Source organism: Ictalurus furcatus, chromosome 26, assembly GCF_023375685.1.
Source record: "Ictalurus furcatus strain D&B chromosome 26, Billie_1.0, whole genome shotgun sequence".
NCBI lineage: Eukaryota > Metazoa > Chordata > Actinopteri > Siluriformes > Ictaluridae > Ictalurus > Ictalurus furcatus.
Window position 1 is genome coordinate 6123758 of NC_071280.1, and position 71664 is coordinate 6195421.

The window sequence follows — 71664 nt, forward strand, 5'->3', positions numbered from 1 at the left end:
CCAGAAATCAAATCAATCCTGTCACAAGTGAACACAAATTCATTAAAAGCATGCATGGCAAAAAGAAAAAAAAAAAAAAGAAAAAAAATTTATAAAAAGCAGTACTTATATAGAGACTATTTGGCACTTACAGCAACAAAAACGTTTTTTAATAACAGATTTTATAATTTTTTATTTGTGCAAATTCTTTTAAAAACTAAAAAAATTCTAGTAAACTATAATTGTAATTATATAACTATTATTTTTTTTAACTGGAAGTACTTTATTCTAGTTACAGCACTGACAGATGTTGCAGCACCGCATAGAATTTATTTGGTTGTTCAACTTGCTTGTCCATCAAATATTAATTTAAAAAAAATTAATAGCCCAGACATGAAGTCTGCTTGTTCTGGATGTCTGGGCTAGATTTGTGCTCTCTTCACTCAATGTAAGTCAGAGATAAAGTTATAGAAAAGCATATGTCAGGACAAAGGTAAGAAATATTAAAGTGTCTGCCTCTAAGAAACAAAAGCCAAATAATAATCATAACCCACAGAATAATCATATGACCCAAACAATCAAACTATTCCACCAAATTGAGCTGTCAGATCAGGTGGAAACTAGACAGAGATGCCACTGGGGCATCTCTGTGAGGCAAGGTGACTGGTGAGAGAATGACCGTTTTTGGCTTTTAGTGATATCAGGAGCTTACTTGCTTTAAGGATGCTTCAAAGCATTAAATGTAACTATAAACCTGAATCTTTGGAAAAAAAATAATTAAAATAATTCGCTGTGATATAAGTGGAATAAAACACCAACCCATCTTTGATTATTTTCCTACAACAGTACAAGCCATTGTGTTTATTTCTTTCTTAGGAGAAAATTAGTTCCTTTTTCCAAGTAGAAAAGTTGCTAAAAGCATGACTTCTTGTAAAAGTACTGTTTACATAATAGATATATGATGCATACAAATACACCTGATATAAAGAATTAATTCTCTCACCTGTGTTGTTTTTAAAAGCTCAGAATACAAGTTTTCCTTCATTTTATGTGAAATTGCCTTCCTTCGTTTTCGGAAGTGCACTCTTCGTTCCTTCAACTTGGCACCAAATCTTTGTAGCTATAAGATATAGAACAACTTTCTTAACTGGAACAGGTTAATTGTAATTTCTAGCTGGTAAATGATATTTGTGATTCCCTGAGCTTTTCTAAAATCATTGAAAGACCATCAGAAAAGCACTGATCAGACACATGATTTTCTATGATTTTTTAAAAACATTTTATAAACACTGTAATACAAAACAGACAGCACCTGCTCTTTTGAAAAAGCACAAATATCTTGCAGCAGTGTTCCATTGATACTTCTCAATGGTTTATCTTGATCTGCCATCTGTGTTTTAAATCTGTAAAAAAAAAAAAAAAAAAAATCAGAATTTTACATTTTATTCATAACCTTTGTTTTTTTTGGATAAAAGATAGATGGCAGCAACCACGTAACATGCAAGACAAGTAACACATCTATAATGCGTTTACGTACCCTTCAGCCATCTCTGAGAGGTTCTGGCAATCTGCTTCATAGACTTTCTGCTTAGGACGGTGTATGTATTTTTCTCTAAGCAAGTCCTCCATTGTGTAAGTTTCTGCAGCTCTAAACTGTAGCAGAATAGAGCAAAGTGAATATTTCGCTCAAACATGCAACACTGGTGAAATATGAAGAGCTTACATTGTCAGGAAGAGCGCTGGGTCTTGATCGGTGGATTATAAATTTGGCACCAAAGTGTGTTAGGAACTCGTTCACTGTAACACTTCCGTCTTCAAGTTTCTTAAAAACAAAAACAAATGAACAGGTTTAATAAATGCATGGATTTGCAGTGGTTATGTGCGAGTTATTATAGTTTAGGCAGAATAAATTGGTCTAAAATATTTCAGCTATTTAATTGCACACAAACACACAAAGGCTCTAACTGTACTGAATAATTAAATACAAGTAAATATGTTTACCTTATAGAAATCAAATTCGTGATCCATTGTGATCCACTGTGAATCAAGCTGTGAGTTTCTTAGGGCTTTTAACAAAGGAAACAATGAGGTTTACAGTAATCTGGAAACAATTACTATGGTATTATTATATTTAAAGGCTCTACAGTTTAAACTCACTTAATTCAGAGATTCCTTCACATTTCATCATGGTGGAATTGCTGCTGGAGTTGGTGTCATCTATTATCTTTACCATATGAGTTGGGGCATTCTGAGCTGCAGAGGTACTGTCCCACTGCACACAGCATACATGGCAGTGAGAAACAATAACTAACTAAATAAATAACATTACAAAATTCAAAATATTTAATGCTATACCAAGTTTAACCTGTAAATGGACATAGGACGTTCAGTAAAGCACAAATCATCTTACCAATTTTTCACTGGTGTCTTTCATGGTTGCATCATTTTCTTCAGGTGGCATTTTCTCAGATTGGTTTATATTCATGACAGACTCCATGTGATCATATTCAATAGCATCCTCATTCAACTGAACCCCTGTAGTGACTTCTTGCTCTTTGTTTTTGCTCAGATAGCTGACCAAACTACCTGAGAAATCTTCTTCAGGAAGCACTTCATCAAGGAGATCAGTTTCATCGCTGCCATATTGTATGTTCATGTTTTGACATGTTTCAGCAATGAAACATGTCTGCAGTTGAAGACCTTGAAGGCCATTAGTGCTTTTGGGCTCTGTTTGGTTTGGACTTGCTGGTCTTGCTCGTGGAGGAAATTTTGGCATAATACCACCAACTGACAGTCTTGCCATCAGAGAATTCTTGAGTTTGAATGGTGTGGTGCCCTCTTTATGAGCCAAGTTAATTTTGTTTTCAAGCAGCTGAGTTTCCTTGGAAGGCTGTAAGGAACTGTCTATTTCAGAATGTTTTTCAACTGGAGACACCACTGTGAAGCTAACTAGAGGTGCTGTAACACTTCCAGCCAACAATCTATCTGGCTCACTAATATATTGTGAAATATTTTGAAGTTTCACTTGTAGATCAGCTAGACTCCTTCGTCGGGATTCAATAGAGCTCGAATGTTCTTTTTTCAAAGTGTCACTATCAGACTCAGATACATAACCTTCTTTTTTGGCAGAGGAAGCGGTTTTGTTGTTTATTGGCAATGTATGGTCCATTTCTTTAAATATAGTTTGGTCAGTGGTTACAGGTGAGGTCTCCACAGTTTCTCTGGCCAATTCTTCCTGATTAAATGCAACACAGCACTGCTCTTCTAAGGGCACTGTAAAAGCTTTAGTAATTTCCATATTACAGTCTTCCTCAGAGGATTCTACATTTTTGACAGTTGAATTAAGGGACACATTTTTATTCACATTGTTAAAACTTGAAGGTTTATAGTTTTTGTGGTCAGTTTTTGTGTTAACTGTCTGATCTCTGGCCAAGGCCATGGCAGCTGCATCTGATACTGCCTCTTTGTCTACAAGATTTACAGCATCCAAATCCATTACAGAAATTGGTGATTTGCAGTCTACAGCATGTGAAGCAAGTACTGTTCCAAGTTTATCATGGATTGATTCAGACCTCTTCACTTTGTTTATGGTTGGACTGGAAGATAATACACATGGTGTGCTTTGTGCCTTGTTTGAAGGACTTGTTACCGAGGTTTTTGTGTCAATGGTCAAAGTCTTGCATCCTGTCAGTTCCATATCATCATGTACAACAGACATGTCAGAAGCAGTGCCCTGCTGTATTTGCATGCAGTCAGACAGATCCTGGAGAATAAACTTCTGTGCTGTAGGTATCACACAGTTCTCAGTCTTTGTTCTCTTAGAAAATGGATATCTATTCAGCTCCATGTGCCCAGTGTGTTCGTTGGTCATACCTGTAGTTCTAAAAGATGTTGACACAAGCGATATCCTTTTCTTTGATTTGTCAGATGGCTTGTAGTCATCACAGCTTTTGGTCTCAAGGACAACTGTCTGACATTGTGTCATTTCCATATCATCACATACTGTATGGTGTGTCTTTCCCAGATCATCACCTACTGTATGACATTGTGTCATTTCCATATCATCAGCCATGTGAGACAGTGGAAGTTCACTTTTAAAATGTTCAGCCCTGTTCACTTCTGGAGAGACTGATGGCAGTTGCATGAAGGATGCCTGTGGTTTTGACATCATTACATTTGTTGTTGAAATAGGTTTTGAATCTATGGCCACATTACTGCATCCTTTTAATACAGATTCATCTAGAATAGGAGACAAAACACCAGTTGAGGCTTGACATGTCAATTCCATAAAGTCACTCTGATCATTGTGAAATACAGTACGTGTTGCCAGAGTCACGTTTCTTTTGCACTCTCCAGTTTTGCTTGCTGCAAGGGCACCTGGAGTTATATTTCCTGACTGTGTCGTATTCATCATTGTTCTGTCAGCATTGCCAGTAATGGAAGATACACAAGATGAAACTGTACTTGAGTTGGAAAAAGGTTCTCCCACAAATTTGGTCTCAAGGACAACAGTTTGTGATTTGGTTACTTCCATATCATCAGAATCAGCCATTTGGGCAAATGATACATTACTCTGAAAGTGGTCAGCTATATTTTGTTCAGATAACTGCTCTTGATCTTGAACATATTCATCCAAAACTTGTGTCATAATCATTTCACTGGTGTCATCACTGACGAATTCACATTTCTTTTGATCCACATAGGGCATGCTGTGATTTGCATTTTCCATGCCTTTAACATTGATGGTAGCAGTCTGACTATGAGTGAGCTCCATCTCATCTAAATAATTTGAAGAGGACCCTGTATTTGTGCTTCTAGGATTTCCACCGACAGAATAAGGAAAATGCTGAAAAGCCTCTCTTTCCTCAATTATAACAGTGTGACTATTGGTCATGTCCATATGGTCCCTCTCAAGAATCGCAAGCTTGGGCAAACAAGTTGGTAGAACATTCTCCTTGTCAATTTTTGCATTGCTTGTATTTTCCAAAGTGAAATGATCATTGTTTTTCTTTGAAAATGGAGCAGAAACATTTTGGGCACTTGTCTTTGATAAACTAGCAAGAAAGTCATTGAATTCCGAATGCATCACATTTTTTCCCATAGTGCCAAAGGTTTTACAGGGCATACCATTCTGACTATTGAGCTTGTGAGGTTCACGAACATTGGACATGTTCAGGGTAAATTCTTGATTAAAGTCATCCTCCATGTCAATTGCAATTGTTTGACTCTGAGTCATGTCCATGTACCCAGTGTTCTCCCCAAGTAACAGAGTTCTGTCCACAGAGTCAAGTGGTAAAATTGGTTGAGGGAAGAAATTCTCCTATTAGAGAGATAAAAAAAAAAATCTATATTAATAAAGGAATATATAACTCATTAATATTTGTTTCTATTCATCTTTGCTCTCAAATGGAACAACAGAGAAGCATTCAAGCTATTAGCTTATTTCAAGTTTGAATCCAGACAGTGCCAAAGTCATCCATGGTCAACCGTTTGTTGGGAAACTCAGTCCGCTGTCAATTAGAGCAATACTAGCCAAATGTGGGTGCCTGTAAGTTTATGTTGATGGAAAAGGGCAGTTAGCTCTCTCCTCCAAGCACATTCAGGTGCTCTACAACACTGCAAAGGCAGCATGATCTCTGAAGAAGATTGTATCAGATATTACCCTCCCTGCTTGGTAGCTGTAATGCGATAATGGAGAATGAGCTAATCGGCAGGAATTGGCAATGACTAAACTGAGAGAAAATAGGGTAAAAATCAAGAGTAACATCATAAATTGTTTGTAGTAGACCTATAAAATTGTGGATTAGATGAAACTTGGTGATTTGTATGAGTACAATTTAATAGCAATCACAAGAGTTGGATGCCAAGCACAGCTGTGGGGAAGTGCACCATCCACAAGGACGTGTGTACAGGTGCTTGGAGTTTATGACAGATTTTGCTCATTGCTCACTGTGGATTAGCTGCAATCTGAAAGCTATAAAGTTAATTTTTTGGATGGAGTTGTAGGAAAACGTCACAAATGCAGACAAAAAGGCACAGGAGATAACATTTCAGAATGTACAGCACGTCAAACCTTGAGGCGGATGGGCTACAACAGCAGAAGACCACATTGGGTTTCATTCCTGTCAGCCAAGAACAGGAATCTGAGACTACAGTGAGTGCAGGCTAACCAAAACTAGCTGAAGATTGTAAAAATACCAGACGACATTTTTTCAACTATCTAGCTTTGGTGAACATAATGTTATTAGAGTGCCCTTAGGAAGACTCAGATCTGCAGTTAGGATAAGTTGGGCAGTTGTAACTCACCTTGTTTAGTGCAAAATGGATGGGTGTGGTTAGCATGGTGTCCAATCCTGGAATTGCAAAATGTGGTTAAGGGGATGCATGGTCAATCACGGTCATGATCTAAACAAACTACGTTAGTGTGTAGATTTAGGTTAATTAGACTAGTAAGGCTCTTCATGTATTCTCCCACAATCATCTTAGACAGCATTGCTGCATGTACAAAACGCTATGAGGACATCCGTTTTCCCCTTCAGAATAGCCTCTGTTTATTAGCTCACAGACTGTCAGCAGTTTTCTAAAAGAGATTGTAGCCTACATATTATGAATGGATCAACAAGCAATGGCATAACCACTGAACCTGATCATACATATTTGGTTGTAACAAACAAATGAATTAGCTAAAATTACAGGGGTCATCTTTATTTAGTTGAGCTGAGGCAGGGGATGAGACTAATGGCACATAAGACAGTCATAGTTGTTTGCCATTTATAATATCTACACAGAATTGCAAACTTTGCTAAAAAATAAAAAATCCTAGCGGATAGAGAAAAATTAACAGCATAAACCGTAGCGTATTTATGCATACTTGTATTAACAGTATTTAATGTCTTATTTCTGGTAATGATTAAAACGCAATGTTTGTTTTATGATGATTATGCAGCTTATTGGTCCTGCTCTGAGTGAGATGCTATAAAAATTAAACTTATTGCTACTTTAAATAAATAAATTTCCTATCTTGTATACAATGCACATGAGATCATATCTGAGAAACAATTGCGAGATGTTAATCAACAGATTAATACTTACCCATAATTTCATGTTTTTCACTGGTATCAAAGCACTGCAACCTGATTAAAAAAATAAGAGCAAGGTAAATCCCAATAAAAGCATGAGTAAGAATTACAAACTATGATTAGGTAGGTAGGAGGGTTGAGAGGATAACTAAATCTAAAGAATTGTATTACGGTAGGCCCGAGGAATCTATGGCTGATAAGCCAGATATGTCTGGTAAAGATGTTTGAATTTAACAAATAGGCCGACAAAATCACCAACTTACTTTTATCATCACAAAGCAAAACTTTCATTACACATGTCACAGATTTGAGGTAGAGGTCAAACCATTTCTACAAGCTGCTGTAAAACTAGACTACTATATGGCAAAAATACAAATCAAACATGTCTGCTGGTGTAAGTTTTACTTTAAATTTGCATACATCACAATATGATTATAGTTTTCTATAAATGTACTCATGATACAGTAATAGGGTGTATGAGGCAAACATACAATTTACCATGAAACCTGCTAGAAACGGTTTGTGTCTTGAGGAGGAAGTAAAAACTTACTTCTCGTTCCGTCCGTCATTGGCTCCTGTTGAATGCAAATAAAAAGTTAACTAAAATAAAGCTTTTGTTCCTCAATATTATTTAATTACAATTAATGAGCAGGATAGTTACAAAAGTAAATTTTTTCAGGGAATACGGTATTTAGTTGAGCGTCGGCTCTGGACAGAGAGAGGAAATGGGTTGGATCAACAGGTCACAAGTGATTGTTCTCACATGTCATTACAAACAGCATACTAATATTCACTTTTTCCTTTCAGTAGAACATGCGAGACAAAGAGAGAAGCAGCAACACACAGGCTCCTTTGAATTTTAACTTGAACTAAGCCACAAACAGATTACTATTTTGTTTGTTTTTCGTTAAGTGAATGTGAAGCATGCTGAAATGCGCTTAGAAAATAAACAAAGCGAAAATAAAAGAAGCATGATGCTCTGTAAAAGTCGCCTATCTCCAAAATCTTTCACAAAGACAGAGACACACAAACACACAGGTCTGTGGTTGGTTATATTCAATGTCAATCAAAAATCCTCTTTCTATGAAAATATGCAGTTCTAGGGCAGGGTTATTGATAAAACATAGAAGACCTCTAGAAAACGCTCAATATGAGATCCTGAGTGCTTTTGGGCAGGTTTTCCTCTAGTCAACTCATCTGTCCCCCAGTTACATCATGGCTATATTCCTTGGTCTTACCCATTGTGATGAATGACTAAGGGAATTGGCCCTGTGTGTTACCTCATATTTATAACCCTGTGAAACTGGAAGTCATGGTTGAACAATTTCCTGACCCTAGTCACCCAGATGTACTAAAAAAAAGTAAAATATCAGTGGGAATATACTTCAAATATATTTTTCTCATATGAATTCATAGGGGTGTCAGTAACTGTTGCACACCTATATTTAACAAAGATGTATTTTTTTTGATAAACCTGTACTGTGTTTGCAATCATTGGATATCCATATTTTTGAAGCAAAAGGTCAAAAAGGTTAAACAATAAAGACCATTTTTTGCTGCCACCATAGTGGTTCACTGTAGGGACGTTGTTGGCCAAGTGATGAATGGTGCCTAGTTTCCTCCAGATCTAAGATCTGGTATCTTCATCAAACCACAGAATATTTTTTCTCATTCTTCGAGAGTCCTTAATGTGTATTTTGGCAAACTCCAAGAAAGCCGTTATATGCTGTTGAGGAGCCATTATATTATTGATAACACTGGAGTTATGGAGACCACTAATGCAATAATATTGGTTGATTTGACATTGGTAATAATTTTGTTCCAATCAAAATGGTCTCAAGTATTTGTATAGAAAGCAATGACCAATATTTTGATATTTACCTCAAAAAAGTTAAAACACAAAGAGGGGTGCTTAAAAAATCAATTACAGGGTTTTCCAAAAATCAAAAGAAATGGATACTCACCAACTGTTAAGTTGTGGATGGGAGCCAATGCAGGATCAGCCTTAATGTCTCTAAATATTAAAAAAAACAAACATTCACACATTGTAAGTTTTTTATACTCTCTCTCAGTGTATTGGAATTCAACGTGCATGTAGATCACCTTACTTTGGGAAGACATGAATATTATTTGTAGTGGCAAAACTGACTCTTCGTGAACTTCGTCGTTTTTCGATTGGTTTAGTTTCCTCCTGGGGGATGTAGGAGAGTGAAATGTCAATAAGAAAAAGCAAATTTATAGTAAATATTCAGAATAGCTCTAGTAAGATTACATCATAATCACCTGGTTTTCATCCTGATCATTTCCGAACACTTTCATTGATGGCCGCGGAGCTTTTAGAATCTGTGTTGGGCAGAGTCACAGTTACAATTATTTGTTACTATCCTTGTATGGACCTTCCACTGACAATTATTAATTCTATGGACTTCTATATTAATTCTATACCACTTAATCTAACCCTAAGTTTTCGCAAGGAAACCTTTTGGCTTTTTTTTTTAATAAATAAAAGCTGTCAAATAAAAAGGAACCAGCCAAATATCCCAACAATCACAAAACTGTCAGAATTCCTAACCTTGTGAAGACATTTCTTCTCCACCAAGGTATAAAAACAGCCTGTCTGCCCCACAATCACACTTTAAAAAAGCACATGTTTAATTGGACTAATTAGCATGTGACCTATGCAGCCTATCAGAGTCAGATTAAGAAGCATTTCACACAACAGACAGCTCTGCTTGACACTCTCAGCTTCATGGATAAAAGGTTCCCCAGATAGATGCATGCAATTATCAGAGAATGTTGTCTGGTACAAGGTTGCATTTTTATTATTATTATTAATTATTTTTAGCAAGTAGGTGTATGTCTGAAAGAAAGAGGTTATAAATGGGGGGGGGGGGGGTGTTGGGGGTAATTAAAGCCTATATTTCAAATGCATATTGCCCATGTATGACATGTATATACAATAAAAAGAATTATACCACTTGAAAGAGCTTGCTTTACTTAGCAAATGCAGAAAATATGAAGTTGCTACTTTGAAATAAACTGTATTTATTAAGATACCAAGTATGCCATGTACAAACAGAAATGCTGTTTTGAGGCATATAATATACATACTCTCCCATTAATCTAAAAATAACTATACTATAATTTAGAAGCCCATACCGGTGTGCTTCTACTTGTCAGCCAGATATGGGCGATGATGTCCCTGCTATACATGTCCATACTAATGGACTCCAACTGCTACTGTTTTATAAAACCAGGCCAAGAAAACACGATTTAGATGTTCCTTTGTTTTTGTCATTGCTGCATACACCTGATTTACATGTAACATGTCTACATCTCTGGCACCATGCTCCATTGAAGTAATGCTCAATTGTACTGAAGGCTGTTACAAATTGGATCATGTAAAGAACAAAACAAAAACAAACAAACAAACTTGAAGGTAATCAGTTGGAGACCACCTACTGGACATTTCAGTTAACTACATAAATTAAAATATTAAAATTGAGAAACAGGATCAACATTTATCAATGAAATATTAAATCATACACAGCACTTTGTGTGCTGTTTATCCTGCTTCTGCATACTTCTGGGTTCTAAACTGAAAGTGGGAAAAGGGTCCACTGTCTTTGCCAAATTAGCTCTTTCTCCAGGTTAAGCTAATTTTACCAGTTAAATGTGGCTAATGTAAGTTTACTTATTTTTTTTAAAAAATCTGCAAATAACAGTGAACGTAAAAAAGAACAAAATAAAACAGTAACTGCAAATGGTTGGACACCTTACTAAGTAACACCTCCTTTGCCAGCAATCACAGCTTGCAAATGCTTTTTGTTGCCAGCTAGGAGCCTATATATTATTGTTTAATGAACTTTTATCCGCTCTTCCTTTTTTCCACATTTAGAGTAATGAGGTTTTCTTGGGCCATCTTACATGCATGCATACCATGTTTGAGATCTACCTACAAATTTTCAATGATCTTCATGCCAAGGGACTGGGAAAGCCATTCCCAAAGTTTCTGCTGTATTTTGCAATATCTTTTGGACCTAACATAGCTTTGGTAATTGTCACCATAGGGTTTAATTTTTACTTCATTAGTCCACAGCACTTGCAAATGCCTCTGGCTTATCTAGCTATTCTTTTGCATACATCAGATGTTCACTATTGTGATGAGGTCACAGTTCCTTCTAATGACTCTTCCATGCAGCTCATGTTTGTGCAAGCAAGCTCTGCAGAGTAGAATGGTACGGTACACCCTCCTGCAGGTACTTAAAGTCATAAATGACAAGGGTGAAGAGTTGTCTCAACGATTAAGGCTCTGGGTTACTGATCAGATGGTCAGGGGTTGAAGCCCCAGCACCGCCAAGCTGCCACTGTTGGGCCCTTGACCAAGACGCTTAATCCTATCTGCTCCAGGGGCGCCGTATCATGGCTGACCCTGCACTCTGACTCCAACTTCCTAACAAGCTGGGATATGCGAAGAAAAATTCAATGTACATATATAATATATATGTGAAAAATAAAAAGTATTCTCTTCTTATAAAGGTTTCTGATTTGCCTTTCTGGGGAGTATATTTACAGTTCTATTGGAGAGTATTTTTGGTCTTCCAGTTCTTGCCTTGATGTCCAGTTCCCCTTAAAATGTGAGCTGGTGGTGCTATATCTTTTTATAGCCTACCCCTGCTTTGTAAGCATCAGTTAGATTCATAGTCAGATCCTAAACCAGCTGCTTAAAGGAGCCCATGGTTGAGTGTTTAACCCAAAGTTTGAAGAGTCAAAGAAGTTATTACACTCAGGAACTGTTATTCCTAAAGTCAGTTCTTGACCTGCCTAAAGAGTTCTAATGAATCAATTAAGGTTTTAAGACTTTACTGGAAGGTTGTCCAAACATTTGCATATGCCACAATTACTATTTTATTTCTTTCTATTTTTAAGTCAATCAAATATAAAGCAATATAAGTGAGGAAAACATTTGCAGGGAAAAATAAATTTTATATAGAGTTCACAAACTTTTGCCAGATACAGATATGTAATATTGGATCATTTTTCTCAATAAATAATTGACCAGCCATATTTGTCTCATTTGTTTAACTGGGTTCTCTTTGTCCACTTTTAGGACATATATGAAAATCTGATGTTTTAGCTCATATTTATGCTGAAACATCGAAAATTCTAAAGGGTTCACAAACTTTCAAACACCACTGTAGAAATGTGTTTACAGGTTTAGTGTTGATAAACGGCTGATCTTCACAAAGTGAATTGTTACAAGAATATTAAAATTATTACACCTATAGAAGAGTGGCATTAAATCAACAGAAAAGACAATTAAATCGTTAACGGCAATAAAATGGCCTAAATTTTATCATTGGAACAGAACCAATACAGAGGCTACTAAGTGTATATTTCAATAGTTTTCTATATTAAAAGCCTGAAAAGATCCTAAACAGTTACACTGGTATCAAGTACCTACCGAAGAAAGTCTTCTTTTAGACAATCCTTCTCGGTCATGCCTACAAACAAAAATGAAAATGTCACATTTTCTGGACACTGAAAACAACACAATCAGAGCTGACAAGACATTTAAATTTTGCAAAGCATTCTATACATCTAAAGGAGACCGTAATATGTAAAACTGACATGAAATGTGGACATTAACTGATACTTCTTGTGGTTGATCACTGAAGTGGTGTTACTTTTACTGTACCTCACGTAGGCACATTTTTATTAGAACATAATACAGAAAACCAAGGTCAATTTAATCATAACACCAGTATGCAGTATCAGACCAAAGTCAACAACACAATTAACCACTGTCTAAGTTCAGGAGTACAGCAGTGGTTATAAAGTTGTTGACTATTGTTCTAGACCCTTTCTATAAGTCAGGGGTGGGCAATCTTATCGGTAAGGGCCGGTGTGGGTGCAGGTTTTCATTCCAACGAAGAAGGAGGCACACCTGATTCCACCTGTTTAAACAGTTGATCTTGGCTTTCAATAGATTCAGGTGTAAAATATTCATTCATGTTTCTACCACTTTTCCTGGCGTAGGTTGTAGTGACAAACTAAGAAGTTCAGCCTAGACTTCTCTATCCTCGGTTACAGATTCCAGCTCCTCCTGCAGGATCCCCAGATATTCCCAAGAGGAGACAAAAGTATATCCCTCTGGTAGGTGCTTGGTCTGCTCTGCTGTCTCTGTCCAGAGGTTGTGCCTGATACAGCTATAGAGGAAGCTGACTGGGGGGCATCCTTGTATGGTGCCTGAACTGGTACCTCTCATTTAGGAGGAGCAGCGGCTCTACTCAGAGCCTCTCCTGAATTGTCAAGCTCCTCACACCATCACAAAGAGTAATCACACCAACTCTACAGAGGAACCTCATTTCCATTATTTGTACCCATGACTGTATTCATTTGGTCACTACCCACAGCTTGTGACTATAGATGAGGAAACTGATTGAAGTAGATTGACGAGTAAACGAGAGCTTTGTCTGCAAAATTGATGAAGCAATGGCATCAGCACAGGTGTATTATGTGGCAGAGAAAACCCATTTAGAAAACCCATCTGTAGTGTTCTGGTGTTGACAAGTTCACGTTTTTTTAATGCCAAATTGGACTAATTTTGGAACAAAGGTTGTGGGTGGAAAAATATCCCGTCTGCTCATTTAAAAATGGTCCATAGCTTCCTGTATATTCTTTTAAGGCAAATAATTGGAAGTAAATCGAATCCATTTCCGAAAACATACCCTATGGCAAACAAAGGGAATGTGCAAGTGTAGACCGTGAACCTAGGATCTATAAACCCTTCTCGGATGTAAGTTATATTATAAAGACTGGGTGAAGGAAAGGGGGGTTATGGAGTGTACACATGAGATGATAAAAGGCATATCCCAGTTATTGGAAATCAAATATGCGTGTGCACCCTGGTGAACTTGTTCCCCACACGAGGACTGAGGACTTTTTCCAATTCCAAAATTATTTGACTAATTTTTGTGGGTTTTTTTTTTTTTAAGATGTAGTTGGGCTGGAAATTTGCCTGGTAACCCTGGTTATAATTTTAACAACAGCAGCAACATGTACAAGAAATGCAGCAAAAGGCACAAATGGGATGGGTTTGGTAACTGTAATTATTTGGTAATGTTCATTTTATTTATTTATTTTGTGGCACTGCTCATTAAATCTCATAATGTGACTGAATCTGTGCAGTAGGAAGCCAAGTGAAGTTTTTACTTTACATTTATGGCATTTGGCAGATGCCCTTATAAAGAGTGACTTACATTTATCTCATTGATACACCTGAGCGGTTGAGGGTTAGACCTCTGGTCTCCGGTCTACAGTACAGTACCCCAAATAAACATAAACTGGGCTTATTTTACACACAAAAGAGCAGTACCATTTCATTACTTTTATTCACCATAAATTCCAAAAATGATAATGAGTAGAAATGGGGTCGCGTAAATGTGTTATACAACAATAGGTGATAATATTGACCAAAAACACGAAAGATGGAAGTCAGGTTTAAACACAACATTGGCCTTAGCTCGGGAAGTGGGAACCCGGGGTATCTGCTTTAGGAAAATTAATGAAACACAGAAAGCTAATCTGACTTACCCGAATTTCTGTGTCTCTTTCTGCTCCATTGAAGAACCTGGAGAACAGCGGGCAGCTAGCAAAAATAATCAACAACAACAACGTGCTTTACTGATTAAAACACTGAGTGAAGTAGTAAACACTGAGTACAGTAATAAGTGTTGATTATGCTCACGAGCTCCTTATTAAACTGTTTAGAGCGCCAAATACACACATAACCACTAATTTGTTTAGTTTTACATTAGTGTTATATTATTTGGTTATTTATAACATTACCTAGATATACATAAATTCTTCCGCCTCAGATATAATCGCGAAACTGTTATCTGCGCTTATGCTTCCGTCCGTTAACGTTTGAATATTTTTCTCTTAAAGTTTGAACTGAACCGCCTTCCGCCTATCATCGGCGCATGCGTTGTGTTCATGTCACGTGTTATGTCATGACGCTATGGGGTCGAAATCCGTTTACCCGTCAGGAAAGGTTTCTCCTAGCCCCGCCCCAAGCCCCGCCCCCAGCAAAACGGCGGAAAAAAAACTCGCCCCTGACTGAAGCTGCGCTCGTGCCACTAAGGTACTATGGAAAGCCCTAAAGCTCAAAACTAACGTTTTTAATGACTTTTAGATAAAAGTAGAATGTTGTATTCCAGAAGTGAAAGGCATATTTCATGACTCTCTAGTTATATTTTGAAAATGGGGTAACAGAACTTATGTTTGCTGCGTTTTTTAAAATGTCTTTATTAACACAAACACCTACTGTTAATTCTTTCAATAATTTATGTTATATTTGTATTTTGAATATTGTAGATTTCTGGAGGAAATGTGTGATCACTCACATAACTGTGATATTCTAGGCTAAATATGTGACCGTTCTCAAAAGGCACAATACCTGGACATATTGATCATATTTCTCTTGTTTCCCCTTAGTACAGTTTTTTATTATTATTTTTTTTAGAAATGTAATTGTGCTCCACTGTCCACTTTAGTTCAGCTGTTTAGAGTAAACTAAATCTGATGGTTTTCTGTCCCAAAAAGTACACTATCACTGCAATTTACTGAGAAAAGGTCTGAAGAAATTGAAGATAAAAACCCCATCATATAAGTTTTAGCTATTATCTTTAGTTTTGTGTCTACACCACCTCCATCATAGCAAATTTGTCCATCGTAGCAGGCGGAACGCATCCTACCAGCTGAGAATGTTACTGTCAGATACTGTTCCTCCTGTGTTCAATAAGAAAGAAAGCTCATACGTAATAGCAGGTGTGTGTTGGGCGTTCTGGCGTACTATGACTGCCATTGCATCATCTAGGTGGATGCTACTCACTGGTGGTCTAGTGCTATATAGTGCTATATAAATGTAATATAAAGTGCTATATAAATGTACCTGTACCTGTAACATGTGTCAAATTTATACTGCTGACTTGTTTACCCATAACGAGTAAGTGCTGTGATTTTCAGCCTGTTATCCCTATATCTGTTCATCACAGCAGGAGGAACGCATCCCGACAGCTGAGGATGTTACTGTAAGATACTGTACTTTATGTTCATGTTTCTATGCTTAAATACTTATATGTCTTAGTAGATCAGGTCAACTTTGCTAGTTAATTAATCCACTGGGTAAGTTAAGTTTGAGCAACTTTAGCTAATTGTACACTGGTGCTTGAAAGTTTGTGAACCCTTTAGAATTGTCTATATATCTGCATAAATATGACCTAAAACACCATGTCCTAAAAAAAATGATAAAGAGAACCCAGATAAACAAATGAGACAAAATATTATATTTAAGTCATTTATTTATTGAGGAAAATGATCCAGTTGTACATATCTGTGAGTGGCAAAAGTATGTGAACCTCTAGGATTATCAGTTTGATTGGAAGGTGAAATTAGAGTCAGATAATTTAAACATTTAGGACAGAGATCTATTAAAGTCTGATCTTCACAACACATGTTTGTGGAAGTGTATCATGACATGAACAAAGGAGATTTCTGAGGGCTTTCCATAGTACCTCAGTGGCACTAGCACAGCGTCTCGGGGGCGTGTTTGTTGTGCACGCGCGCGTTTTCCGCCTTTTTTTTCCGGGGGCGAAGCTGGGGGAAACCATTCCCGACGGGGAAACGAAGTTCGACACAACACTTGCGTTGTCAAGGTTTATCTGTTAATCTCATTGGAATCAAAAATCCATTTTAAAGGGAATGAACACAAATGAATGCGAAACTATTTATTATACGGCCAATATTATAAAACAGGTCATATTGAATAGGCACGAATATACATGTATCCTGACATTATATTCCTAATGTACTTTAAGTGACTATATGTTAATATTTTCAGTTATTATATTATTATTATTATATATTTATATGGGAGCCATCACAGTAGTCTTCTTCTTCTTCTTGATTTTAATGGCGGTTGGCAAACCACTAAAGGTGCATCACCGCCACCTAATGGACTGGAGTGTGGACAGTAGATTGGCAGGAAAAAATTACATAATAAAAAATAATAATAATAGTAAAATAATAATAATAATAATAATACTAAAATTAAATATAAAAAAAAACACTAATAATAATAATGCCAAAACAATACTGCATAAATAAAAGAAAATAAAGAGATAAATAGCTATATACTAGATATTCGTACTATAGATTACTAAATTCTCTCACTTATACCAGTGCTTTTTAAATAGTTCATTAGGGGGCGGTGCATTTCCCCAGATGTTCACTGTATTGTCAAACAGTCAAACTGATTATGGAAAATACGTCACTTGTACGTCACTTCCACGTCAGTCCATACGCATGCGCTTGGTGCAGTATTTGACTTGAACATTTACTGTCATGACACTGGCACCGCTCCCAACGTCAACGAATACTACTCGAGAAGAAGAAGTCGACGGATGTGACGCAATTATTTTGAACGTCTACCGCGCTGAAAGTCTTTAAGTCAAGTGTATTTTTGAACTTGGATTACTTTAACACAATCTTTGTGCGGTAAGTTTGTTACTCAGTCTTCAGTTGAATCCGGTTGAGTTAATTGGAGAGCTATACCACACCGCTTTGATTATATTAAACAGTGTCTGCTGTAGCAGAGATATTACACCCGTCTCTCTAAAGCTCCATTAACCAGTTAAATGAGCTGAGCGACTCCTACAGTGAGTGTGTTTTATTCTAAACTGTGAATTGAAGTTAAGTGAACTTATTTGCGAACATTTTGTCCACAAGGCACTATGAAGAGAGTGGACAGAGCTCCAGTTAAAGATACAGCTATTCCCACACATCCTAATTTAGCATCTAAGAAAGCAAACGTTAAGACTGACCCTGAGACTATGATCAGGTGAGTAACATGGTATATTAGTTTGTTTGTTTTTATATATTTATTTATTTATTTATTTATTTTTGTCAGTGACACTGCTGTTGTATTTTTGTAATTGTATTTGTCTTCTTTCTTATTTTTTTCCCCCAGGAAGAACCCAGCAAAAAGTCTCAAAGGGTAAGCAGATCAATATGGGATTATGAGCATGTTTACAAAGTGGTTTATTTATTTATTCTAAATGTTTTTATGTCCCAGGCCCTCAGTGAGATATGGCCTCCAAAGTGATGTAAAGGAACAAAATCGTCTTTTGCTGGTAGCGAATGAAGATTTGCTGAAACAGATTTCAGAGTTGAAGGTAAAGTTTGTTAGCTGCTCAAGATCATAATCACAAGTGAAGGCAGTAACACTGGTTAGCATTTTGTGTCTTCCTGTAAAACTGTGGAGGGATAACTGGTCAAACTCTTCATTTTTAAATTGCTGCCTTTGTATTCAAATTATTTTAATGGAATCCCATATAAACAAACATACATTAGGATTATAGAAGTTTTTTTTTATCACAGATTATTAAAAACATCAGTACTTACAGGACTTTGTAGGGTTTTTTTTTTTGGTGATTGTTGCGGCCAGAAATGCTTGATTTTGCTCCAATTCCCCCCCCCCCCCCCCCCCCCCCAAATTAGTCATTTTCAAAAACTTGAATTTAGCTGTAGTCATGTTTGACGACATGAATCAAAGGTGGCTTTGGCTAAATGCGCATTGTGATAATGTCACACGACACATCTTGGCCCAAATTATCAGAAAATCTGCGGAAATTTTAAAAAAAGTGCAAGTTCCAGCGAATATTGCGGCATTTCCTTGGTTTTGCGTTAAATTGTGATCACAAAATCCTGAAACATGTGCATGAAAGTATTCAGAAGAAGACATTACAGCACATGATAACCCTATATGTGTTTTTACAAATAATTTTTTGCAAAATTGTTACAAAATATAAAAACTTAAATGTCACAGTTACATCCATCCATTTTCTGTAGCACTTATCCTACACAGGCTCACGGGGAGTCTGGAGCCTATCCCAGGGGACTTGGGGCACGAGGCAGGGGACACCCTGGATCGGGTGCCAACCCATCACAGAGCACATAGTTACATACAGTCATGGGGAGGGGAAAGAATGTACATCCTTTTTCTGTTCTAGGTTTTTATTTATCAGGGCCTAAATAACAATTGAGTGGTCCTCACTCTCTTACCTCAATACAACAAATAACAGCAGGTGACAACAAAAAAAACACAGATTTCAATATGTAATAATTTTTTACCCCCAAAATGTAAACCAAAGTTTAGAAACCAGAGAAGCAATGGTCGCTGCTTGTCAATCTGGGAAGGATTACAAGGCCATCCAAACAATTTGAAATTCACCATTCTACAGTGAGCAGAATTGTTTACAAATGGAGAGCTTTCGAGACCATCACCAATCTTCCAAGGAGTGGGCGTCTCAGCAAATTCAGTCCAAGGTCAGACCGTTTATTGCTCAGAGATAAAGAAAAACCCAAGCGCATTATCATGTGACCTACAGACCGCTGTAAGCACATTAAATTTTTATGTTCATGACCACACAATTAGAAAAATACTGAATAAGAATGGCTGTCATAGAAGGGTGCGTAGGAAAAAGCCCTTTCTCTCCAAAAAGTATATGGCAGGTTTGCAAAATTGCGTCTGAACAAACCACAAAAGTTCTGGAACAATATCCTTTGGAGTGATGAGACCAAGGTGGAGATGTTTGGTCTTCATGCACAGCACTATAATTGGTAAAAAAAAAAACAAAAAAACAACTGAACACGGCATGTCATCTAAACATCCCATACTAACTGTCAAGCGTGGTAGTGTATGGCTGATGTTTTGGAGCCAAAGGACATGGGGAAACTTGCAGTCACTGAGACAATGGTTAACTCCACTTTATACCAGAATATTCTTGAGAAATGTGAGGCCATTAATAGCTTAATAGAGCTGTGCATAAATGAATGGCCTCAAATAAGTCATATTGTAAAGAAGCTGGCCAAAATTCTTCAAAATGATGGAGAGAATCTCTTCCAGAAAAGGTTTCATCAAGTTATTGTTGCTAAAGGTAGTTCTACATGTTACTGAATCATAGGGTTATTCCCCAACCCCCCCCCACACACACACACACCTTTTTTTCTCCTTTTTTTCCCCAACCTGAGGTTATTTGTTTGGTTATCAAAGTTGGTGGCGACCACACAGTTGTTATTTAAGCCCTGATAAATAAAAACTTAATTCAAGGAGGATGTACTTCAATTTTCCCCATGAGTGTAAGTATTCAGACATTTGAAGTAATTCTTGAAAAGTTCCTACAGTTTTAAGTTCATCTGGAAACAGTTGATTAGGCATGATTTAGAAAGGCTGGAGCTTGGTCGTTGACCATCTGAAAATAGCAGTACAGTACAGTGATGTGCCCCATTCAACCTGACAGCTTGAGAGTTCCTTCAGAGATGAACAGCAGAGGATATATAAATCCAAATAGATGGTCTGAATACCTGTGTAAATGTCATATATTAGTTTTGAATAAATCTTAAAAAGAAGTACAAAGCTTGGTTTTCTTTGGCTTTAGTGGTTTTGTTTTCTCTTTGTAGGAAAATGTGTCTGTATTAGAACAACGCTGCAGCGATCTTCAAGAAAACAACAGTGAAATTAAGAAACAGCTCAGAGACTGTCATGTACTTCTCATTGTAGAAAACCTTGATCCAGGTAACTGTTTTTGTTTTAATGAACTACAAACATGACATTTATGTCACAAGTCACAAACATACATCATTATTAGTATCCTATAGATACTATTATATTTATATTATATTAATAATATATTTATATTAGCATCCTATTAGATACTATATTAGTATCCTCTGTCTTTAGTGACTGGTTATGCCAAATTCAATCAAATGCACACAGTAAAGGTTAGTCATTTTACTATTAGTGAAACAGCAGTGGTGTGAGAACATACTGTGCAACACTGACGTCTGCCATTGCCTCACAGCCTGTTCCAAAACAAACTGATTCACAAAGTTCAGTGTTATGACCTTGGGTGAAAATTTCAGATTTAGCTAAAAGGACACCCCAGAGTCATCTGACCTCCAAGCATACAAGAGGCCTGTCTGGATTTACATTCTAATACAGTCCCCTCTGAAACTATTGAAAAGGGAAGGCTGTACACCAAAGACATTTGGGTTTGAGATCAAAAGATGGATATGACACGAGAGTTTAGGATTTCAGTGTTTGTTTCCTGGTATTTACATCTAGATGTGTTAGACAACATAGAACTTTTTGAGTTTGTTGATGTTTGTTGTTTTTTGGGTTTTTCTTCACAGCTCTCACAATGTTTGTCATCATCTGTTGTTTTCCTTGGCTGACCCATTTGGTGTCTGTTGCTCAGTACACCAATGGTTTCTTTCTTTTTCAGGACATTACAAACTGGTGTATTGGCTATGCCCGATGTTTGTGCAATGCCTCTGATTAATTTTCCCTCTTTTCTCAGCTTCAAAATGGCTTGCTTTTCACCCATACACATCTCTCTGGTCTTCATGTTGGTTTATCCTTTTTAACAACAAATGCAGTCTGCATTGGTGAGACTGAAGGCTAAAATCAAGAGTAGATTTTCAGAGCTATTAATAGTTTAAGCCATCAATCTAACAGGACACACCTGGGTAACAAGAAACACCTTGTCAGTCACATGTTCCAATATTTTTGCTCACATACAAATTGGGTGGTCTTATACTAAATGTTCTATGTTGTTTAACACGTCTACATATATATACCGGGAAATAAAAACTGATATTCTAACTCTCTTCTCATATTCATCATTTGATCTCAAACGCAAATGTCTTCAGTCTATAGCAAAAAAAAGTTTATTTTGTAAAATTACAAGCTCCTCCGAATATTGCAGGGTTTGCTTGATTTCACATTAATTTCTTCAACTGCAAAATCCTGGAGGGACTGACATGTGTCTTGGGACACTGTGTAGGACAAGTGAACAAGTGGAGAAAATGGGACAGCACAGTGACACAAAAGAAGAAAGCTTTTATTCATCACATATACATTACAGTACAATGAAATAATTTTCTTTACATATTCCAGTTTGTTAGGAAGTTGGGGTTCGTTGCCCCCAGAGCAGATTTAAGTGCCTTGCTTAACAGCCCAACATTGTCAGCCTGGTGGTGCTGGGGCTTGAGCCTGGACCATCTGATCAGAACAGGACGTCCCTTCAAAATTGAAAAAAGGACAATTAAGGTTGTGCAGTGCACATCTGGGTATAGCACTTTGTCCAGTAAATCCAGCAGTGAAATTTATTTTATTAAATTCTATTGTAAGGAAAACCCTGGGAATGACAGGGTGGAGCTTCAACAATGCTTTTGTTTTTTACATGCAGGTCATGCATATTGCGTTTTGTTTGTGTATTTTGTACATGTTTTTAGCAGCACAGTGCTCACAAAAAGCCATTAAAATCATTCTCATTCTTTTGCTGTCAAAAGGAGCTACAGGTAATAGAAAGAAGCTAACTATGAAAATAAGTTGACAAGGGCTTTAAGATAAATATTTTTAACCACAAATAATGTTTCTCTTTCAGGCAGATTCTGTACCAATACAATTGTTTTTATAAATCTTTTTGGTTATGTCAAGTGTTGCAAAAATAACATTTAGTTGATACTTATTATATAACCATGCCTACATTTATTTATGAGGATTTTTTTGCCACATTGTTTAAGTTGAATAAACTGTGAAGAGATTTTGAAAAATTAGTCAGCCGTGTGAGCCTGAAGAGGCCTGCTATGTTTTGGTGGCTGCTACAGAAATTGAGACTTCACAAAATATGAGCATCTAAATGCAGTTTAAATTAAGATTCAAATGAAGATTGTTTATTGAGCATAAAGGATAAAAATTACATTGAAATAAAGAATTTCACTCATCCGTCCCTACCCAATCCACCCAAGCACTCACTGAAGAGGAGAGGAGAGGAAAGATAATTACCAAACCAGTTGGAGGGAGAAAAATGGGGACCAAGTATATTAATTGCATCTCGATGGAAGCACCTCTCCCCCCTGTCTGAGATATAGCTATTTTCTTATACTTAGAAAAGATTACTGATTTGATCCATCAGTGTCCACCTAAAGTTTTTATATATATATATATATATATATATATATATATATATATATATATATATATATATATATATATATATATATATATAACTGATACTGATCAAATCATTAATCTTTTCTAAGTATAAGAAAATAGCTATATCTCAGACAGGGGGGTGAGGTGCTTCCATCGAGATGCAATTAAAGGTCTAGATCAGATTGTAATGTGGACACTACAGCATTTTTTTTAGACATGAACCATAAAGGAGCGAGGATCAATATACAGTGCCCTTCACTAATATTGGCACCCTTGTTAAATATGAGCAAAGATGGCTGTGAGAAACTGTCTTTATTGTTTAACCTTTTGATGATATAAAAAAAAAATCACAAAAATACTCTGGTTACATTGATAAACAATTGCTAACAAAACACAAGTTTATCCAATTATTGATTACCCAAGTATTAAAGAAAAGCTGTCAAAAACTGCCAACAATGTTTTTCAAATGTAATTTTAGTTATTTGCAGTTTACAATTAAAAATTGCAATTTACTTCCAATTCCTATTGCTACTTTTCATATTCCAAATTATAAGATTACTACAAGGCCAAATATGTCTTCCTTGTGTATTTCATTTAATTATTTCATTCTAGTCATGCTTTAATTCACTTAAACTTGTTTGTAGTTTCAGGGGAGAAAGTTGGTGAAGCAGCAGAACAGCAGGCAGGACAAAGAAAAGAACTCATGGTAACTTTCTTTCTTTCTTTCTTTCTTTCTTTCTTTATTTATTCATTCATTCATTCCTAATGCTGAATCAACTTTTATTTCTAAAACTGATTTTATTTCTACATTTATTATAAAGTGAATAAATATCAAAAAGATTCTTAAAATTGAAATTAAAATTATTAAAATTTTAAAAAAATTTTTAAATTTTCTTAAAACTGAGTGATTTTACCAGAGAAAATAATACAGTGTGCAGGGTGATAGTACCAGGGTTGAGAAACTCTGCTTTAAACTGCAAGCTATGTGTGTTTTGAACCCATTCTACACCAGGAGCTATGAGGCATGCAGATTATGCTGTGACTGTTCAGCAAATGCTTTTCAATTTTATATAAGGGAGTATTTTCATCTTGTCTGTTAACGTCCTTCTAGTTTGAGGTGTGTCACCTGTCATTGTCACTGTTGCTCACTCGCACTGCTTGTTGTTAGGACAAGGTGTTAGATTATCTGCTGCAACAATAAACAGCTGACAAGACGTCCATTACGTTAGCCTTTGGAATAATTATTATTTTTGTTGTTGTTGTTCTTTTCCAAATACCTGAAAATGTAAGGATTTTGTATTTGGTTTGTCACTGCAAATTTGGTCTTGTGGTACATTTTAAAGAGGCATTAAAAAACCTTAAAAATGTTACATTAACTTAAAACTGCAGACAAACTAGATTGTACATATGCACCAAGCTGTAATCCCTGAAAGGAGATTGCACAGACAGGCTGAAACTAAAGAGTGGAAGTTCAAGAAGAGACAACCTCTCTGTCAAATGATGGCTCAGACAAGGATTATTTTTGTGTGGTTAAAGAAAATCCTGTAACTTTTGATTTAGCATATTATTCATTTATTACTTTATAAAGGTTTAAGTTAGATTTTAAATTACAATTTCTACATCCCAATGTTGTACTCTGCTGTAATTGTTTTTCCCTTTTTTATGTAGTGTTTGTGATGGCCTGTACAAGTATTTTCAAATGTGGATAATTCATTTAAATACTCTCGTTTCCCCCTTTGTTCTCAGCAGACTCACAATGAAACCTTTTTTACTGAAATGTTTACTGCCAAATTGCTTTCCATTAATTTTTTTCTGTAGCACAATCTCTTAGAAAAGAAATTGTGAAAATAAAGTTTCTTGATTTTACAGACCATTTCCCAAAAACTGTTGAGTGAGCTGAAGCTGTTTGATGATTTTACAAAAGAGCACAGAACACATTTAACAGTAAGTCGCCGTATTCAATCTTTTAAGTTTGTATATGCATTAGTCATTCTGTGTTAAATCTTTTTGCATGTGTATGTTTCTAGGAGGTGCAGAACACCATGAGAAGTCTTAAAGGAGCCAGAGAAACGCTTCACCTGGAAAGGGAATCATTTTGCACGTACGCTGAGAACGTGGAGAGAGCGCTAGAGGATGCAGAGAGGCTGTTGATAGAATAAAAACACAGTCTTTTGTTTTGGTTATTTCAAGAATCAAGAAATTTTGTGGGCTATGGTTACTGGTTTCTTTTTAAATAGTAAAAGAAAATAGATTAGGCTTGTCTTAGTCATAGTATCTCAGTATCTCACTAAACTTGTATCCATCCCTCCCAACACCTCCCCCTCAATAAATAAACAAATAAATGTTTTTTTGTGTGGTCTTTGGGGGGAAATTAATAAAGGTTTCTATATAGAATGCTACAACAACTCAATTAAAGAGGTTGAACCTTGTTAAGAACCCTTTTTCTAAGCATGCACCTTTTAAGTTGCTGAATATATATTGGTAATGTTTTTTTAATTTGTTTTGAATTTCACTGCTCCTACCAGAAATTATTTGGATGGTTGTCTCATTTTCACACAGTGTTGCAGTTAGCACTGAAGATAACAGATGATCTTGCCTACATAACTAAACAGTTTGTGCTGATGTAAAAAATAATAATAATAATAATAATTCATGTATGGTTTATTTCTTTGGCATCTGGATCCCCTTATTTGCGCTAAACAAACACAAAGAATTATTTGGGATTTTTGTGAAACCGAATGCAGAGGCTGTAAAAATAAATAAATAAATAAATAAATATGCAATGATGTTAAGCGAGCCTGGGTTAACTTTAACAAATCCAGTGCTGTAGATTCACACAGCCAATCAGTAACAGTTGTGTCACTTAAGTGCACAGAGTGACACACCCCCTACATTGTGCTCCAATGGGCTTAATACCTCTTAGTCTGTTTCTGTGAAATTTCCGTAATGAGTCATCAGTAGGCATGTTATGGAGTCAGTCGTACCTTTTGCCCCTAAACAGTGGTGGAGCCAGGATTGTTTTTGCTGGGCTGGTCAGTCAGGGACCAGTAGTCACTCTGGGGTGGCAGAGAAAATGACATTATTATACAAAAAAAAAATGTGTTCAACTGTCACGGATTTCCCCTCACATGCTACAGCATGAATTGTCGTGCTTCTGGCTTTTCAGTGAAACTGACTTTGTTTACTTTCTACATGTGTGTTTTGTTATGGTTTCTGTCCTGTCTCCGCCCTTGTATATTTTTGGATGTCTCCCTCATGTGTCATTATTCATGGCTGTTTATGTTTTACCTTTGATTATTATTTAAACCCCTCGTGTGTCTTTGTTGGAGGCAAAGTATTGTGTGCTTCTGTGTGTTTATTGCCAGACCCGTACTAAGCCATTCCTCCTTGTTTCTAGTTCCATGGTTTTTGATCCTGTTTAAGTCCGCATGTTTTTGTCTAGTATACCCTGTTTGCCGATCGCCTGACCTTTGCCTGTTTATGACCCCATATTTTGCCTTTCGATTTGGATATGTCTGCCTCTCTCTTCAATAAAGCTATTAACTGCACTTGGATCCAACTTGTGGCGGAAGGCAATGTACAACCGCCTTGTAGGGGAATTATTCAATACTTAACTAAGGAAGACTGAGTGAGCAACAGGATCCTAGTCCCCCCAACCAATGCTTTCAGTCTCTGTACAACTTGTGGTTGTATGTTGGTACTGCTGGCTCAAATTTAGCCTATTACCCCAAAACACTTAAAATTCAACATAGAAGCAAATACTCACATCTACCTCTGAACCCAGTTGGAGATAGAAAAAAAGACACCAGCCGTGAGTGAGAAGAAGCAAGGGTCCAGATTTATTCCGTTCCACCACACGAGATCCACACCGATGAGAATTCTCAGAAGTGATCTGACACCCGGAGCTCAAGCTCCAGTATTTATGCTGTATTTACACAGTAGATAACCAATATATTTCAGAAAGACTATGATATCAATACCAATAGGGTTAAAAAAGAGCTCATCTACATTCCCATTATGTTTTGAAAGAGGCTTATCAAATTTACCATTATGTTTTTGAAAGAGGACTTTCCGAATACCATTAGGTTCGAAAATGGAGAGAGACAAAACAATTTAGAGAGACCTTGGTCTCACTATTATCTCGCGGGGGCAGCTTGACTCAGCTACCCTTATAAATGGCTCCTCATGGTTTTCTCTTAAAATTAAGGCCTTCCTTGTGAGACAAGAATCTTCACCATCTGAATTATGAGTAAGTTACATTTTTCTGTATTTCTGGTTTATAATTTATTTTCATATTTGCTCTATATCTCTATTTTATATATAGTTATACTGCTTGCAAAATGGTTTACTGTACTTCCTACTTCATAATATCATTATATTACCCTTCTACTATCCTACATATCCTACTACTCTTTATTTTTATAGAGTTTTTTATAAAGAGTATATATTTTATTATTATAAGATATTACCCTTATAATATCTTAATGCTCCTTTTTATTATTCTTATAAAGTTATAATGTTATGTGTGTGTGAGAGAGAGAGAGAGACAGAGAGAGTGTGTGTGTGTGTGTGTGTTATGTCTACATGCCCGCCCTTGACTGTACGAGAGTGTGTGTGTGTGTGTTTGCACTCCTCAGCTCTTATAATAAAATAAATAAATTTATGTAATAAAATTACATATTACTCATACTAGGTCTCCCTCATGTTTATTTCATGTCATTTTTATCCACAACAGTACCTATCGTGTTGCAACGTAGTGATGCTCAAGATGAGGTGAGGTGGGCCTCAGGATTTGTTCTGTAGCACGGTAGCCACCTGAAGTGTGTGTATAGATAACAAAGTAAGTATAGTTAACTACAAGCACCCACCCTCCCCAGATCTAACAGGATAGAGAGACGCCCCCACTCCTTAGTAAGTGACTCAGAATTAGCATTAACACAGTTTTCAGCTTAACTAAGAAAGGCGTTTATTCACTCTGGGTGAGTAATAACTAGTTTTTCTTTTCTTCGCAAGAGTGAATTTGTGACAAAGTAAAATTGAAGAAACAAAAATAATTAAAATGAACTTTGACTGTTTCAATTTAACTGTAAACAAACAAAACAACAATTGGTCAGGGTTCCTCTTTGACCGTGCTGAGGTAATTCATGATAGAGTCAGTTCAGCTCAAAATTGAAAAAAAGGTCACTTCCAAATCCAACAGGATGCTATTCAGTCCAATCACGTGTCAGAATGTTCATGAACACATAGGAAGAGTATATGAATCCTTTTTATAAAAAGTCGCTGGTCATGGTTCCATGAATAAAAGTTTTGCCAACTCAACAGTTTGGTCTTTTTCCCTTAGGAAGAAAACACGATGACTTGCTTACCAGTGTTCAGTTGAAAATGGGAAGCATAATGTACATCACCACTCTTATATCTTGGATGAGGCGCTGAATGATGTCCAGCGGATGGCAGGGTAATGTCTCTTCACTCAATGACCCTTAGCCGCTAAGGGTCAAGCTCTTCTTCAATAGCTCTCAGTCTCGCTCTGTTTTTAGTTTTTACAGCAGTTAGGCTTGAAAAGTTCAGCTCACACAGATATGTTGTGGAAAATGGGAGCAATGTCAAAACAGCTTCGTTGGCCAGAATGGGGAACTCCTTGGCAGCAGTCAACCAAAAACTGTCCAAAGGAAGATCAGCAAATCTTAGCTTTAAACCACGATCTTGTTTCAGTTCAGTTAGTTCCTCCTGCTCCTGTAAAGTCGTGTCCTTTCCAACAACTGATGCTGAGCTGTATGGGTCCCTAACCCAGTCAAGGCATTCAGTGGAGGCTGAAGAGAAATAAAATGACAACTTCTCAAGAGTTTTCATATGTTTACCTATTACCTTGCACAGTGCAGCAGTGTGATCTTGCCGTTTCTCTGTGAGTGGGAACATCTCAAGGTTGGTACTTTGCACATGTTGTTGCCAGAGGTGCACCTTTAAACGGAATCCATTTATTTTATGTGCTTGTAAGCAGGCTCTCATTTCGGCCTTGTATCCATGTGTTCAGTTCATTCAGATGATGAAATATCTGCCAGGTATGCCAGCTTTGCATACCACTCATCACTTGCAAACAGATTTGAGTAATCGGACCTCTCATTTGTCAGAAACACTTTAAGTGCTTCCAACTATCGCGACAACCATCGGACCTCCATATGGAGCAATAAGGCTTTATGCTCCACTCCTATTTCCTCACACAAAGATGCAAATATACAACTTTTCAAAGGTCGTGTCTTTACAAAGTTCACTACGCGCACAACATCATCCAGCACAGGAATTAGTTCTGCTGGTAAAGTCTTTGCAACGAGGGCCTCATGGTGCAAAAAACAGTGCGTAACAATAAGATCTGGGTTTCTTTCCTTCACTCTGCTAACGAAGCCTTTGGTGCGCCTGACCATGGCTGCAGCTCCATCAGTGCAGACACTTGTGCAATTTTCCCACATAAGTCCTCCCGATGTGACCCGAAAAATTTCCTCTCCTGTTGTTTTTTCTGGCAGTGCCTTGCAAAATAGGAAGTTTTCTCTAATGGCATCTCCATCCACAAAACGCACATTGGCCAAGAGCTGAGAATGTCCACTTATATCCATAGACTCATCAAGTTGCAACGCAAATTTCCTACTGATGCGTATCTTTTCCAAGACATGACTTTCAATGTCTGTAGACATATCATCAGTACATCTGGCAGTTGTGTTATCTGAGAGCAGGACTATAGCTATGTCTTTAACCGCGTCAGGGCTGAGCATCTCGTTGACAATGGCTTTGCAGGCAGGTAGTATTAATGTCTCTGCCACAGTGTGGGACTTTTTTTTTTATTTAGCTACGAGTTCAGCAACTAGGTAACTAGCTTTGAGGACTTTCTCATTTACCTTTGTGGTTTTTCTCATAAAAGTCGCATGTTTCTCTGTGTTTTCACGCAGGTGCACAAAATAGTCCATCGACTTGTTTTTAAGCTTGCTTGGCACCATGGCACTGTTGGACAGCTTCTCGCCACACACCAAATACTAATGGAGTCGGTGTTGTCTCATCCTCGGTGGAAGTAAATCCGAACGAAAGATAGCTTTCGATGTATTGCCTCGAGCTCACCGTCTTTGCTTTCTTTTTACCACCACTCATACTAGGGCCTTCACCTGGGTCAGAATCTTGTCCAGGGCCCAGTTCGGAGTTTGCATTTTGCCTTTTTAAAAACTTCTCCATCACTGTCACCACGACCTGTCGCATGCGTCGCTAATTCTCTCGTCTCTAAGAAGGAACGAGGCAATTAGCTACCTGCTGCCACCTGGACGAATATTACATTACTCTGCCAGTCACTATATTACAGCACAGACACTCGACAATGGCATATTATTTGCAGATAATAATTAATAAATGTTAATAATATAAAAAATAATTTTAAGACTAATTAAGTGAAATTGGATAATTTCTCATGGCACACCTGACGATCTCTCATGGCACACTAGTGTGCCGTGGCACAGTGGTTGAAAATCACTGCTTCAAGCTAAGCTAAGTTAGCGATTGTGCTCACACTCAAGGCTGAAGCTTGATCCAGCGAGGCCGCAATCCCGGCTAACGGAGATCCAATTGAGAAGACAGACAATACACGACCCTATCCGATAAGCCAGACCAACTCTTCTCACACGATGAGCAATGGCATCCCTTATGTTTTGAGTTCGTTTGAACAAGCAACATAAAACATAAAGAAAACACGGGAGCATTCGACTCCACCGGCAAATAACTTGCTAAGCGCTAACAGGGCTATTTCCCCACTCCACACACATAAGCACGAAGGAAAACCCGTTTCGTCGCCTTCTATAACAGACTCATTAAAGACAAACGGATTTTTAGAAGCACCGTAATGTGGCTCTGGAATACGTCACGGGTCCAAACTTAACTTTTTACCGTTATAAGATACCCGAAGTTTACGGAGCCGTCCTAGTGTCAGGTAAGAAAAAAAATACAGCCATGTGTAAACCGTGCCCTCAATTTTGTAAACCGTACCCTCGGTTTTGTAATCCGTACACTCAGTTTTGCAATCCGTACACTCAGTTTTGTAATCCGTACACTCAGTTTTGTAGTTTTGAATTTCCATTTACTCTGTCTGGTAGGTTACCAGATTTTCAAAACCCAAACTGGAACACTATGGCGCCACATGTGTTTTCCATGCACATGTGTAGTGTTGTGTCCTGCATCTGTTGGCAATGTAACATGGTGATGACTATTAACGTTAGTGAAGCCTTGGATTAAGTTTGTTTTACTGCTGGTGCAGCATACCTTCACTCCATTCCGGTGCTTATTACTTGACTGCAGTGAGTGGACAGGGGAAAGAGTAAGGAAAGAGAATAGGAAACTCAAAATAATAGAACTAACACTCAAGGAAAATCAATCCAATTGAATTTAGCATAATTGGAACTCATAAAGGGAGAGTTTTGATTAACTAGTGTTGTGGATAAAAAGAAGAAGAAGAACTAGAAGAAGGCTCAAATCTTGGCCAGTAGGCTAGATACCATTGGTGACTTGGTACACACTGACCCAAAAGTTGAAAGTAATTTAATAATCTATATTCTGTCTCTTTAATAGAATGGACAAGAGTTTCCACATGTTTCTTCAAGAACAACGGAGTTTAAGTGAGGAGGTTATTGCCACCTTCATCAATGAAAAGGTATATGATACCCCATTCCAACATACCACACAGTTTTAATGTTGAAAACCTGTTAAATTGGGCTAGTCTGGAATAGTCCCCATTTCATCCATATAGTATCATCCACATAGAACACGCACTTGCCTGTGCACATACAGGCACAGAATTGCACATAGGCTATAGCCAATCTAGAAGTAGTTGAGTTTGGTGTCTGTTTTTGTTATGACCTCCTATTGTGTAAAAATATCTGTCACTTTACAATAGAAATGCATGCATGCAAGCCTGAATTTTGTTGAAATATTACCTGATCAATAATGAAGATGGTATTTTAACAACTTAATATTTTGGAACCGTATTTTAGGAAGGTGAATATGTGTGTGCATTGTATTTTGAATGCAGGAATTTTGTTTTCAATCAAAATATACAAACCCAATGAATTGCAGAGGAAACTAATTCAATTCCTTGTTGCATCAAAGTCGACTAACATTGCAGCAGAGTGAATGAGGCGAATAGATGTTTCATGTGTGTTGTAATTTAAAGTTGTTGTTTTTTTCCAGATTGACTGCCATGCTGTCCATGGTATGACAGATGACCAGCTAATTAAATACGTGTCCAAAATTGAAGATATTAAAGACGTGTCCAAAAAGAAATACTCTTCACCGATACAGAATTTTGTTGATTAATCAACAAAAGTGGTAAGAAATACTCACCAGTAATATAGTTGATGTTGTAGTAATGCCAGTAATGTAGTAGATGCACTTTGTTTACCAAGTCCCCTGGTCGGAGTTCTGTTCGGGTTCCAAGTGAACTGAGGTTGGCACTGGTATGACTAATAACTTTAAACTAAAGTCGTAGCTGACTGAGACCTTCAGTAGAAAAATGGACTAAATCCCTACCATTTAAATAGCCACATTATTTTTGTCAAGTCTTCAACAGGCGCAGACCTCCTAGTTGCCCAGAATATCCAGGTCAGATTCATAGAGCTGGAGTTAGCTGAAGAGTTCATTAATGTTCTTGATGCAAACATGTGGGTCATGGACATTATTTAGTTGTAAGTGACTGGTGTGAGTTTAAGTCAAAAATACGTTTTGTGAATTTGATTGGGAAACCCATCTGCTTGTGGCCAGCTTGGTAGAGAGATAGAGGGGATATCAGAATAAAACATATTGTCATACATGTGGAATATATAGATGACATGCATGAGTCCATGAAACATAAAAGATGGTATGATACATACAAAAGGGAGGTTGGATATAGGCCTGTAATTTGCCAAGTTATAAGGATCGAGGTTGGGTTTTTTGAGAGATGGTTTGATCATTGATATTTGACAATTGTGGTACATATCTGGGATTTTTAAATACTTTAAAGAGCTCATCATATGCTTTTCTGGCTTTTTCCCTTACCTTTAGTGTGTTATAGATCTTGTTGTGCATGTAAACGGTCTGCACAGTTACAAAGCCCAAAGTAAACTATGTCTATACTATGTATTGCATGTCCATCCTTAGACCGACCATGGGGAACACGTTCATTTGTTGATGGACATATCAGCTGGCTGTTCCAGGCCTCCTTGGTTGAATGCAATTCATCCTGCATAGGTGACAAAGTAGAAATTGTGAAATCATATAAAATTTACGGCTACGGTTAGGTATTTGGCAGACGCTATATATATATATATATATATATATATATATATATATATATATATATATATATATATATATATATATATTCACCACGAGGTACCACAAATGAAAAGTGACCGTGACTGTGATCTCTTGTTGCTGAGAGAAACACAACAGACGCTCATCGGAGGAGCAAAGTAGTTGAGAGGTAGTAGTTTGAATCATAGCATTCAAATAAACTGTGGCCGATCAAGTGGCTGCCCTATAGGCAAGAGTGAGGGACTTAAATTTAATTCTAGCAGGCTCAGGGGGCCAGTGGAGGGTCACCAGCAGAGGAGTTACATGTGTCCAATTTGGTGTATCAAAGACCAAATGTGCTGTTGCATTATGAATTATCTGCAGTGGTCTGCTGACAGGCCCGTTAAAATTGCATTCCAATAGTCTAGTTTAAAAACAACCAGGGCCTGCACTAGGAGTTGTGTAGCATATTGCGCGAGATAGGGTCTGACCTTCCGAAACAAATGAGAACCAACAAGACCTCAAAACAGAGGCTACATGCACAAATAAATTAAATTAGTCATCAATTATAACATCCACGTCACATGCAGTTCTAGTTGGGGTCAATGCAGTTGAACCAAGCTGGATGTTAATATTTTGTGGAAATGGCTGGGAATAAATGTCCTCAGTTGATCATAATTTCTAGAGAAACCCGGAAACAATTGTTTTCCATCTCCATAACCTATAATACCATATATGCACATAAGGCAACATAGCTCTGTCCACTCATTTTGTCTCTTTTCTTCTGCTCCTACTCTAGAAAATCTGTCAGGTGAGATGCTGCTGCAGTCTTTCCACCTCATCCACTTGTAGAAAGCCTCTGCTTACAGCTGCCCATTCCCACCAAACTGTTGTGCACAAAACCTACTCTGCTTATGACACTGCTTATGACTTTGTGTGTGCCAGCTTATGTACCTGTAATATAAAAGTATGCCATCACTGACGTAGTTTTCCAGTTTTAATTGTTCTACTTATCCTTGTAATAGTAACCCTATGTGCACACTGTGTACCCACTAAGCTGTTCTACAACAAATACTTTGAATCCTGGATCTGTCCATTTTATCCTGATATGTATATGGATGTATCTGCTTCCTTCCTTTCTGAGACCCCCTACCCCCTTATCTCAAACTCACTACCTGGCCAGCCACATGGGTCTCCCAAACGACCCCCACCCCTGCCCCCCCGGAAAAAAAAAAAGTCGCTAGATTTGTCACTAGGCGCTTTTTTTTTGCAAAAAAAAGTTGCTAAAGGGGTCTGAAAAGTCACTAAGTTGGCAACACTGGTCTGCACTGACAGCTGGATAAAAAGCAGACTAAGCTCTGCCTCTCCTCAGCAAAAAGAAAATGCAGAGCGAGAGGGAATGCTGGTTTTTTTTATTTATGCACATTTTATTTGAAAAGCAATAAAATACAGAGTACCCAAATGATGCCCTGTCTGTGTTTTTTTTTTCTTGAAAACAATTTACGCCCCCCTTCCGATCTCTCTGCGCCTCTCTGGTTGAGAACCACTGCTCTAGGGGGTTCGGGATTCAGGCTCAGGGCTCTGTAAAGCGCCTTGAGACAATTTAAATTGTTTATGGTGCTATATAAATAAAATAAAATAGACTTAAGTTACATTTGTAACAAGCACAAAAGTTTTTCTCTCAAATTGTAATGTCTCATCAAGTAGCATGTCCTGGAAAACATTTCTGATGTTGGGATGGACTGCTGATTGCAGCAAAAACACAGGCCTATAGGGTAGGCTAGACATGTACATCATCCACTGTCTATTGATACCACTTGCCTGTATCAAACCAAGGAAGCAAAATAACATGAGGTTCTGGTCCAAGAAGTCCTCAACAAAATCCCCTTCATCTTTAAGTTGGTGAAAGTGGTCGAGCCAGAAGTCCACACACTCTTTACGGAGAAAGCCCCACCAGCTCTCTATTCTCTCATTGCTTGTGCTTCTTCCATAAATGAAACTTTTATCACCCCCATAAACATCATCACTGTGACGACGGTACCGTTGCATATCTCGCATAGAGCTGTTTTCCGTCCCCATATCTGTCCTGATGATATGGGCACATCCACCTCGTTCCCATACTGTCGCTAAGAAATAACCTCCTATAACTTTGGGGTCACTACTGGTACAGTATGCATTCAGCCACAGTATTCTTCTTGAGAACCCATCAATAGCTCGATTGATGCATATAATGAGTCTTTATTGGACACATATACATTAGAGCACAGTGAAATTCTTTTCTTCGCATATCCCAGCATGTTAGGAGATTGGGGTCAAAGCGCAGGGTCAGCCATGATACAGTGCCCATGGAATATACCGAACGGCTTTAATTTGTCATAAGAATCAACGTGCCATACAAAATTTGGCCCCTTGGAAAAGTATGCTCGTCTGTTCAATCTTCTACGTCTTCAGATTTCTGTGGCTTCTGGGTCAAGAGTGGATAGAATTAGGTGGACATCCTCTTTCCTTACAGACAGTCGCCTTTCTTTGCACTTAGTGTACATCCACCTGTAGCCATGCAAAGCCCCTGAGCCTTGGAGCTCCTCCCTTATGAATTAAACAGTTTCTGCTAAATTGTCCATTTTTTCCCTGGCGAAACGATCCATTCTTCTTCAGGATTCATTTTAGGGTTGTGAGACAGAACAATCCTGTGCTTAACACTTAAAATATGGAGGATGTCTGTATATGTGAGGCCCAAGTTAAAATAAAATTCTATTAACTCCAGTCTATCCATAGGAATATGCGTGGATTGTGGATCCATCAAGGATGACTACTGCTCACTAACACATTGCCTAGAGAGAGAAACCGACAAGGAGAAGGATTATTAGTGACTTCAATAAACTCAACATCTAATTGTACACATTGTTTTTTTTTACAATCTCACCAGGAATACTCTCAGTTCATCCAAAAGCACTTTCAGCACTTTTTAAGATAGGCAGCAGCAGATTTTACTTGCTTGATTTTAGTTAAAACTGAACTGAACTCTCCCACTGATCAATTCAATTGGACTGATTTTCCTTGAGTGTTAGTTCTATTATTTTGAGTTTCCTATTCTCTTTCCTTACTCTTTCCCCTGTCCACTCACTGCAGTAAAGTAATAAGCACCGGATTTTTTTAAAATTTTCTCATGTTAAAGCCCGTAGAAGACAATATTTGAGAAAGATGGGTCATCAAGGGGGCACACGGTGGCTTAGTGGTTAGCACGTTCGCCTCACACCTCCAGGCTCCGGGGTTTGATTCCCGTCGGGGCCATGTGTGTGCGGAGTTTGCATGTTCTCCCTGTGCTGTGGGGGTTTCTGCAGGGGCACTCCGGCTTCCTCCCCCAGTCCAAAGACATGCATGGTAGGCTGATTGGCGTGTCTGAAGTGTCTGAAGTGTCTGTAGTGTATGAATGGGTGTGTGAGCGTGTATGTGATTATGCCCTGCGATGGACTGGCACCCTGTCCAGGGTGTACCCTGCCTTGTGCCTGATGCTCCCTGGGATAGGCTCCAGGTTCCCCCGTGACCCTGAAGAAGGAGTAAGCGGTAGAAGATGGGTGGATGGGTCATCAAGGCTTTATAGTAATGGAGTCAGTAAGGGACCGTCTAAAAAGTGCCTGGGCAACTGTATAAGATTTTTATATGGCACAATAAGTTTATATGTGTAATAAAAATGTATATCATTAATAATAAATATGCTATAAAAAAACAAATTCTTTATCCATACTGTATCGTAACACTGCAATAAGTTAGATATCCTGTGAAGTAGACGACAATAACCTTAGTAGAATCTTATACAGTTGCCCAGTCATGAACTTTTTAGACGGTCCCTTACTGGCTCCGTTACTGTAAAGCGTTTCCCAAAGATTGGCTTCCGCGGGCTTTAACTGGAGAAATTTAAAAAATATATTCAGTTGTATTGGTCCTATGTCCACTCAATACACATTATTAAGACAATACACATTATGTCATTTTTGTGTGTTTATTTCTTGAGAAATAGAAGAGAGAAGCTCGAATGTACAGCGAATGTCCAACTTTAACGCGGTGCGCGCACGGTTTACAAAACTGAGGTCTACACCTGCCTGTATTTTTTTTCTTTCTTACCTGACACTAGTGGGCTCCGTAGTTAAGGCTTGCCTGGTAGAAGGAAAAAACTGAAAGCGCCGTGTTTTCATGCTTTTAATTTGAAAACTTTCACTGGTGTGCAGTTTGCGCCTGTAATGGTCGATGACGTTGCTGTCGTTGCTATGGTGACTGAACTGTTGACATGGCGCCTACGGTTAGGGAACAACGCGCGTGTGTATAATAAACAGAAAAGTAACCTGCGTCGTTAGAGTCCTGCACGTCTTTGGGTAATATGAAAACATTGTTTTATCTTGCACTTGTTTCTGTGGGTGATCATTTGTTTCGCAAACAAATATAACAATCTAATAGCCTGGTTATGCTCAGAGACATTACTGTGGAAAGAAAAGTTAGTCTTCATGGACATCGTACAGACTTTGCCTGGTCATTAACCATGCAGTTGTTTCTTTCTCTTCGATTCTGCAGAGTGTTTTTCTTGAAGTCTGTTTATAGAGCCAGTCAGGAATGGAGGTCGTGCTGCAAACTCCAAACACTTTCTCCGAAAATGTGAAGAAAAAGAAAATCCTACCTCTTAGACAACTGGTGGAGGAGACAACGAAGACCTCCAAAGCCTCTCATCACCTTCTTGAAACTAGTAAGAGTATGATTCATGACCTAAACCAGAGGTGTCAAATTCATTTTAGGTAACAGACCAGAGTACCGAAAAAAATTATTGTAGAAAAAAAAAAATTCTAATTACGGCATAATCACCAGCCACTTCAATAGGAAAAGGTGAAGAACTGCTCATTCATGCTATTATCCAAACAGCCAATCATGTGGCAACAGCTTACTGCATAATATCATGTAGATACTGGTCAAGAGCTTCAGTTAATATTCACATCAAAAATACAGCAAATAATCAGAAGGGGGGGGGGACATCACCTCATCTTTTTTCTATTAATCAGCTGCCCAGTTTCGGTGAGCCTGTGCCCAATGTAGCCTCAGGTTCCTGTTCTTTGCTCACAGGAGTGGAACCTGATGTAGAGTTGTGTTGTTGTAGCCCATCCACCTGACTGGCATGATGTTATTCCTTTCAGAGTATTCTGCTGTAGATTGGTTAATTGAGTTTCTGTGGTGCTTGAAAGTTTGTGAACCCTTTAGAATTTTCTATATTTCTGAATAAATATGACATGATAAAACATGATAAAACGTGTAAAACATGATCTGATTTTCACCCAAGTCCTAAAAGTAGAAAAGAGAACCAAATTAAACAAATGAGGCAAAAAAATATTATACTTGGTCATTTATTTATTGAAGAAATTGATCGAATATTACATATACATGGAAAGCCATCTTGGCCCAGATGCAGCAAAACAGGCCCAAACCATGATACTACCACCAGCATATTTCACAGATCTGATAAGGTTCTTATGCTGGAATGCAGTGTTTTCCTATCTCCAAACATAAGGCCAGGTTCACACATACTCCGTTTGCAGTGCGTATGCGGTGCATTTTTTTTCCCCTGTGCCCATGTTAACAGATTTTAGGATTCACACTGCTCAAAGATGTGGCGCGGCCAGTGTGTTACAGGAGCGGTGCAGTGCAGCAGTGCACCGATCGTTTCCGCACCAAGTCTATTTTTGCTGTGCTGTACGCGCTGAATTAAAGTGATAGCACATTGTTCATGGTCAAAATGAACACAGATTAACACGAAAATTTTGTCATTTCCCCATAAATGCATATAATTAAAGTATCCTATTGTTTTTCACAGTCATCTTATTACTTTAAGTAAAGCAAAGAAAACCAAAACACTTACCAGGAGTTGCAAAAATAACTAATGTGGTCAAAATTATATCTAAAGTGTATATTTTTTAATGTGAAATACAATATATCAAGCTGTGCAGTGTGTGGGTGAGAGGGGGAGACACTCGCATCTCAGTAGAAAGCAGCAATCACGTGACATACTGGTAGGTTGGAGAAAGTTGTGAATGACCAGCAGGATTTCTTGTATAAAGATTTAAATGCAAAAGAGAAGACATGGGAGGCAGTTTCCTCTACTGTTTGTGAGGATGGTAAGTTTTCATTTAAAATGTTTGTGATAATGCCTTTTTCACATAAGAGCAGTACCATGTTTAAATGTTTTGCCACTTGCTTGAGCAACGTAATATGTATCAAAGTAATGAATGGAATATTACATTGTTTATATTTATTGTGTTTAAACATGAATATGTCTTTGAAAGATTGTATTACTGTACTGTGTTGCTCTAAACTTTCATTCAAAGTCCTGTCACCCTCCACCTTCATGTCCTTTTCTGAATGTGTTCCGCCATGGATCAGTAGCACACTGAAACCGCGACTTATGTGAAAGCATAATGGTGTGTGCTGCTTCCGCACCGCATACATACTGCAATACTCACTGCATATGTACTGCAAACGGAGTATGTGTGAACCAGGCGTAATGCTTATCATTTAAACTAGTAGTTATATTTTGGTCTCATCCATCCAGAAAACATTTTCCCAATAGCCTTGTGTCTTGTCCACATGATTGTTAGCAAACTGCAGATGGGCAGCAATATTATTTTTGGAGAGCAGTGGCTTTTTCTTTACAACCCTGCCATCTACCATGCACACCATTGCTGTTCAGTGACATTTGGGTTTGAGATCAAAAGATAAATATGACATATCAGAATTTCAGTTTTCATTTCTTGATATTTACATCTATATGTGTTAAATACCTTTTGTTTGAACACACCCATTTTTTTTTTAACATTGGAACATTACTGATAGGTGTTTCTTGTTGGTGTGCCCTATTGATTGTTTAAACAATTAATAGCTCTGAATGTCTACTCTTAGTTTAAGCCTTGGGTTTCATTTGTGAAGACTGCATTTATTGTTCAAAGGCTGTCTATGGGAGAAAAGCAAGCCTTTTCGAAGATGAGAAAAAGGTAGAGTCTATGAGTGCCATTGCATAAGCGTTAGGCACAGCAAATACAACAATTTGGAATTTCCTGAAAAAGAAAGAGGCCACTGGCCTACTAACAACCAGACATCAAACAGACCAACAAAAGTAAACAACAGCAGTTGCTGTGAGACAACAACAACAACAACATTTTGAGATCTGTGAAGGAAAAACCATAAACAATCATTAACATCACCAACAACTTCCATGGGGCAGGGGTGAAGGTATCACAATCCACTGTTCAAAGAAGACTTGAAGAACAGAAATATAGAGACCATACCACAGAATGCATCCAAACTAATTTGGAGGAATTTCATTACGCAGTAAGACACTAACCAAAAACACTGCCAACACAATAAAAGACTTTATCAGGGGAAAAAAGTGGAAGGTTTTAGACTGGTCATGTCAATCACCAGACCTTAACCCAATTGAGCATGCATTTCACTTCCTGAAGATTAGACTGAAAGGGGACAATACCCAAAACAAACAACAACTAAAAGATGCTGTGGTTTAAGCCTGGAAAAGTGCAAAAGCAGAATTTAACAGTTTGTTGATGTCATTGGGTTTCCAGCTTGGTGCAGCTAGTGCAAGTAAGGGATATGCAGCCAAATATTAAGTGTTATTGACTATAATTTACGTTAAGACCATCTGTTCCTAGAGTTGAAGTTGAAATTCTGATCTATTGTCTCATATTCGTCTTTTTATCTGAAACCGAAAAGTCTTCAATGTATAGCAAAAACAAACGGACTGGCCTTGCCGTTCTAATACTTTCAGACTGTACAGACACACACACACACACACAAACACAGGCCCCTTTAATAGGAACACCTCTTCTTTTTTTTAATGGTATTATGATATTTTCACATAGAAAATCAAAAAAGCATTTCCATGCAGATATTCGGAACCAACAACTGGGTTGTCTCTTCTTTACTTTGAATGTCCTGCATCACTTTTGATGATAAAAAAAATAGGTGTAGGACAGAGCAGGACAGAGTTTGGCTGGGCAAGCTGACCATCAGTTAGTTTCACTTGGCCAAAGGGTCAGGGTTTCATCATTTGACTGCTCCAAGAGATAATCCCTGAAAAGAAGGGGAAGAGTCCTCCCCACTGTCTGTGTCTCCTTGATGTGGTTGCTCATGATGTTGTGGCATACATTTTCCAGGTGATTCTTGCCAGCCCTGGAAACTAAGTATGTAACTGTGGTTGTATGAACACTGCATAGGGTTCATTCAGAACCACCACTGATGATTCAAAAACCCAACCAGAAGGTTCCAGAGAAAGAGAGCTAAATGACAACTGTATTTAATGCAAATATTGTATCATACCTCACTTTGTGACTTTGCTGGAATGTCTTAAAATGCATGTTGAGAAGTTTCAACAATGCCATGAAATGCTGTATGATATCATAATAATGTATGTCATTGCATCCATATCACTGTTTTAGGCCCTTTTTAATCATTTAATACAGTATTGATTATCTTCTTCCCTTTGTGGAAGTTTGTAAACAAGTGTGAAATACCACTACCAGTATGAAGAGAATAACTGGTCCATACTGAATTTTTACCCGGTCACAGACAACAAAGAAGATGTTTTTCAAGACAAATATTTCACTGAGGTTGTCACAATGGTCACATTCATTATAGGGTAATGTAAGATGAGAGCTGACACTGGCCCTGTCACAAATAGTGCCCTATAATCCTTCTCCAAGCACTTTGGTGGCATAAACAAAGTGAAAATGTATTGTGCCTAGTCCTAGCAGGTGCATGAATTAAAAATGGGAATTTGGGACACAGCATCATCTTACCTCTCAGTACAGTGCACAGTTTTGTTAATACTGACTAATGTACACAGACTGTATGAACATTTACAACCATGTGTTGTAAATGCAAAACGGAGTAAACTAGCTAACTGTACTAGATATAGCTAACAAAATACTACACTGACAGTGTTTTACACTCAGCTTAGGTCAGCTGTTCTGTAGCCTTGTCAGTCACAGCAACTAGGAAAATAAAGCTCTTCATTCTGCTACAGCAAATATCTTCCATGCAGGAGAATAACAAAAGGCATGATGGAAACTGTAGTTACGGTTGAATTTAAATCATGGTTTAAAAAAGATTTGTAAAATGTAATTTTCCCCAAGTATAACAATCGACAACAATAAAACAGTTTAGGCAAAAGTGAAACCCCAAGTTGTTAGCATTTGTAATTGGGTCAATTGAATACTTGTTGAATGCTATCAATGCTATTACTTTTGAACTGATAGGACTGATAGGTTGATATATATTAATTTGCTTTGACTTTTTCAATTTGTTTAAGAGAAAAAATGCAAAAAAAGTTTTTTTCTTTCTACAGGGAGTTTTACCAAGGTTAAGAGCAATAACGTTGTTGAGGCTGAACCATCAGAACTGCATTTTAGTGGGTTTGAAGTGGGAAAGGACTACAAAAAGGTTGTGGTATGTGAAGTGGTTTTGAACAGTAATTAAAAAATACACACATATTGTATGTTGGGTCTCATTTATCAAGCTGGATATAAACATATTTATTTGTAAATTGTTTGGAGAAGCATTTACACAAGAAATCTGGCATTCATAAAAATCCAGTAATTTCAGAAAAATATGTGGATTCTACTCCAGAGTGTGTGTAAATTAGCAGAAGACAACTAACTAACTTCAATTGATCGGCTTAAAATGATGTAATTTGTGATGAGTTACAGTATTTTTACATATAGATTGCACTGTCAAGTTTAAATGAAATTTGTGAAAGCATTTGATATTAATGGCACTGACTAAAGAAATATTAAATATGCAAGCAAAGCAAACATAAATCCATAAATTAAGAGTACTGAGAGCAGTCATTCCATTAAGAATGCCATTCCATTGATAATGTCCAAAGGAGAATGGGCTACAATGGCACAGGCAGTGCTTAAGTTGTTTGCATTTGCCGTGGCATCTTTTTTTTTTTTTTATGCTGTGCAACACTTCATTAGAGCTTATAAGCTGTGCCGTGTAAGTACCCGGTAATTTACCAGTGATTGGCATTTATCAACATATGCACATGAGTATGAATAAAATCAGTGTTTCTAAAACTTTTGTAAATCTGGCACAAATTTTTAGTTTGGTTTATCTTACTCAAAAAGATTGAGAAATGAGGCCCATTGTTCTAAAACTGATTTATTAACATTAGGCTAGGTTTTCTATATGCACATAAGGAAAGTAAGTAGTAATGGGTAAAATCATTATTTTTTGTTATCTTAACAGAAATTGATTAATATTTCTCCTGAGGTGATCCATGTCCATATTCTTCCTACCCAAACCAAGTACTTTCGAACTGAATATACACAAAAGGTAATTATGCAAATAGAGATCATTGTTACTCTTCGTTATTTAGTGTTAGAATGTATATTTGTGTACTTATTATTACTTAATATTTCTAAAAGTTCTGGTGTGTTTTACATGTAGAGTCGACTAATTCCAGGACTTGCTCACACTATTAATGTACACTTCAGTCCAAATGAGTGGCGGTACTTTTTTGACAGCATCCGGATTCACTGCAAGGTCAGGCTATGTTTTGTTTAGTTACATTAGCATTAAATACAGACAAGAAATGATAGAACCCATTTGTTTATACCCAGACCTTATTGGTTGTGCTACACATTTGTTTTGCTTTAGGGGGAGGAGAATTTGCTGGTTCCTATTCATGCTTATCCTGTCATTGATGATCTTAATATTCCATCTTACATAAAACTGTTTCCTGTGCCATTGGGACATAGGTACCTGAACTTCCTTTTAATGGCTTATCATTGTTTACATCTTCACATCAATTCTATTACTGTGAGGCCTTAGGCTGTATACTGAAACATGTTTAATGTTAAACCCAGTTGTTACTTTGTTATTTCATGTAAGGCAGCGTTTTCTTAAATTTATCTTATATTTTCCATTTAAAAATTTTTATTTTATATGTCATACATCTACTTTTTGTAACAAAGTTACAAAGGTAGAAATGTTTCAATGTTTCTTCTTCTTCTTATGGGCTACTAAAACTCTCATGTCATGTTTTTCTGTCTTTTTGTTTAAAGCTCCACTTATGTGATTCCTCTGAGCTGCAGTTGTCCAGTAGACTTTGAGTTCCAGGTGCACTGCTTGAAGTCTCACGAGGCGTTTGGCATATATCCTTTGTCAGGTGACGTCTCTTGCCCAAGAATGTTTATAGAGCCGTATTCAGACTGGGCGGCATAATGCTAATATTTTCACAGAGAAAATTATTTGTATTCAGAGAAAGGTTACACAGTTACTCAAGTAGATTTTCTGGGTTCCCCATTTCAGAGAATGCAAATTTCCTGTGTGTATCTCATGCCTCATAAGTTACCAGCTTTTTCTTAAGTGTCTTAAGTTATTCATTAATGTCTAGACCACTGTCTTTAAAGACTAGCACTTGCCTTTAAGCTTGAAAAAAAAATCAGGGAGAGAAAATGAGGACTGAAGACAGAAATAGTGTTTTCTCTTTGCTATCAAATCTAATACAATATAGCATAAAACAAGAGACAATAAAAAGACTATATATGTATGAGAAGATTGCAAGTATTGTAAGGCACATCTAATAAGATGACGTTTACACGACAACAATGTACAAAAAACGGAAACATTTTTTCTTTGCGGTTTTGAAAAGATTCACATACAGACGAAAATGTCAAAACGTTCACACGGATCCGCGAAAACGACAAAAAATGCTATATTATGCATGCCAGGCCAGTAGTTGGTGATGTCACTTTGTAAACAAACACTACGTGCCTGCGCACATAAGCATTCTTCCACAGAGAAGAAGCAGAAGTTTTTTTCCATTCACGCTCGTCAACAACGCCATTGATGAAGTTTTCCCACTAACTGCTTGTCCTCCCAGGTCTTACCCAGACATGCCTTTTGAATACCCTTTGTCTGCATAGATGTGGGTTAATAATTTGGCGAATGTCACAAATGCGTCTCTGCTGGTCGTAGTAGTGGTGCAGTAAATCTACTTTTTGCTGGAGAAGCGTCAATAAACTCAAAATCTTGAGCAGCACAAACAATCCAGTAGTCCTCCATTGGAGTTTTGAATGTCTCGCGTGTTGTTTTGACGTAACCGCGCACATGCCTATAGACTGAACACATAATACACGTGCATGATGTCGTTTTCACAAATACTCGTTTTTTTACATTTACACAGAGACTATAATGGTATCCTTTTCAAAAACATGCATTTTGAAATCCGTTTTCAAAAATTTGTGTTTTCAGGCCCCAAAATGCCGTTCTCATGTAAACGAAAAGCCAAAATGTATAAAAAGTTTTCTGTTTTTAATTAAAAACGCCGTTGTGTAAACGGCCCTCAAGAGTGTAGCTATATTATAATTGACAGCTTATAATACAGCACGTTATATTATTTTGCATATATTTGTCTTTATGTTGCAATCTGACATATGTCCTCTCTGAGATAAAAGATCATTTTGTGGAGTTTAAAGGGACAACACTGTTAAATGATTAATATGGTTTCATATGTTGGGTGTATTTACAGCCCAAAAGATAAGTTTCAGCATGCCATATTGTGGTTACATCAAATTGGCTCTGGACTTAATAGTGCTCCATGCTCGAGCCGATATTGTGCAATAAAGAAGTCTAAGTTCAGAATCACACATAAGTAAAACCTTTGTTTTACTCAAACTCCACCCCTCATCCACAGTTCTCATGTAACTCTGAATAGTGCTTAAGCCTATAGTTACTTTGAGGTCTGAATATTGATGTGCACAATTTCGTCATTAAGTCCTCACTGCACGCTTAACTTCACCATGAATATGGCCCATCATTTTTGACATGCTTTATTACATTTGTGCCTCCTAGAAAGCCTGGCACCATCGCTCACTGCTAATTGAATGGAGACCTTTTGCAAATAAAATCAAGGCCACACACACACACACACACACACACACACACACACACACACACACACAATCTTAATTTTAATAATCTTAAATTTGTTCTGCTTGTGATACTAGGAATCATCCCAGCCAAAGGGAAGACAGACTTATCAGTGACATTCACACCACAGCAATATGGAACAGCTGAAATCACTCTACAGCTGGTCATCTCTCAGTTCAACTCAAAACCCTTCATCTGCACATTAACTGCATCCTGCTCTCCTAATCTGACTCTAAAGTACTGTTAGTTAGTTTTTATCTTTCATACTAATCTTTTGGTAGTAGATGCAGATTTTTGGAATTATAGATTGTATATTGTTATAGCGTATACAGTAACTAACAAAGCTATGGTCCTGCCTCTGCATTAGCCAACAGAGAGAAAATGAAGAGAAAGCTAAAACTGCCAAAGATCTACAAAAAGAAGACGTTGTGTACCTTGTTGCTCCCAAACTAAAGACTAAGGTGACATCAAGGATAAAGATGGTATTCTGTATAAAAATCATTACTGCTATAGACACTGCTACAGTGCACAATGACATTTTGTTCTTTTCAAGTGAGTTTAAAGCTTTAGAATTTGAAATGTTAATATTGTCCTTTAATTTTTTTTTTATAGCACACTAAGAAGAAGATAAAATCAGACCCATATAAACAGAGCTCTGATGTAGATATTTCCAACCATGCTAAACTTGCTAAAATGCTAATTCAACACCAAGACAAAATGAGCTACAAGGATCTCAGAAAGGGTGAGTAAGAAATGAGTGTTAAAAATTCAAGAGCCAACATAGAGTACTTGAACAGAAGATAACTTCAAATTTCTTATATATATATATATGTTTATACACTGTATATTTTGCAATTAATTTCATAAATTCATTGAACTATCTGTAGTAGAACCCAGAAAAAGCTTTCTGTGGCAGTAAAAACTGTATCAGCATAGATGTTACAGGAGTTGAAAGAATACAACTTCTTTAAACCATTTAACTGTTTAGTGTGGAGTAGCATCTGGAATATTCAATGATAGTGGAATATCAGTGGTGGGGAAAAACGATTTTATGTTCAAAGTAAAATGTTCTACATACTGTAAACAACACTGTTATAGACATGCCAAATAAACACCTCTAAATGAATATTATTTTATTTGGACATGTAGAATAGCATTAATATAGGGTAGTTTATTTAACGTTGAACAAAAAGTTCTCACACCATTGGAAAAATGGGGAAATTGTGAATGGCAGGATAACATTTGGTGAGGATGTTGGAAATCAGGAGGGTTGAATAGTGTGCTCAAGGGGGTCATTGTAGGTCATTTAAATAATATAAGGATGCCCAACTCAGTTACGGTTGTAGACAGGGAAAAATGATTACTTTTTTCCATCTATTAAATGAATAATAAATGCACAGATGTGCTGAAAAGAGAATGTCTTTAGTTTACACATATAGCAGCTGTTTTCCACCATACAGTCCAATTATTTTGTGATGTATTCTTACTGAAGCATTAGTAGCACACAAGTCACCAGCCCTGTCTGTATTTTGGCATTATTAATGAATGCTGTGCATGTTAAATGTGAGGTTTTTAGACATGTGGAATATGCATGCTCAAAAAAATGTCATGCTCAAAAAAAAACATGATTTATATATTAGTGATCTAGTAAGTTTTTCAATTAAAGTGCTTTTTAAAATTCTGTTAAATATTTGGGAGGAGAAACCATGGCAACAGGTAGCAACATTCATAGCGACCAGTATAGAGTGATTTGAATGATATGAAGTTAAAACTGCTTTAGCTATGGTGAAACTGAGTACATTACCATTACTGAGAATAAACAGACATCACGTTATTTTTTGTTTCGTTTTTAGCCATCGTTCTTACGACATTTACCATAAACATTTGTGTTTAATTGTGTTTAATTCAATAAAGCCTTGCCCCATACCAAGACTGCATACCAGACAAGACAGATGAGAGAGGCTGCATTTGAAAATCAAGTTCAAGTAAATGCTCAAAAAGATAGAGCTAATCATCTTCAATGGTATGCAATATGTTCACATACATAAAAAACACTAACAGCTGTGTGTACAGACTCTGTGATAAGTGTAATGTGGCCAACAGCAGTTTTATTGGAGCTTGTAGTATTTTTCTCCGTTCTCTAGGCAGGTCCAACTAGGTGATGATTTATTTTCAGCAGAACAGAAAATAAAAATTCTGAAGGAACAGGAAGTTGCAGCTGCTGAGTATATGGTATGGTCATGAACTAATTCAAAATGTATTAAAAGGTTAATTAACAAATTTGTATATGCATTAAAAAAAGAAAACATTTAGTAGTTTAATGTTTTTGTCTTCATAAACCTGATGTTTACATCATGTTTTATTATACAGTGTGATTACAGTCTTTTATACAGTATGTGTTTGCTCTAGATGAACAAAGACATGGGTGGCAGAGAGATGGATATTGTGCAGATTTTTCCAAAACTGTCATCTCATCGTGTTGTGCGTTGTGCAGGACAGGTAATGCCTGAGGAAAAATAAATTAATTAACACCAGCTTTCACTTATGCAGTGTTTAGTCAGTGTTTTTGCAGACCAAAACAACTGGTCCAAGTCCAACTGAGCTGCAGTCAAGCTCTGGTGTGGTTCGTTTACAGTGAGAAAGTGATTTGATCCTGAATTTTCCAGAATACAGGAAGTGAATCAAAAATGCCATGTGTTTTGGGTTGCAAACTGGGGCAGAGCTAAATGAGTGCTCTGGAGATTTGTGCTGAAAATAAACAGAAGATGCGATACACAAAATGTTTTAAGCTAGTTATGTCTGTAATTATCTAGTAATATATTCAGCGCTACTCCATGTTCGTTGTGCGCTGGTGATTGTTATGATTCGACAAAAGTTAGTTGACTTTTTCAACTTGATGAGAAAACAAACCAAACCAAATAGCACCCGAACCAAAAGTATGCATTTATTTTTTTCAGCAACCAGACTTATAGGTGTGAAAGCATGATAGCCTATACCTAATATACCTAATATTTAGATGTGTTAGTCCACAGCACATCTCTCAAAGCCTGAACACAACTTTTTTTTTTGCAGCACCCTGATTGCAGTCCTGTGTTCTACATTTATGGCAGTAGCCAACTGGAGGTCAGATGGCGAGTGCTTAGGCTCTTCCAACAAACTGTTCGTAAGGTAAAGTAGTTAATTTGTTGGCAGTGTTTACTTTTTATCAGCTATAATTTCATTACTATACATATTTCTTATATGATTGTGACATTTTGGATTAAAATAGTATACCTTGTAACCCATACAAGGTAGATTTTTACACTATTTTTAAAATTAAATTTACTAGGTTTTTTTTTTTAAGTGAATTTGTATAAGAAGCCAAAAATCCACAAAAAAGGAAAAATAAATGTAATGCTATATCGGTCATAATGTTATTTGTTTAGGTCATTCTGCAAGTCCGTATGAATAAGAGGCTGCTTCTGTTGCGAGAACTGCTAGCTTCCAGTACAAAGAGGCAAGTCACAGGAGAAAAAAACAAAGGTGAGGCAAAAGATTTATTGACCTTCCATTAATTCGGTTTATGAACCTCACATTTTGTCATATAGGTTCATAATGCGATGACTTTTTATGTCCGAACATTTTCATGCGGTGGTCTGAGGATTAGTGCAATTCTTGTTTAAATTTGTACAGTTGTATGCAAAAGTTTGTCATAGCTTGTCATAAATCAGACCCTTGTCATAAATCAGAAATTTTGTAAAGTGTAAAGATGTAAACACAACCTCTGCAGCAAACTTTTAAAAAATTGCATTTTCTGCATATGTTAATGTACAGTTACTTCAACAAAATATGTAATTTGATGAGGGGTGGCCAGACTTTTGCATACAACAGTAAATATATTAATACAAAGACATTCTATAAAATTATGCACTATGCATTACGGGAGCATCGCTTCATGCACTTCCCTTCTTACCCTGACACGCCCATCACTTTGGAATAGGGTCAATCTGGACTCATCAGATCACCTTTTTTTCCCACGGTCCATTTTTTATTCTCCTTATCAAATTGAATTTTTTTTTTCTGATTAGCCTTCCTAACAAGTGGTTTTCTTGTGGCCACACAGCTGTTTAATCCAAATCCTGTAAGTTCTCATTGCATTGTGCATGTTGAAATGCTCTTACTTTCACCATTAAACATGGCCATGAGTTCTACTGTTGATCTTTTACGATGTGACTTCACCAAGCGATTTAAAGATCATGAGCATTCAAGAATTTTCTGACCACATTTCTTTTGCAAAAGTTGACAGTTCACCACTATCCTTCCAACTTTTAATAATGCGTTGGACAGTTCTTAACCCAATTCCAGTGATTTCAGCAACCTCCTTTGTTTTCTTTGCATGATGATAATGGCCAATAATTTGCACAGTAACTTCTTTTCACGACAATTCTGACAAGAAATGAGAAGCTACACACTGTGGGTTAAAACTCAGTTAGGGTTAAAATAATTGTTGCCAGCTGAAACATATTAATCACTGCAATAATGATCCAGTCATAGGCTCTTAAGTATTTGCTTATTTAAATATAAACAGCAACCTTTGGCCATGCAGTGTAATATTTAGAGGCTCAATCTACAATGTAGGATTTTATATATGTGGACATCACATTGCAAATGTTTCAGCGCTTGCCAAATATATGCTTGATTTTTCTATTTTAAAATGTACCCTTATTCATCAATGACCCACACACACACAAAATAATTACAGGATTAATTCACATTAATTTGTATGTTTGTCTCGAATCTCTCGTTCTAGGCATATATGAAAAAAAACAACTTTTAAATTTGTCATCAGAAAAGCTGCTGCCCTTCAGATCACCCATCTTTCCTTCTACAAACCACCCTGATGAACTTGTGAGTACCACTATAGAAAAATCAGAAAATCAGAATTATGCTCAAAAAGTTCTACCTTGGTCTCATCAGACCATAACACATTTTGCCACATGGTCTGGGGTGACTGTATGTATGTTTGTATATATGAGAAATCCACCCTCCCTCATAGCCCAGACATGTGAAAGTCACATGCAGGGAGTGACCAGTACTTGCCAGATATTCCTGCAGCTCCTTTAATGTTGCCATAGGTCTCTTGGCAGCCTCCTGATAAATATTTGTCTTGTCCTTTCCCAAAACATCCTGTTTTTGGTAATGTTACTGTGGAGCACCATTCTCCACTTGTTGATGGCCTTCAAGGTGTTCCGTGGTGTATCTAATGTTTTGATACACCTTTTGCTTTTCTACCCCTCTACTGATCAATACTTTATGAGCTCTTTGTGCACCATGGCTTCAGCGGTTGATTGTCAAGAAAGATGTCAAGAAAATCCTACAGAAAACTTACCTTTATTTGGGGTTAATTAGAATCACTTCATGGATGACAGGTGTATGATGTGTATTTTGAACATAAGTTTGAATGTGATTGGCTTATTCAGAGCACAGTCACATGTGCCTGTTACACCCCCACCACCACCCTGTCGGCCTGGGGTTGGAGCTGAGCTTTATAAGCCGCCCTGCGATCCAATCATAAAAAGTGTGGAACAGCAGATCAGGCTTGCTCGTCACGCTGACTCCCAAACTCCTTTATAAATAGTTCCACAAACTGAGTTACATTGTTGAGTTCCCTAGACCCTGTACTGGCCAGATGCTCCGGCCACTGGTGGGCCTGGCCATAGAACCAGGACACCATGAACCCGAGCCACTGCCTCTTGTCAGGCTTGGGGTTCGCCAGGCTCGTAAAGCCTAACTGGCAGTGGAACAGGAACTGCCTCTGGTAGTCAAACAATCCATAATTCGGGTCTGGGAGATCTATGGCAGTCCACTGAGGAAACTGGACTGAGTCAAATTCTGTCCAGACATGCCTTGTTAAGCTGGCGTGACGTTCTCCTTGCTTTCCTGCTGCTTCCATGTTAGGGCGAAGTATTTTGTCATGTAATGGAAGATGAGAAGGAAGTAATTTGAGGTTTGGCAGTTCAATCAGCAAACAAATCCAAAGGTACAGACAGAAATCAAAACAGAAAACAGGCAAGGGTCACACGATCAGGCAAGGCAGAGAAGCAAGGTCGATAGAGTAAACAAAGTCAAAACCAGAATAACAACTCGAAATCAAGGCTTGAGACAAACAACAGAGACAAATGGCTACTGAGCATAATACTTCACAAAAAACTAGTGAATGAGTAGTCTCTTTTATGTGTGGTGTTGTTGAGAGTGTAATTAGGAACAGGTGTGTCTGATTAGTCTTCAGGAGAAGTTGATGTGTCTGTGTGTAGCTTTAGGAGTTGTTGTTGGCGACCATGTTTGTAGTTTGCGGTGCATTCTCAGAAATGGAGTCGCTAGTTTGCTGTGACATGACAGTAAAATATTTCAGTTAACTATATGTCCTTTTGGGAGCTATCTGGGTATCTGGTCTTAAAATGAATGTTGATCTATTTATAGATAAAAAATGTACAGATGCATCAGATTTAGCACTCAACATTCTTGATATTTCAGTATCACTATAAAAAATCTAATGGTCATATTCTATTTATTACAAATTTTGATAATGATGTCTCTTTTCATTTGTTTTTAGGCCATTAACAAAATTGGAAATGTTCATGTGGGGCTGATGGAAGAAGATTTGACTTGTACCATTCCGTTTTTTAATCTAAAGGTATTCTCTTCTTTTATATATATATATATATATATATATATATATATATATATATATATATATATATATATATATATATATAATCTCAGATGTCTTTTATTGCAGCTAATATATATTTGTTTTTCATTTTATTATCTATCTGATCTATTAGCTTGCTAGCTAATGTTACTTATGTAGGCCTTACAGAAGCTGAGAATTTTTTCTCTCCTGATTCAATAATGCCACTTGGTTTAAAAGAAAAAAAAAACAACTGTATGTACTGCACCTTTGCTAGTAATGGCTACTTCTCCAGGTCCCTCAGCATTACAAACTTATGGGCTACCGGGAAGTTACTGTGTATGATTCCAAAGCCTCTTTTGCCCACAAAAAACAACGTAGGCTACTGCGCACAGGAGCACAGGTAACACAGTTGCATTCAATTATGATATTCCTTTGCATAGCCTAATTTCATTTGCATTGTCAATTTGTCATTTATGTTGTGTGTTTTTTTTTGTTTTTTTTTACATAATGAACTGCTGCCCATGGTGATGTCTCCTGATCTAAACTCCTACAAGGAGAAGGACCAGCAGGAAGAGGAGAGACCAGAGCCAGACTACAACCCCGTGTTCTTTTTCAGGACTCCTCATAATGTGTTAAATCCACAAAATGCACACCCTCTCAGGATCTTTGTAAATACTTGTCTTTATATTTCATCTAACTCTTTAACCAGTGCCAAATAATTTAATGCATGTTCACTTTGTCAGTGTATTAAACAGTTTTTGAGACCAGACAAATGAAGCTGGTCATTTGGGTTGTGTCATCACTAATGAGTCTCTTCAGTGCCAAAATTGAGCTATAATACATACTTTTTTTTAGTTTTGTGATCAGAGTGTTTGAGTTTATTATACTCTTGATTGCTTATTATGCTTATTGCTTATTATACCCTTGTTTATTTCAGAACCCTGCTCCAAGTGTGTGTGCCTTCAAACCAACCCCATCATACCTAGAGAGTGACCCAGAGTTCCATCTGTGTCCACTGACAAGACAGACCATCTGTAAAGACAACGTTGTGGAAGTCCATACCAACAAAACTCAAAAGAAGTTTTTAGACAGAGAGGCAAGCAGCTGTGAAAGCTTTTACCTATCTTAGGGGGACAAGAGGAAATTGGTTATATTTTGGGGTTAAGCCACATTAAATTACATATTAGTTAGAAAAACAAATTATTTTATTGTTGTAATACATATTGTCAAAAAATTAAAAAATCACTGAATACCTAGTAATGTGAGTCAAAACACACTAGGAAAGATAGTTCAATCTGTTGAGTTTTACAGCTTTTGTATATATGCATTTCTACAGAATATACAGTTGAGGCCAAAAGCTTATGTACTGGCAGGTCCATATGTATTTGGACAGTGACTCAATTTTCATAATTTTGCCTCTGTACACAACCACAGTGGATTTGAAATCAAGATTTGATTAAAGTGTGTACTTTCAGTTTTAATTCAAAGGGTTTAACAAAAATGTTACATTACATTTTTATGTAATGTAACATAGGAATTACAGCCATTTTTTCATAGTGCCACCATTTTCACAGGCTCAAAAGTAATTGGATAATTGACTGATAAGCAGTTTCATGGCCAGGTGTGGACTGTTTCCTCATTATTTCATAACAAATTAAGGAGATAAAAGGTCTGGAGTTGATTCCAAGTATTTAATTTATGGTTGTTAGCTGTTCATGGGAACTCTCAATATGCGGTCCAAAAAGGTGCTGATGCATTTGAAACAACCCATCATGAGGCCAAAAAAAAAAACCACAAAACAGACCTATCTGAGAGATAGCAGAAACTCTAGGAGTGGCCAAATCAACAATTTGGTACATTCTTAAAAATGAGGAATGCACTTCTCAGCAGCACCAAAAGGCCTGGAAGATCACGGAAGACAATGTGGCGACAGGCCGGCGGCCAGCGCACAAAAAACAAAGATCGCTCCTCCCGCGACTGCTGCTGAGCTAACTCTTCAGCACCACGAATGTTTTGGACAGCCGGAGAGTGTGTGGGTGCGGGGTGGGGCCGCGGACACACACACGGCTGGTGAATGGTGTGCGGCACGGCAAATTTCCACCATCCAGCAGCTGAGAGGAGAGTATAAAAGGGCGATCCTCCGCTCGCAAAGGGAAAGAAGGCTCTCCGGGCATGTGCACTAATCCATGTTGTGTGTTTTTCAGACGAGACCGACGTGAGCGAAGACTCCACCCCCTGACGGCACCCATGGCGTTGCCTCATGGATAAAAGGGATCCCCACTGCTTGGGAAAACCCCAGCACAACCCTGGCAGCCACGCAGACGACTGAGCACTTCATCTCACGGTCACACTTTTGCACACACGCGCGCGCACACACACACCCTCTCACGGACTTTGTAAATAAAATTTCCACACGTGTTCACATGAAGCAGCCTCTTGTGTGTCTGTCCTCTGCCCACCGCTAACTAAATTCCCTACACTGGTGGGGGCACTGAGCACAGAAAAATATAATAAAATTTTTTAATATACATTAAAAATGTATATACATATAAATTTTTTATATATATATATATATATATATATATATATATATATATATATATATATATATATATATATATATAAAATAAGTAAATTGTTACAAATGGATCCCGCGCTACAGCACCTCCTGGAAACCAATCTCCAGGAGGAGGCCGTGACGCAGCAGCTTGCCCAAAGCCTGCAGGTCGCGATCTGGGAGCTTATGGCCCTAAAAGTAACCCCCCTGCAGCCGCCATGCCCCTTGAGGATCCCAGCCAAGAAGCCCCCATTGATGACAGAGGACGACATCGAGGCCTACCTAGAGGCCTTCGAACGGGTCGCTCATCGCGAAGACTTGGGCACCGACGAGCAGCCACGCATCCTCGGCCCGCTGCTCTCCGGAGAGGCGCGCAAGGCCTACTAAACCCTCTCTCCGAAGGAAGCAGCAGACTATGGAGAAGTAAAGAGGGAGATCCTGGCATGGTGTGGGCGAACCCCCCACCAGGCGGCATCAGGGTTCCACCGGTGGAGCTACAGGCCTGGGGTCAAGCCACACGGACAGACGGACGCACACCTGCGCATCACCAAGAGGTGGCTCCAACCAGACCTGTATACCGCCACCAAGGTGGCAGAGAAGGTGGCCATGAATCACTTCCTGAGAACCGTGCCGCCCACAGAAGGCCAGGCCATGGGGATGCAGGCGCCCGGGACACCCAAGGAACTACTAACCGCCCTAGAACGCGCCTTGGCCACCCTGGAACTCGGCCGGGAAGGACGGCGATCCCTCAGCCTACCTAGAGTAATCCCGCCATGCCGGTTTAAATTCCAGCGCTACTCTAGGAGGGGAGGAACCAATGAAGACAGCCTGTCTACGGGACGCCCAGAGACAAGCCCATGCCAATGGAGCCGGACCCGGTGACGCCAAAGAAGGCCAAGAGACCCTGGCTGGCAGGGTGCGGCCTCCACACGCTGGCTAGCCCAGCTCCCAAGTCCAGGGGGGTGCCCCAGTGAGCAAAGGAGGCATGAGTCCGGCGGCCTGCTGGGTGCAAGTCGAGAGGGACATCACAGCTGAAGGTGAACCGCACACACACGCTAACCCAATCTTGTCTGTGTTCCAACAGGTGCAGGGGAACTTCGGCCTGGAGCAGAAGGAGGACGACTGCCTGAAACATTGCTTGGCCCAGGGGCATCAGATAGAAGGGGTCGACCAGAGTCCGGACCAGAGACTCCCCTCATCCTACTTTCTCGTCAGGGGAGGTCTGCTGTACCAACAGGCCAGCTGTAGATTGGAAAGCGCGGTCCTCTTGGTAGTCCCCAAGACGAAGACACAAACACTGCACCTGGCCCACGCCCATCCGCTCGGGGGCCACCTGGGGGCATGAAAAACCCTGGAAAAGCTGAAGGACTGCTTTGTCTGGCCAGGGATGGATGCAGAGGTCCGGGGCTTCTGCCAACAGTGCCCCCAGTGCCCGCGCACTGCCCCAAGGAAGCCCCTGCTGGCGCCCCTCATCTCTCTTCCCATCATAGGCGTCCCTTTCAAGAGGGTTGGCATGGACCTCATGGGGCCGCTCCCCAAATCCGCCCGGGGCCACGAGTACATACTTGTCATCATGGACTACGCCACCCAATACCCCGAGGTGGTGCTGCTACGCAAAGCCACCTCCCATAACATTGCTAGAGAACTGGTGCTCCTGTTCAGCCGTGTGAGGATACCGAAGGACATTTTGACAGATCAAGGTACGCCTTTTGTCTCTAAATTAATGTCTGATCTCTGTCGGCTGTTGCAGGTAAAACACCTGAAGACGTCCGTCTACCACCTGCAGACCGACGGGCTCGTCGAGAGGTTCAACCAAACCTTGAAGCGGATGCTACATCAGGTGGTAGACGAGGAAGGGAGGAATTGGGACCTCCTCCTACCTTACATCCTTTTCACCGTCCGGGAGTGCCCCCAAGCCTCCACGGGCTTCACCCCCTTTGAGTTCGTCTTCGGACGGTGACCCCGAGGATTGCTGGACACACTGTGGCACGGGAAGCCTGAGAGGAACAGCCCTCCCCGTTCCGCTTGGTCATCGATTACATGCAGGAGATGCAGGGGAGGATTGACCGAGTGGCCCCGATCATCCAGGAACGTATGAGAGCCACCCAGGAGGAGCAGAAACGAGTGTACAACCGCCCAGCACAACCCCGGGAGTTCCAGCCTGGCGAACGGGTGCTCCTACTAGTGCTCCTGCAAGTTCCTGGCCTGGTGGCAGGGCCCATACATAGTCCTCGAGCGGAAGGGGGCCATGAACTATCGCCTGCAGCAGCCTGGTAAATGAGCGGAGACTCAAACATACCATGTGAACCTACTAAAAAAAAATGGGTAGAGCCAGCACCATTAGTGTCTGCGTTCGCGGCCCTGGACACGGGTCACAACGAGGGTACCTTGGTCCAGCTGGGTGAAGACCTCACCCCCACACAAAGACAGGAGCTATCAGAGTTGGTGGGTCAATTCACGGATGTTTTTTCTACCTCCCCAGGAATGATGCAGCTGGTGCACCACGAGATCAAGACCCGCCCAGGAGTGGTGACAACATCATAGAGAAGTCCAACAGCCCCTGGTCCAGCCCTATCGTAGTCGTGCCGAAGCCCAATGGAAGTATGCGCCTCTGCAACGACTTCCGGAAGCTGAACCAGGTCTCAGAGTTTGACAGCCATCCCCTCCCCCGAGTAGATGAACTAGTGGAGCGATTGGGGAGGGTCCGGTTCATCGCCACCCTGGACCTAACAGAAGGCTACTGGCAAATGGCTCTGGCACCAGAGGCGAGACTGAAGACGGCCTTCAGCATGGCGAATGGCCACTGGCAGTACCAGGTTCTCCCCTTTGGGCTACACGGAGCACCCGCAATGTTCCAGCGGCTGATGGACATTGCCCTGCGATCCCATCATGCCTTCGCAGCCGCCTATCTGGACGATGTGGTCCTACACTTCTCCACTTGGTCTGATCACCTGTTCCACCTGGGGGAGGTCTTGAAGGAGCTCTGGAAGGCCAGGCTCACAGCCAACCCCAAAAAGTGCCACCTGGGGCTGACCGAGGCACAGTACCTAGGGTACCATATTGGCCGGGGCTTACTGAAGCCCCAGACGAAGAAAATTGAGGCAGTGAAGGATTATCTCCAGCCTACATCGAAAAAACAGGTACATGCCTTCTTGGGGTTGGCGGGGTACTACCGTAGGTTCATGCCTAACTTCTCCTCTGTAGCCTCCCCCCTCTCAGATCTCACAAAGAAGGGCCAGCCGGACTGGGTGAAATGGTCTGCAGAAGTGGAGCGGGCGTTCCAAGCCCTGAAGGAAGCCCTCATCAGCACCCCTGTGCTACGTAACCCGGACTTCGCCCTTCCGTTCACAGTGCACACAGATGCATCCGAGACAGGGCTGGGCGCTGTTCTTCAGTGGAGAGGAGCACCCGGTCCTCTACATCAGCCGAAAGTTGTCCCCAGCTGAGAGGAGGTATGCGGCTGTGGAAAGAGAGGCCCTGGCAATAAAGTGGGCCATCGAGGCGCTGCGTTATTACCTGGCCGGTCGGCACTTCATCCTGGTGACAGACCACGCCCCACTGCAGTGGATGGCCAAGGCCAAGGACACTAAACGCCCAGGTAACCCGATGGTTCCTCTCGTTGCAGGATTTCTCTTTCCAGGTCCAGCACCCAACATGGGAATGCAGATGGCCTCTCACAACATGATGCATGGCCCAACACACAACGGCAGTAGGCTCGGAGCTGGGGGGGGGCTATTGTGGCGACAGGCCGGCGGCCGGCGCACAAGAAACAAACATCGCTTCTCCTACGACTGCCGCTGTGGTGCTGAAGAGACAGCTCTGCTTCAGCACCACGAATGTTTTGGACAGCCGGAGAGCGCATGGCTGCAGGGCAGGGCCGCCGAAACACACACGGCTGGTGAATGGTGCGCGGCACAGCAAATTTCCACCATCCAGCAGTCGAGGGGAGAGTATAAAAGGGTGATCCTCCGCTCACAAAGGGAGAGAAGGCTCTCCGGGCATGTGCACTAATTAATGTTGTGTGTTTTTCAGACGAGACCGATGCAAGCGAAGACTCCACCCCCTGACGGCACCCACGGCGCTGCCTGACAGACAAAAGGGATCCCCGCCACTCGGGACAACCCCAGCACGACCCTGGCAGCCCTGCAGACGACTGAGCACTCCATCTCACGGTCACACTTTTGGTCAAACGCGCACACACACACACACCCTCTCACGGACTTTGTAAATAAAATTTCCGCACGTGTTCACCTGAAGCAGCCTCCTGTGTGTCTGTCCTCTGCCCACCGCTGACTAAATTCCCTACAACAGCTAAAGTTGATGATTGCAGAATTCTTTTCTTGGTGAAGAAAAACCCCTTCACAACATCTAACCAAGTCAAGAACACTCTGGAAGAGGTAGGCACATCACTGTCAAGGACTAAAATCAAAAGCTGCCTTCATGAATGTAAATACAGAGGGTTTACCTCAGGATGCAGGTAATATTCAAGAACAGAAAGACCATATTAGACTTTGCTAGAAAACATCTGATAAAGCCTGCCCACTTCTGGGACAAGAATCGTTGGACAGATGAAACCAAGATTAACTTGTACCAGAATGATTGGAAGGGAAGATTATGGAGAAGGAAAGGAAGGGCTCATGATCTAAAGCATACCACATCATCTGTCAAACATGATGGAGAAAGTGTTATGGCACGGGCATGTATGGCTGCCAACTGAACTGGGTCACTGATGTTCATTGATGTGGCTGCTGAGAGACATAACAGGATACATTCTGAGGTGTATAGAGCTATACTTTTTGCTCAGATTGAGTCGAATGCTGCAAAACTTATAGGATGGCGCTTCACAGTACAGATTGCTAATGACCCAAAACACACGGCGAAAACAACTCAAGACCTTCTTAAGGCAAAGAAACAGAATGTTCGTAAATGGCAAAGTCAGTCACCTGATCTCAGCCAAATTGTGCATGCTTTCCACTTACTGAAGACAAAAGGCAGAAATACCCACAAACAAGCAGCAACTGAAGACGGCTGCAGTAAAGGCCCGGCAAAGCATCTCCAGGGAGGAAACTCTGCTTTTGCTGATATACATAGGTTCTAGGCTTTGGAGCCAAGTATTAAAAATAATCATTATATTTATAATTATGTTAGTTTGTCCAATTAAGTTTGAGCCTGTGAAAATGAAGGGAATGTGTAAAAAATGGTTGTAATTTACAAACAGCAAAATTACAAAAATTGTCACTGTCCAAATCCTTATGGACCCGACTGTAAGCCTAGGCTGAAGATGTTAAGTCTCAGTTTTTCATAACTCCATACATTTTTTTTGGCAACACAGTTAGGGTATCTACTTTATAACTGAGGTAATTTTAAAACATGAAACTAGAAACAAATTTACTTTTACCTTTAATTCACTATATCAGAATCCCAGTGGGTAAAAACTTAAATAAAGTTGATTATGTCTTTAAACAATGTAGAAGATTAAATTCGTCATTGATGTAATGACTTTTAAAAACCAACTGTCTTTGGACCATTCAAGCACGGCATTACTCGGAAAAGATGAACAACAAACAAACTTTGATCCAAAAAGTCCAACTGAATCACAACAACAACAGGAACTGCTGAAGGAGTCAGGTACCAAAATATCTACCATTAAGAGAATCCTACATTGCTTAAAAAAGGTCTTAGAAAGCCTTTACTCTAAGACCTGCATAAAAAAGCCAGCTGGAACTTTGTCGGTGATCACCAGCCTTATGCACAATCATACACATTCACACACTACGGACAATTTAGAGATGTCAGTCAGCCATCTGAAGGAGGAAACCGGAGTACCCAAAGAAAACCCCCGAAGCACAGGGAGAACACGCGAGCTCCAAGCACACAGGGCGGAGGCAGGAATCAAGCGGTGCGAGGCAAACTAAGCATAGGGGAGGCTCCATGATGCTGTGAGGGTTCTTTGCTGGAAAAGTAACTGATGCACTTCTGAAAACTGATGACATCATGAGGAAGGTGGAAGGTTATCTAGAAATACTGAAGCAATACTTTAAGACATCAGCCAGAATGTTAAAACTTGGTCTCAACTGGGCCTTCCAGTTGGACAGTGATCTTAAGCATTCATCCAAAGTTGTAAAAAAATAAATAAGTGGCCATCACAAAACCCTGACTATCGAAAATTTGTGGACTGAAATGTAAATGCGTGTATAAGCCCACAAAACTCACTGAGTTACACATGTTCTGTCAAGACGAATGCGCAAAACATTTCAGGAAAGTATTGTGCAAAGCTTGTGAAAGGCAACCCCAAGAGACTGATTGAAGTTCAAGTAATTAAAAGGCAATGTCAACAAATAATAACAAGTGCATGTAACATTTTAACTAAGTGAAAATCTATATAGCAAATAAAAACTGAAATAAATGTGTCTCTTACCTATTATTTTGAAATGACATCTTATAGAAAGTAGATACCCTAACTGACTTAACACAGGTAATGTATGGGAACATGAAATGTGAAAAATTGAGTTTGAATGACAGGGTGTATGTAATGTTCTGGCCTGTACTATATATATGAAATACATTTTCTGCATTAAATGAACTCCACTTTGACTTTATGGTGCTTTTTAATTAAAAAATTAATATTTATTACTTAAACATAAATATTGCTATGTAAAAAGATGTTGAGAATCACAGTGATATTTATTCTTTTTTGATTCATCACATAGGACATTATAAAAGGAACCATAATATGGAAGAAGTTTCCCTGTCTGGCACTGAATCCTTTTTCCTCTTTACCAGCACAAGCCAGCAATCAGAGCCCACGCATGTAAGCGTCTCCATAAACATACATACAAATCTGGAAATTCTATCTGTGAAAATCTGTGACTGCCAACTTAACTTAACTTGTACTTAATTGTTGTGTTTATTTTTGTATATGCAGGTGTGACCCTTTCAGTAGTTTGGTGCTGCCCCTGGAAGCCCCTCCATCACTGAAGGACCTTTCGGATAACATAAGAGAAGAAATTTCATTTCATTAACATAAACACCTTTGTTGGGGGCTACTCACCTACACACACACACACACACACACACACACACACACACACACACACACACCCCCCACCCACCACAGCCCAGACACACAGTCGATAGGGGTACCCCCACCCCTGGTCATAGATTAGGTTACCTACAGAAATGTCGGCCAGGGAAGCACAAGGGTCATAAATCTGCACACACTACTTTGATTGACAGTTTGACATAAAGTGTATGATATAACTACTTACATACTTAAAATTACAGTGAAAATTTGTATTAACATTTAATAAAAAAATATTTTGTTTTAAACATTTAATTAAAAAAAAAAATTGTTGGAGGTCTTTGTGTTTAGTTCAATGTACGGGACATTTCTTAAAGTTAGTTTACAAGTTTTGACATGTATCTTAGCTCGTGTCTTCTTATCGAAATACTCAACTCTGAAGTCCATGTAATATCCTTAGCCTTTATTTTTTCTTCAAACTCAGCAAATTTGGTGAGAACTCCAATGAGTGAATTAGTCACATCCAGCCCTTGTAGAAGCTCATCATTCAATGATGTTCCTCGGAAACTTGCAGCACAATTGAACACTACTCTTAGCTTTTTTCGGGGATGGTACACCCCATGATGAGGTATATACCAAACTTGACCATCTTGACAACTTAAGTGTGAAATGGGCACTTTGACAACATGGCCTTTGATAAGCATGCTGTTCATAAAGTTTGTGTACTCCTTATGAAAGTCATGATTTTTCTTTAGTTTTATGTTGAGATTTATTGCTCGCTGGACAGCTGCACTCCAATTGTTAGGCATTTTAACAAATACTTTTTTCATAGGAAGACAATGCAGTAGTGACCATTGACAAAATGCACTGAGTTAGACACAGACTCAAGAAACTGATTGTCTTCTTGTGACATCTCCACTCACTCATCACAACTATGCTCTGGAAAGTCATGGTTGTAATGTTATAAGCATCCTTTCCACACTTTCAACTGAAATCCTGTTAACCATAACATTTGACATATGTCAAATGCATACTGTTCTCAACCAGTTCTCCAAGAGGTCCATTCAAAATCCATCCAAGAGCAGTCTTTACTGCGTATGTCCCATTGAGCTTACTGTTAATCACTCTCTACAGTTCTAGAAGCTTGTACTCCTTATTGCCTATGAGGATTTTTACTCCAGGCTCAATGTGATGTAATTTCACTTCACTGAGGTAAGGACACTTGTCAACATTGCGTTGTTACAGAATGTTTTCCTTTGAGACTGGTATACACTTTTGTGTAAACACTTTAGAAAGTTCAATAAAGTTTTTCTCTTCCTGTCCACTAATCATCAAGTCAGCGAGCACATAGCTTTCTGCTCGTTTCTTGGAATTCATAGTGCTTAACATCATGTCAATCTTTCTACGCTGGACATTCAATCGTCTTGCAAGTGCCTCAGTTCAAAAAGTGGCAGAGCTGCCTCAATCCATAATGGTGTACACTTCCACAATCTTGTCACTCTTTTTGGACTTAATTTTAACAGGTATAATAGGAAGTATACAACTATCTCCAGCCCCAGTACAGGCACTTGTTTCATGACTCACTGTGGCAGGTAGCTGGTGGTAACTGTTTTTATACGGTTTAAAATTTAACTGGTTACATTCTTCCAAGGTATGGCTTTTCTCACAGAATAGGTTTAATGAAAGCACTGATAACTACTGCCCCATTATTCTTTGTTGTAGCCAAGTCCTTTTAATTTTCACCAACCTGTCTTAAGCTAGTTACAAAGCTACTACCACTTTTTGCTTCCTTTTTCGGCTTAGTTCCTTGAAGAGATGACTTAGTGTGTTTCTTATCACCTGCCAAAACATCCAAATCACCAAAGAGTGGATTTGATATTACCTTTGCTTGTTGGTCAACAATATCCACCAACTGTATGAACTTGGCTCTTCTCTTAATACCCGCAGCCTGTCAAATTAACTAAAAATATTACATTTAGTTTATCAGAAGGTAAACATCTTTGTCATGACACACTATCATCCTTATTTATTCTATCATAACTGAGAAACTCAGTTTTCTCTTGCCTAAGGGTGCATGTTATATTGTGGCACATTAAGTTACCATCTTTAAAATAAAGCAATACGCCCCAAGAAGCCGTGGTTTTCAGTGAAATTCAGTGAATTCAAGTTTGTATTCATAGTAACATTCAGTACATTTGCATGGACAACAACAATCCAATATTAATCCGATTAAGACGATACTCTGATTAAGAAACTACCATGTAAACAGCGATTATTGATCATCTTAATCCGACTCGAAGTAAACACAAATCAAATTAAGTCGTGAGGAGTATTCCTAGTTTAGTCATATAATCATAGTGCATTATCGACATGTACACACCTTAATCACACTATTAACGTCATGTGGGAGGTTTCACCGCATTTTGCAACAGGACACACACACACTGCAGTGGTCTACCGTTTGATGACAAACACGCGAGCACGGCTGCATCCTAAACCGTGTACTTAACTGCTATATAAGTATGAGTTTTCATGCACGTATAGCATGATAAATAATTAACTGCACTTGAAGCTTTCGTAAAATTTAAAATGAAACACCTGAAACTGTATATGGTACCGTAACGAAGACGAACTGTATATAGATACGTGAAATTCTGGAGGGAACATCGGACGGCATGATGTAATGACGTGTGCCGTTAATCGATCTTTGTTCTATAACATGGAACGGGAACATGAAAGGAATATTCTAAAAGCAACTCATGTAAACACCTTAATCACAATATTGTCTTACTCAGAATAAGGTCAATAATTAGATTATTGCTGTCCATGTAAATGTAGTTACTGTTTTGAACAGCTATTCCTGGCTGGCTCCCCAAAATGTAGTGTCAATTTCAGTCCACTAACCAAATACAATTATAGAACTTATAATAGAATTGGGTACTTACATTCACTAGCCAGTTGAATGAAGAAAGTAAGACACAGAACCAGTGAGTGAGGAAAAGCAAGCTCTAAGTTTATTGTTCCATTCACATGAGATCCACACAGTTGAGACATCCCAAGAGTGATCTAAAAACCCAGAAATGAGGCCCCCCTATTTATACAGTTCCTTACTTTTCAACTACCGCCCTAAGCATTTTCCTGACACCAATATGTTTTAATTTCAGCTGATTCCGAAATCCCTTATGTTTGTTAATGTGCATTTTTTTAGCATCGCTTATCTTGCAGTATCTGCTTTTCCCAGCATCCGTTATAATCAAGTTTTGGTTTGTTTCCACTGCCTTTATGTTTGGCCTAGCTTGGCTTCTATTTTTTAAAAGCTGACTTCTGCTTTTCTGTGTCATTTCTGACTGGATTTTCATCGGGAGAGGACCTCAGTAACGTTGCATTTTTATCTTCTCCTAATTATGGGTAAGTTTGTTCTTTCATTCATTTCTTTTTGGTAGTGTTTATTATTTCTGTCTGTTCTTTCAGGTGTATGTGTGCGACTCATAACATAGATTTTCCTATGTACCTCACAGGCCTCTATGTGTGTATGTGTGTGTGTAATGTAACTATCAGCTTGGCTTCTGCTCCCTTGTGTGTGTGTGTGAGAGATTATAGTCTGACTCAGTTCTTTGCATGCCTCAATGACAAGGTGTGTGTGTGTGTCTCTCTCTCTCCTGTGATATCTCAATTTTCACCATGTTAGGCTGATTATTCTTTATTTTTCTGTATGTCTTTTAGGTGAACGTCAGCTTTTCTTGCCTCCCTCATTTGAGGACCTGGGTTTTGACCTGAATACTCGCCACCAGCTTTGCCCTCTCTTTCTCTGCAGGGAGACCCCGGCGGCTGTCCATCCATTGCTCTAAGGGAGTGTGTCCAAATCTCCGCTCCGCGACCTCGTTGTCGGCACGTCGTTCTCATGCTCTCATCACCCTCTATGCATCGCACGCACAGCTTTTGATGAAGTTGCAACGCTACTCCATATCGACCGATAACAGCTCTCTTGTGTGGGAACAGACTAACATGTATTTAGCTTGGATGTTCCACACGGTCAGATCGGTGACAGATTGTTCGTGCCTGGTATGTCATGATCGCAGCCCTACCCCCCTTCTTATGTTTCCCCTAGGAGATCTTGCTGAATGCCTTGCTGCCCCCTACACTGAGGACTTCTTATGCCCCACTATCTGCCTGTTCTGTGCCATCTCCATAGACTATGGCCCAGCCTGGATGCGCAATATTAGCTTGTCCTGTGAGTTTCACCCGATCCAGACGCAAGGGTCTGCTTTTGTTCCCATCTGCGCAGACCTGCCCCTTTCTTTCCTTGTATGCCTGTGCTCTCCTGATGGGTGTACCCCATGGAAAACTTATCTGTTCGCTGCAATGTGTTCTTGTCCGCTGAGAGCTTGAGCTTTGATACCTACTCTTCTTGCAATATGTCTAGGGGCTACTCCTGCACCGACTCAGAGATTGTAGCGATCCCCCTCCCCGACTTTAGGGATGGCACATTACCCATTGCGGACGTTTTCTGGTACTGCAGCGGTGATCGGGCCCGTCAAACCCTGCCCGCAGAGTGGCAAGGGTGCTGTGCCCCTGTTAGATTAGATGGGAAAACTTGTGTGTTATTGCTGCCTGAAAACCCTCCCCTCAAACCCTCTACTTCACGTTCCTATGCTAAACGTGATACGGCCCTTTGGACCCAGTATATCCTGGACGCTAACTCTATGAATTATTCTGACTGGGCAGCTGATGAGACTGTCCACCTTGACTTTGGCAAGCCAGCCAGGAGTGGGCTAAGACCCGTAAGTCTGAGATCCCTCTCGTGGGACTTCACACTCAAAGGCAACAGATAGGCTGTGTAGGGAAAAGGCACTGCAGATGCCTGTTTACTCAAAGCTCTGCCTTAGTAACTCTGTTATCATGAGTGGGAAGACCCAGGGTGGGAAGGAAGGTGGAGTTGGTCTCCAGAAAGAACCTAGTATAGTGTTTGGGCCAGAAGTAAAACGAAAATAATATATGAACTAAAAGTGAGTGAGAAAAGGTAAGAGAAATACAAACTGGTTGAATTGTACGGAATGGTCAAATTTATGAAATTGTGTGTGTGTATTGAGTGGGTGAAAGTCCTGCGAATACCACTGAGAGATTCAGGTTTGCATAGAAGGCAGGTGAAGGCCTCAAACCCCAGATACCGCCCACATGAGGTGGGGGCTGCTTGGGGGGGGGACCCCTGATACCGCTGAAGTGATTCCAGGTCTGCTTAGAGAGGGATAAAATCCTGGGCCCAGGTCCGGGTCAACGCAACTCATTAAGAGAAGGACTCATTAAGAGAAGCGTGCCCGGTGAGTGTGTGTATTCAGCTAATGTGTGTGTGTGTAAAGTGAAATGGTGTAAATGTAATATGTATTGGTGGAAAGGAGAGAGAAATAAGAAGCAAAATATAAATATACATATACATATATTGTGAGTTCATAGGAAGGCCGAACCGAGGAGGAACGGAGGGGGAAACAGAAATTCCCGATAAGGCGCGGGACAGAATAAGACACACTGGTGAGATGGGCCGGGAGCCGGAATAAGGTAAGGGAGAACATTTGGTTGTGAAGGGCAGCTGCGGGGAAGAGTCGAGACCGGGCACGATTGTAAAAAAAAATTTGGAATGTGCTTATAAACACGAGAGGCTGAGAATTGCGAGACACCACCTATACTAGCGAGACATATATCGGTGTGCGTAAAAATAAAAGTGAAACATGGCAAGCAGAAAGACAGGGGTAAATCCAATAGAGATCATAGTAGAAAAACACAAGGCAGATGAGAAAGACATCAGGCATTATTGTAAGAAGTGGAGTGAGAAGACCAGTGGGGTGTGGAAGTGGCCTGATGTGGGGACCTTAGATGAGCAGCTATGTCATAAAATTAAAGAAAGAATAACCATCTGGGATGAACAGAAGAAGGGGCTGAAAGCAAGGACAAAGTTGATGAAGAAGGAGAAGGTAGTGGAATGGTTTGAAGGAGAAGGGAAAGAAAGAAGGGAAAATGAAAGAATACAAAAAGAATGGGCGAAGACGGCAGCAAGAAAGAAAGAAGAGGAAAGGGAGAATGAATTAACAAAAAAGATAAAAGAAGCAATTCAAGAGGAAAAAGATGTCAGAGAAGGGAAGAGAAAGTGAAATAAAAGGAACAGCGCCACCATGTGAGAAACAACGGGAACCAGAGCCTCCCCCTCCGTATAAGCCACAGTTTATCCCACCAGTAAAACCTAGAAGACGCACCCCGACAGCAGGGATATACGTGCTACAGGAGCTAGAGGATGAGGAAAAAGAAGCATGGAAAGAAGCAAGGATGGAGATCAGAGGAACATTCGAAGGCTTCCAAAGACCCCACCATGAAGGACAAAGAGAACGAGAAGAGGAAGAGAGAAAAAAGGGGGAGAAAGAAGAAGATGGAGAAAGAGACCTTAAAGGTGAGTTGGGCCCACGGCTTTAAATGCCTGACCTGGGGTGCAGTGCACGAGAAGAAGCGGTGAGGAAGTACCTGCAAGGATACCCTGGGGCCTGGGAACACCCAGCGACCAGGCTAAAGTACACTGAATATCCCACAAGCACTCCAATGCCGCGAGCCTACTTGAGCGGCCGGAATACTCCCCAAATGACAAGAGAAGAACAACAAAGAAAGGGACCCAAAGGAGAACAAGACGAAGGACAGGGCTGTGAAGAAGAAGGAGAAAGGGGGTTGCTAAGTGATAGTAAAAGCAAACAATACGTTGATGACGGATGGGAAAGAGTGGTGGAAGCAAGATGGGAAAAAGGGGGCAGAGCAAAGGAAAAAGAAGGACGGGTGGTTCGCCTGGAAGGAGATGTGGTAATCACCCCGTACCTGTCAGAGGAAGAAAAAATACTAGAAGACAGAGTCTAGCGTCTGGAAAATGTGGCAGTGCACGATGCAGAAAAGATGGTGGAATTGGAAAACCTTGCAGACCGGACAATACGAGTAGCAAAGTCAATAAACAATGTGAAGAAACAACAGCTGGAAGAGATGAAAAAGTTACACAAAGTGGAGAGAGCATTGAATCGCTCCACGGCAAAACAGTTAGAAAACATACGAGAAACTACCAAGGTCCTAGCTCAGGTGCATGGATTATCTCAAAGAAAGGAGTGAAAAGGAGCAAGAAAGACAAGCTCAGACATGGACCTGATAAACCTGGAGTAATCCATGGGAGAAGAGGGTCGATAGGGAGAGAAGGGCTGGTAATATGGCGTATGACCAGGGGAAGAACCATAGCCCACTGAGGCATAAGGGGAAGAGTAATCGGGACTGGCAGGAGTGAAGGGAGGGGAGAGGTCAGGGCCAGGATCAGAATAGGTCATGTCATCATCAGCCCGATAGTCAGATGAGTAGTCGGGTGAAGCAGTGGGAAGAGGGTCATTCTGAGTGGAAGCATCCACATACACCTTAGCTGGACTGATCCTGTATCTGAGGGGTGGTGGAAACCCAGAAATGTCAGAGGGGGTGCGCAGAACCTCAATCAAGAAGGCTAAATCTGCAGTAAGGTGTGAAAGCTGGTAGAGAGTATTCAGGTCAAAACCCAGGTCCTCAATAAATCAATTATTATTATTATTATTATTATTTTATTATTTTTTTATGTTTGTTTTTTTTGGTGTCCTCTTTTTGAAAAATCAGAATATGGTCACCCTGATCAACATTCACTAGTCCCAAATTTCTCTGTCCGGGGATTAATAAAGTATAATCTTATATTATCTTATCTTATTTGGTCGGTTCCCACTGTGGATCTTGTCCAGCCTGCCGTGTTGATGGAGAAAGTCGTTTAGCCTCTCTGTTCAGCTGAAGACGTTTCTCCGCCTCCCGATGCGGCCAAGAGCTCCGCTTTTCTTCCCTGTTCCATCTCGGACGTCACTACGCCAGGCTCCACTTCAGACATCGCTCTGCCTTCCTGTTCGGCTGAGGACATCTCTCTGCCTTCCTGCTCGGCTGAGGACGTCACTCTGCCTTCCTGCTCGGTTGAGGACGTTGCTCTGCCTCCATGCCCTGCTGTAGACATTGCTCCTTTGCTCTGCGCCATATATTGCTCGCCCTTTCTGTTCCAAGGAGGACATCTCTCCCCCCTCATGCTTCACGGAGAGCATCGCTCCTCCTCCAATAAGCAGTGGCAGTGGCTCTTGAAGAGTCAGAGTGTGGGAGTCTCTCTGTGACTTTTTTTTTTAATTGTCCTAACCACACCCTGCAACAGCTAATGCAGAGCTAAATCCTGCTTTACTATGGGAAGCCTTGACAGCAACCATCAGGAAGATCTCATCACTTAGATCTGAATTCATTACCAAACTGCATTCAGCTCATGAAACCCTCAATGCCAGCCTGCTCAGATCTAGGATTCAAGATGTTGAGAAGTCAGTAACAGATACTGACCAGAAACTCTCGTTTGAAACCTACCTCATTCATGGAATCCCTCTTCTCCAAGCTGTTTGGAGCTGATAAGTTACACATACTCAAGCTAGAGTGCATGCACAGGTCACCATCCTGAAGCTTCCACAGCAGCACCCTCTTGATTCATACTAGTCCATGTTCTTTGATTCTTGGTTTAAAAAAAAAAAAAAAAACTTAAAAAAAAAAAAAAAAAAGGTCCCTTGGGTAGTGCGAGAACATGGCCTTGCTTTAATCAACAGCTATGCTCCAAATTGGGATGACCTGGAGTTTATTAACATAATTGTTATGCTTCCACTTGATCTCAACACTTATTTCCTTATTATGAGAGGTGAATTTAACTGCATTCTCAGCCCTACACAAGACTGTTTCTCTATCAACCATGGGTCTAGTAGACTTTCTGCATGACCTCTTGAGACTTTCTTAACCTTTCATTTCTACAACCTTACATATATAGCATGTGTTTTTTGAACCCAAGTAAGAGGCAATATTTTTGCCCAGTTCACCAATCATACTACTGGATTAATTTTTTTTTTTTTTTGACAAAGCACTGCTGCCCTGAGTCAAATCCTGCTCATACGGAAGTATCATAATCTGTGA

The 71664-nt window shown here is 39.3% G+C and overlaps 3 protein-coding genes and 1 long non-coding RNA gene across 6 annotated transcripts in view; 3 read left to right on the forward strand and 1 right to left on the reverse strand.

The window, feature by feature from the left end:
* Positions 1-15064, reverse strand: part of knl1 (kinetochore scaffold 1) — a 27622-nt gene extending 12558 nt beyond the window's left edge. Inside the window, exons 1-16 of the mRNA XM_053616153.1 lie at positions 14910-15064; positions 14655-14709; positions 12523-12562; positions 9342-9401; positions 9167-9249; positions 9023-9072; positions 7609-7633; positions 7072-7112; positions 6286-6332; positions 2390-5299; positions 2137-2251; positions 1981-2045; positions 1703-1801; positions 1517-1632; positions 1292-1382; positions 983-1099 (exon numbers count right to left, since the gene is read on the reverse strand). Coding sequence (XP_053472128.1) covers positions 983-1099; positions 1292-1382; positions 1517-1632; positions 1703-1801; positions 1981-2045; positions 2137-2251; positions 2390-5299; positions 6286-6332; positions 7072-7112; positions 7609-7633; positions 9023-9072; positions 9167-9249; positions 9342-9401; positions 12523-12562; positions 14655-14683 — 3888 coding nt within the window. The 5' untranslated portion in view covers positions 14684-14709; positions 14910-15064. The remainder of the gene's footprint in view (positions 1-982; positions 1100-1291; positions 1383-1516; positions 1633-1702; positions 1802-1980; positions 2046-2136; positions 2252-2389; positions 5300-6285; positions 6333-7071; positions 7113-7608; positions 7634-9022; positions 9073-9166; positions 9250-9341; positions 9402-12522; positions 12563-14654; positions 14710-14909) is intronic.
* Positions 15065-16719: 1655 nt separating this feature from the next.
* Positions 16720-25467, forward strand: knstrn (kinetochore localized astrin (SPAG5) binding protein). Its single transcript, XM_053615471.1, has 8 exons — positions 16720-17618; positions 17850-17961; positions 18091-18117; positions 18196-18295; positions 20583-20697; positions 23766-23827; positions 24991-25065; positions 25149-25467. The coding sequence occupies exons 2-8, from the start codon at positions 17855-17857 to the stop codon at positions 25278-25280; spliced, it is 618 nt and encodes a 205-aa protein (XP_053471446.1). The 5' UTR covers positions 16720-17618; positions 17850-17854; the 3' UTR covers positions 25281-25467.
* Positions 25468-27859: 2392 nt separating this feature from the next.
* On the forward strand, positions 27860-31728 carry LOC128601986 (uncharacterized). The gene is made up of 3 exons (XR_008384787.1): positions 27860-27961; positions 28463-28576; positions 31717-31728. It is a non-coding gene; the product is annotated as an uncharacterized LOC128601986 (long non-coding RNA).
* Positions 31729-37650: 5922 nt separating this feature from the next.
* cfap221 (cilia and flagella associated protein 221) lies at positions 37651-59798 on the forward strand. Of its 3 annotated transcripts, XM_053615467.1 has the most exons (22): positions 37651-37787; positions 37984-38152; positions 42809-42909; positions 43714-43800; positions 43915-44010; positions 44125-44225; positions 44532-44635; positions 46479-46638; positions 46769-46883; positions 47014-47143; positions 48316-48424; positions 48546-48633; positions 48811-48900; positions 49474-49569; positions 49827-49923; positions 51191-51288; positions 52994-53074; positions 53367-53474; positions 53629-53742; positions 54012-54170; positions 56716-57331; positions 59664-59798. In XM_053615467.1, exons 2-21 carry the CDS (start codon positions 38023-38025, stop codon positions 56974-56976), a joined length of 2325 nt encoding a protein of 774 aa, XP_053471442.1. In that variant the 5' UTR covers positions 37651-37787; positions 37984-38022; the 3' UTR covers positions 56977-57331; positions 59664-59798. The 3 variants fall into 3 exon arrangements, with proteins under 3 accessions (XP_053471442.1, XP_053471443.1, XP_053471444.1); XM_053615468.1 differs by lacking the exons at positions 56716-57331; positions 59664-59798 and adding an exon at positions 55279-55502; XM_053615469.1 differs by lacking the exons at positions 53629-53742; positions 54012-54170; positions 56716-57331; positions 59664-59798 and having other exon boundaries at positions 53349-53462.
* The last annotated feature ends 11866 nt before the right edge of the window (positions 59799-71664 follow it).

Excerpts from the sequence above, each read along its gene's own strand:
- cfap221 (XM_053615467.1), top strand. The coding sequence starts at position 38,023 with ATGGAGGTCGTGCTGCAAACTCCAAACACTTTCTCCGAAAATGTGAAG. Across the intron at positions 46,639-46,768 it reads TCTCCTAATCTGACTCTAAA|CCAACAGAGAGAAAATGAAG; the intron begins GTACTGTTAGTT and ends CCTCTGCATTAG. Across the intron at positions 46,884-47,013 it reads TGACATCAAGGATAAAGATG|CACACTAAGAAGAAGATAAA; the intron begins GTATTCTGTATA and ends TTTTTTTTATAG.
- knstrn (XM_053615471.1), top strand. The coding sequence starts at position 17,855 with ATGAAGAGAGTGGACAGAGCTCCAGTTAAAGATACAGCTATTCCCACA. Across the intron at positions 18,118-18,195 it reads CCAGCAAAAAGTCTCAAAGG|GCCCTCAGTGAGATATGGCC; the intron begins GTAAGCAGATCA and ends TTTATGTCCCAG. Across the intron at positions 25,066-25,148 it reads AGCACAGAACACATTTAACA|GAGGTGCAGAACACCATGAG; the intron begins GTAAGTCGCCGT and ends GTATGTTTCTAG.